Below are 72,089 nucleotides of genomic sequence, written 5' to 3'. Positions count from 1 at the left end.
GCTGGCCTCTTTTCTGGTCCATGGTGGCCACGGACAGAACTAAAAGAAACGGCCACAAACTGAAGCACCGAAAGTTCCACAGGAACTTAAAGGAAAATTTCTTAACAGTGAGGGTGACAGAGCACTGGAACAGGCTGCCCAGAGAGGTTGTGGAGTCTTCTTTTCTGGAGATCTTCAAACCCCACTTGGACGCAGTCCTGTGCCACGTGCTCTGGGTGACCCTGCGTGTGCAGGGGGGGTTGGACTAGATGACCTCCAGAGGTCCCTTCCAAGCTTAAGCATTCTATGATTCTATGATTTAATTCCAGGCATCTCATGGCCAGCTACAATTAATGGCTTTTAACTGAGAAGATACTTGAGCATTTTTCCCAATATGGGCAAGAGTTTCTCTCTCTTTTTTATGTTACCCTATAATCATTATTTTGTATAAGATTGTAGAAAGACATGTGTTTATGAGAGATTTGGGAAGGGAAACTTAAATAAAACAGTCCATGCAAAAGTTTAAATCCTTAATTGCTAATGCCAAAGCTTCACTGTTAATTTTCTTTTCAGCACAGTAATGCATGGATGGAGATCATTAACATTTGCAGAAAGCTGCTGAAGCAACATAGGACAGGTAAAAGGAAGCAGAGAAAACAGCAAGCTGAATCCTAAGCAGCAAGCTGGTTTATGGAACAAGTGACAACCTCATGAGGTCACTGCCTGCCATGCAACGCAAGCCCAGCTTTTCTGAAATTCACAGGGTTAGGCACCAATGCCCTTGCTGGCTCCATCACACCTTTCCTTTATCTTCTTCCTTAAAGAGAATAAAACAGAGAAAGAAAAAGAACATTTCTCACCATCATGTGTTAAAAGCTGCTTCTTTTGGCAAGGCCTTTTATATATAGCACATAGCAGCATTCGAAAGTAGGGTGTCCAGCACCTCGCAGCAGTACAGAGATGGCTTTTGCAATCAGCTTTGTTGCATTCAAAATTTTCATCACCACTCTAGGAGTTCAGTCCTTCCTGAACTTCCCAGTGTAATATCCTTCTGTGCAAAAGGGTTAATTAATCGATACATGTAACACTAAGATTGAAGTCTTGTGCTGCAATAAGATTGCATGCAGAAGTACACACATCAAGAACGCACAGAAACTACAGTTACAGGTTGGGCAATCCACAAAGAAACAAGGAGCATATAACTTTGGCAAGAAGCATATAACTAAAAAATGTTAAAACTTATCCTGTGTCAGGAACATAAATTGCTTCTAAGTAGACAACAAACGGCAGAAGGGGAAGCTACTTTCAGTTGTATTTCATTTGTGCAACACTAGATTTTTATTTAAACTCACGACTGCCATTATACATCTCAGAAAATCTTACCGTCACTACTCATAATATACATTTTAAACCAATCACACTATTGGCTACAGACTATTTTTATACATGAGTTTTCCTCTTTTGCAATAAGATATATTTTATTAGTCAGTTGAAATACTTCGAGAGTACTCTCTAATAAAACTTCTGGTGTGCTGACATTGTCTGTATATGTTACCTCAATGTATTGGTACTTCTTCTAAAAAATACCAGTGTAGCAAAATATAAGATACATATGAGGTATTGTTGTGTACTGCCTCATCATTAACCCTTCAAGGACAATAAAACCTGGAGTTGGAAAGACAGTAACAGAGAAAGCAAGCACTTCAAATAGTTCTACAATAACCAATTACTCTGTTTAGGTCTCTTCTAACTTTCTAGGCAACAGAATTCCTATGTTTCATTTTTAAGATCTCTGGCATGTGAAGCAGGAGCTTAAACACAGACGGAGCAAATCCTGGGCTGGAGTAATAGCTCTACAAAAGTTGTCTGAGAAAGAAATCTCATTTCTCCCTTCTCCTCTAAAGGCTCCCTGAGGAAGCATTGACAGGTAGCTAAAACAACAAGGAGGCGTGAAAATGTGACTACCGCAGTCCTGATACTTCTGAAGTGACTACCACAGCTTCCACCACTGGGTGCAGGTACATCGGAATAGTAACTTTCTCTCTTAAATTAGTATCAATGTTCATTCATATAACTTGATACAAAATGCAAGTTATTAACGTGTAATAAACTACCTGAGGAATGGCTTGATCTCTATGTATGTAAAAGTTGTGAAAGCACACAAGTAAAGGTGTAATCAACCCTTATAACTGCCTGCACAGTGGGATGCATTTTCCCACATCTATCTTATATAAAATACAATTTGCCAGCTGAAATTTTACCTTTCTTCATAATCTCTTCCTCTGGAGATCTTCCAAACCCGCTTGGACGCAATCCTGTGCCACGAGCTCTAGGTGCTCCTGTGTGTGCAGGGGCGTTGGACTAGATGATCTCTAGAGGTCCCTTCCAACCTTAAAGGATTCTATGATTCTATGATTCCCATTCTGTATATTTATTTTTGTTTGAAAAATCATTGTCCTGGGAAAATAGAAGTGTGTGCAAAAAAGAAAGTGAAAGGACTCAAAAACTAACGTGCTTGGAGGAAGGGGATGAGGTTGAGTTTCTGGTGCACACCCTGGGATATAAGCCTTCAGGGTGAGGAGTAGCAAGGCCAGACTTTCACTGACTTAAAGATTCATTTTATTGCTTTATAGGTTAGACTGAAGGTGATTTATAACCGCCTCAACTATTTGGCACTGATTTTCCATATACCACTTTTTAGGGCTTTTTAATGCTTTGATAGCAGGTGAAGAGACTGGAGGAATGTGAAGAATTGGTGAGTAACAGGAAAATACCTTCTGATGGAGTAAAATCTATCATCAAGCAACTGTGTAGGAATTCTTCTCTAGAATTTCCTTCCTGTTGGAGGAAAATAAATCTAGTGGAAAATCTATCAATCTAAGGCCATGATATACTGAAACCCACACACTTCCATATGAAAGCCTTGTGAAAAAAAAAAAAAAAAAAAAGGCAGCAGAATCTGATTCTAAATAAAAACATTAACATTTCTTTGTGTTTTATATGCTTCTTGTACTTTACTATATTTAGGAATTTCATTTCTGCTAAGCCAAAAATGATCACTTTGTTTTACTCACCAATGGAAAGCAGTGTTGCCAAGGAAGGAAAATGTATATGTACAACAATGAATCTGAGAAATAAATGAATCAAAATAAAAACAAATAAGCAAACAGATGAAGATAGTGAAATACACAGGCATAGAAAAGCTAAATCTGTGCAAAGTTTCCTTGACTGACCATTTAATAGTAGAGAAAATTTTAAATTGTATTTTTTTTTCCTATTTATTTCTGTTATCAGAGAACACTGTCTTCTGCCTCTATGGTGTAAGAAAAGTAGCAGTAGTGATATCTTCTACTTTAGAGACACACAGGCACAAAAGATTGTGTTTCTGTGTCTGAACATCTCCAAACCACTCCAAGAGAAAAAATGTACAATATTATGTGGTCTGACCACAGTCGCATGGAAGAATGGTGCACGCGACACTTGCAGTGTAACACACGCAGAGGTTTGTATGTTACTCTTTTTGATCATGGCAAGCAATTAGTATCATACATTTGCAGTAACAGGAAAAGACATTTATTACCAAAGAAAAATCTGTTTTTAGAATTATTAATTGTCCTCATCTAAAACACTGAAAAATGTCCAAAACTCCATGCTGCAATGTCTTAAAAATTAACTGAAAAAATTAACTGCTTCTTATGAGAACAAGATATAGCTGGACACAAAGGCTAAAGTATACTTTTGTCATAATAATCTGAGTCATACAGTTTAGAGGGATCTGAGCTATAGACGTGCTTATGCTCCAAGGAACTTAATTATTTTTCTACCAAAATTCAATATTCCTGTGCTGTAACATAACACCAGTCAAAAACAAAGCTACAGGAACAATTCTGAATTCACATAACATTTCCACTATTTATTAGATACCATGAAGTTTTTTCAGCTTTCTCAGCAGCATATGTGCAAAAAACTAAAACTGACATCTTCCTCCAATCACCTCTCACAAAAATGAGTCTGACATTTCCTGCAAAATGCCCAGAAACTGCACAGCAAATGCACTAAGAGTAACTGAGCACATAATTGCTCAAGGATGCTTTAAAATTGCATGCGGCAGCATTGACACAGGCAAATGGAAGCGAAGATACTTTTTCCTAAAACATTCAGTGTATTCACAGATAAATGTGTACTTTGACCTATTGTAACAATAGCTTAAAAATTATTAATCCATGGGGCCACAATGATTATGCATCTCCTTCTGTGTAACAGTACACATGGCAACCTCTGATTCACTGCCGGAATATCCTAAGCTGACAACTTGGGTTTCTGTAAACTGCTATGAACCACTTATTTGCATGTTTGTTTATGAATACTTATCAACAGCTTTCAGAACAGACACTATTTCAATCACAGCAGAATCTCTGCTGCAAGTCTCCTTTACTGTTATTGCCTCAACTTTGCCAGACTTCTATAGCTCAAAATAAGATGGAGTCAAATGAGGACTATACATTAGAGGTAACATACTTGTTATCTCAGTACTACATGTTGACCTGTCTTAAATAAATGTCCTTTGGAAATTACAGGAATTAGTGGCTTCTCAAATGAGCACAAAAGAGGTCACGTTTATGCAAAACTTTATCCAAAAAAAAAAAAAAAAAAAGTAATAACCTTTCCCTAAAAGCCTTACTTCTAAAATAACACAAAGACAGGTTTCTGGGGACAGACACTGACATTTAGCCAGAGCATGTACTTATAGAGTTCCTCCTTAATTTTAACACTTAGTGGTGATGTCCCATTCCTTTGAGTGCTGTGTTTATGAATGGGCTTGAGTGTTGCTCAATGATAAGCGCAGAGTTGAGGTGCTCTAGAATAGAGATCAGAGGGCTAACCACATCCCAAGGAGAAAATGCAGGAACTTCTCAAATCAAAAGGATTCAGATCATGTACTCAGGTAGCAAGGGACAAGATAAGGAATCTATCCTTAAAGATTGTCAGTGAAAGCTAATGCCTTAACAGTAACTGTTTTACCTGAATGCTAAAGCATACTACCAGTTTTCATAGCAAAAAACAAATGCACTTATCACAAACCAAAAAACAGAATCTGGGAAAGGTACCAAGTTCTCTTATCCCATAAACAAATTAAAACCAATATGGCTTATTTACTAACAGTGATTTATGACCCATTAGGAAATCTATAACATGGAAGGAGTAGGAGACTCTGTCCTGGATCATGCAAAGCAGTGAATCAGACCTACATGGTGTCTCTCCATGACCTACATGGTTTTCTCCTCCTCTTGAGTAAACCTAGCCTGTCCACTGGGAAATACCTATGAAAAAGAGCTTCAGAGAAAAAATGATTTTAGTTACAACTTACAGGTCTAGTTAAAACTGACTGGCTGGAAATCTCAGTCCATCTGGTTACAGATCATTTTAGATATTACAAATGCCTGTGAGTTTCAGGTATTTCTAGTATCTGGACACGGGGTTTCTAAACTCATAATTGGGCTTCCTTATTTTAAAAGTGTTTAAAAGTCCTGCCAAGGGGATAGGCCAAAATAAAGAAAACCCAGACGGATTTGTACCATTTACGAATCTTAACTAAAATACAGGAAGCTCTTCAGTATTAATTACATACACTGGCATTTTAGATTATTCTGATATAGTAAACAAGACAATAAAAGAGGTTCTTATGAGAGACATTGCCCAAATCATCACATTTTTGTGTAATAAATATGATATTTGTGTATCTTGAAATAAGGAAGAAAATTAATCTGGAAGATTTGGAATAAAAATTTCACAAATTCAGAAAATAAAATCAGGATAGTCTTTGTCTTTGCTGCTGCTGGTTTTGTAATACATTTAATTAAAATATGCCAATTTTGCATATAGAGGCTTGGCAGTGCTGACTATAAACTCAAAGTGGTTATAGGAAAGTGCTAACATTAAGAGTAATTTATATTAAAACTAAAGAGTGAAAAAATAATGCATTGTGTCAGAAATGTATTACTAAAATATTTAATTTTAAGTGTTCACATTACCAAGGTTGCACCACATATATAAAGAATGACTGCAGAACATGTTTCACTATTTGAAAATTCATGGATATACATGAAAAATATGGAAAATACATGAAAACAGATTATTACAGATTGCCTGGAGTTAAAAAAAAAAAGGATTGATTAAAAGCTGGGAAAAAGAAAAGACTCAGTAGACCTGATCTGCTACTTGTGAATGGCTGTACTAGTTTGACATGGGCCCATGAAACTCTGTATTGTCTCTATTAGCAGCATAAAGTAGTAGCGTTGGGAGTAAGAATGGAGAAAAAATATACGGTATTTCTCCTTAACATTGTCCTATCTTCTTTTTTTTCACGACGACAAAGTAATGAAGCATAAAAATTGCTTTTTAAAATGGGACCTTATAAAAATCTTAAGCTAGGCACTACCTCTTAATAGTCACCTTGGCTCTTCTTATAGTAAAGAGTTTTTGAGAATGGAACAAATAAAAAAAAATTGGGAGGATTTTCCGACACGTGTTGTACATCAGATGCTTGCCAACTTGCTAGCAGTAAATAGGTCATGCGTGAACAGTCTTGAGAACATGCACACGTATTTTAAAATCAACAATTATCTGTATCTACCTATAACATTGTAATACAACATATGTGAAAAACAGTTCTGAACTGAGAGAAAACACATATAGAATGAGGACATCATTAAAAATAAGGTAGATCTGGGAGTAAAAACTTTAAGAGGCAAAGCTAAGATATACCATATTTTTGCAAGAAAATTTAAATAAATGTACTCATTTTTCCCCACTATAATTCAACTGAATTATAGCTTATAGAAAAAATTCAGAACTAGAATTTTGAAAAATATTGTGCATATACTATGAAATTGTATTATATCAGTAATTACACACCTTTTATATGTGATAAAAACATAGAATTACTTACATACAGCAAGCACTGCAGAAAGGTCAGAACAACCTATTCACAGTCATCATAGAAGCACCACCATGAGAAAGGAATGCAAATCTATCCTATAAATAATGCACATTTCTTGTTCACTTCATCTTTAACTTGAACTTTTGAAGTGCAGAAGTGCCAGAAATTTTCCAATGGCTTTCTTATCTGTTCCTGTGGCTAGCCAGAGCACAGCACTTGGTTAGTTTTTGCATATCTGTGCTCCGTCCAGCCATTCACTGTTATTTAAAAGGTCAGAAAATAGAATGGAAAAAGAAGTGCATGAAATAAAGCAACCTTAATAGGCAATTCCTTGCCTTATTATATCCTGCAAGGCAAGAGTATATTTTAGCCTGTCTCTAGCATCTGGTTTATTGTCATATGACATCATCTGCTAACATTTCTCCCAATGGACTTCTTAGCAAATAAAAATAAACCCTGATTCTACATCTCTAAACCTTGTTGAAATAAAACTTATGGGAAATGTGACTATTTAAAGACATTAAAAGCAAGAACATTATGTAGGGTAGATGGCAAATTGGCATGTCCAAATCAAATGTACCAGACAAATAAAAAATGAAAAATAAGCCTATATGAAAAGTCTGAAGAGCCTATGTTCTCTCTTCCAGTGAAAATATCATGATCTATTCCCAAAATATAATAAAAGGTGACTCATATTAGGAGCTTGTGGTATATGTACAAGTTATGGTAACTTTCTTCTAAACACTAGTCTACCCTTATGAGATAACAACAGAAAAAAATCTATAAAATAAAATAAAAATATTATTGTATAATTCAGTATATTAAGATCCATTTCTAAAATTTTAGTACCATTGGGCAAGTTCGCTTTAATTGTATTTTCCTGATTCTTAAGCATCAGGACCCGGTAGTGGCTGATTTTGGCACCAGGTTCCCTGCACAGTTCATCATTGATGTTGTCTTTGGTCTCTTCCTACACCTACACCTACACCTACACCTACACCTACACCTTCAGGCAGAGATGGTGATGATGCCTTTAAGCATACATTGCTCTTTTTATACGTTGCGCAGAGCCAGTGGATGTTGTCAATGACTAGAAACGACAAGAGCCATTTCTGCCATATCTTGGTTTATGATTATTGATTCAGTTTGTTTCAGATCTTCCTGTTACTGCTACTGGCATTTCTGACTGAGCTTTGTACACTTCTGGTTCGGATTTCAGCTTGCAGTAGTACATTCAGTCTCACCAGGCAGTGCTCTGAAATGGGGCAAAGGTGCTGCTTTACCTCAGAAATGCTGCCTGCTTTTTCAGAAGGGTCTCCCTCACCAAGTTCTTCACCCTATAGCTGGAACTGGAGTTAGTTTTAAACAGACGTTGAAATTATCTGACTTTAAAAGTGTAAGATTGCCCTTTCAGTTATAAAAACACAGAGGATTCAACATGTCTGTTCAAAAGCCTTTTTTTCAGACACCTACACATAAATCTTTGATAAAGATTCCTAAAATACTTGCAATGGTGTTTCACAGTTAGCCTTCTTATTCTGAATGGGAAAACCCATTCTAGCACCAATACAATTGGAATCAGCCATCAAATACTACCGCCTTTCATACAGTCATGCCATTTCCCTGCAGAGTAGAGGGATGTTTCCAGCATCTGGTGTCATCATGTTTTGGAGAGAGTTTCAAATTAGATGAAGTTTTTAAATTACTCCCATCTTTCTCTCACAGGATTTTTCCATTGCATTTTGGTGTTGGCACCATGTGTTTACTCAGGACTTTTTCAAAGCCAGCTAGGCAGATGGAACTTGAAACCTAGCAGGTGCACCAGCAAGATGGAAAAGCATGGTGCTATGCAAAACAGGTGCTGGAGTAGCCACATTACCTCCAGAAACATCTGTCAGCCTTTTTTTTCAATTCCACAGGGGTGCCAGGAATCTTTACTGTGGTACATGCCTCCCAACAGGTTTCAGCTTACTTCTCTGCTCTATTGCTCTGATGCTCACCGTGACTTTCTCTGGCAGGCTAGGGAAAAAGGTAATCACGCAGGATTCGGTTTATCCTGGGAAACACCCCATAAAACACAAATACAACCAATAGAGCCCTGACATCCCTGAAATCATACGTTTCTTTTAAGATTTCAAGTGTTTTCTGCCTTTTCCATACTATTCCTATGACTGCCAATCCAGCCCCCAATGATCTCCCCTTGGTAAAACTACTCCCTTACAAATGAATACTAATTTTCTATGTGTAGATTTCCCATGTCTGCACTGTAATTCAAAGCTTGACCCGCTTGCCCTGACATATGAGCAGTGTGCCAAGAGCCTTCAGTTTTACAGAGTTTCTTCTGCTGGATCACTTCCCCTCACAGGTTTGGGAATGGATCGATCACTCAGAGATGCTGCAGCAGAGTGGAAAGCAGCCAGGAGACAGCCATGAGCAGATGTCACTCGGGTTTGGGAGGAAAATGAATTCTAGCTTTGCGATCAAACATTCTTGGATCTTAAGAGAAAATCAGTATCTCCAAGAGTTCCCATGTGATGATTCTTTTGGAACACCTGTGCACTAGGTGGAAATCTATGGTATCACTATTTTATTTTGGTCTGGTATTTCACATAAGAACATGCAGTGGCTTCGAAGATTTTGAGCTCCAATGTGATAACACAAATCCACATACTGTTCTATATAAAGTCTTTAAATCTCTCCTGATAAGCTTTTTTAATCTCCCCTCATTCAATGATGAAAGATTAAAAGACCTAAAGAGGTATATTCGACTGAGATAGACTTTTTTTTTTTTTTTTACTTTTTTTTCCTTCCTTCCTTCCTTCCTTCCTTCCTTCCTTCCTTCCTTCCTTCCTTCCTTCCTTCCTTCCTTCCTTCCTTCCTTCCTTCCTTCCTTCCTTCCTTCCTTCCTTCCTTCCTTCCTTCCTTCCTTCCTTCCTTCCTTCCTTCCTTCCTTCCTTCCTTCCTTCCTTCCTTCCTTCCTCCCCTCCTTCCCTCCTTCCTTCCTCTTTACTTTTATTACTTTAACCAGGAAAAATTTATTAAATTAACCAGGAAACAGTAATGAAAGGTAAAAACTTACTAATTATCAAGAGGAAAATTTGGGACAGTGAATTACATCAGAATATGAATGGTCTCACAAGAAAAGTTAGCATTAGCATTAGGGACATTACCCCTTGGCACAGTGAAAAAAACAAACATTACTGGACTAATCCAGGTGACCCATGTACTCTTGCTTCCTGTATCTGAGATGGTAGGTAGAGTTTTCTTCCTTTAATAGCTTTATAAAACTTTTGTGGATTGTGAGGTGAAATGTCTGAATCAGCCACAGAACTGAGGAGGGGGATGTCAGGAACGAATTCTGAAGCCTCTGGACATATTCTGCATGCTTTTCTGTTTTTATTGTTTTTGCTTGTGAAACATCTGTGAATAGCCTTCCCCCCCCCCCCCCGCTATACAGGCATTGCTGCGAAAAACTCAGTTTTGGTGTTTACTGCTTACATAGTTAACAAGTTCTGCTTTCCTAATTTAATCAAAAACACTGCAGCAGTCCTGAACGTTCCTTCCAGAATTCTGAATGACTTCAGAGATATAATATGGTGATTTTCGGTTGACACACAAACAAAGGGAGACAGTGAATACTTACATACAAATCGCTAAAAATAATTTAATATTTTAATGTTATGGTAGCTTAATAGATATATATATAGCCTTTGCATTTATGACAAATATTAATTTAATTGTACAGTGCAACTCCTATTTCCCATTTAAAGTTTCCTGATTCAGGATCTGATATAGTGGGATTTCTCATAACCTACACAGACTAAAACATTGAATAATACATGGCCTGCTTTCCTATCAGCAATCATTCCCCACAGTGCTTTGCAGACACAGTTACAATACGAAAGATAATGAAAAAAGTACCAGAAATTCAAATATGCATTCTTTAAAATTCCCCCATATTAGACCTCATTTGTAAATTAAGAGCTTTTTCTAGGAAGTAGTTACTGGAAAGGCAAGGGAAAGGGAAACAAAATTTATTTTCCCTTTTTAGCCTCCCACAATCACATTTTTTTTTCCAAGCCACAGCTGCCTCATAATATGCTTGAGGTCTTTCTTCTGCTACCACGCTGACTCTACAGAAGTAAGAGGAGTTGAGAATCATTTCAGTCAGAAAACAGATATGCTGACAGTAGTTATTTGGTTAGAAACATATTTCAAGTTCAAAGATCAAGAGAACTGGCTTGAAATATAGCTCTAGAGACCTTGGAAATGGAAACCTCTAAAAAATGGCCTTTTGCTAGCCCCAATGAAAACAAAATGAATCATATGATTCATGTATGCTTCTGAAGTTGTAAAACTGACTGAAAACTTAAGAGTTTCCAAATTACTGCAGAGCACTAGCCAGACCAGTAGCTCCTTGATAAATCACAAACACATCCTGTTGTAGTCCTACTCAAATCCCATTGCTATTTAGCAGGAAAGTTAAACCAATCTTTAGTTCTGATAAGGAATTTTGGGGGAAACTCTGTACTGCATCTGCTTCAGTCTGAACTGCTCATACCTGAAAGCTCTTGTGCTACTACTTAAGTCAAAGAATAACTGATCTCTGACAGCGAGCAACAAACTTGCCTGCCTTGAGTCATACAGGACAAATTTGTCCTTTCCAGTACTATTCTGCATTAAGGAAATCTCTGCAGTCCTCTACCAATTCCACAAGATTTTCATGTACCATTTCAAAAGCACAATGCCAGCTTCATTGTGCTCCGGATATATTCATGAAATGTCCAACACAGCTTCAGCATTTTTGCATGTATAAATTAACCAAGCAATGTGATTTCAGCATTAGTCCACAGGGCAAGGCACCATCACATACAGATTTCTCTGGGTGTGAGGCCCAATACTCTTCTTTCATTTCATCTTAACCGGAAAGTTCGTGTAATCACTTGAAAGATTTTTCTCTTATTACTTATTATTGTTTTCTCTTGTTATTTATAACTCTGAAATTAACCTTGCTAAGTGTTTAATGTCATGTTACGAAATGCTATGTTAGAAATCACGGTAAAAATACTATGAAAGTTAACTTCTTTGCAACACCTTTTGGGAAAAATAATAAATTAATATCAGGTGAAGGAGAGATTATTCATCCTATATAGGTTTTCATCCTAGATATGCCCCAACTGCTTGAGATAATAGATTTGTTCTTCATGCTTAAAGTTAGAACACAGCTAAATTGCAAAGAAATAGTTATTATTTATAATTAACCTCAAATCTCATTCTAGTCGGGCCCTTATTAAACGGAAAATAGTTGCTTCTGGGCGACAAAATGTTATTAACGTCAAGTATTTTGAAAACACTTTAATCTGACTGATGCTAGTACAGCCTCAGAAAATCTAAGTCTTTATTCAGATGTATACTTCCCTGGAAAACAGGCAATAATTTCACTTAATGTGTCTATTTAACTAACTTGCATGCATCAGCTGTATGCTCAAGCTTTGCTGTGCTTAGGTCAGAAAAATAAATACTCTTTGCAATTGCTGAAAGCTGCTGGCTGACTCCACGTCTGCTAGGAGTACATCCTTCTCCACAGCGCCCTGGTTCACTGGAAAAGGAGTGACATGTGCTCAGACTGAGCTGTTAAAAAGAAACATCTTTCACACATCCCTAGCACTTGGGGGTTTGTTTTTGACACTCAGGAAAGACATTTGCTACTTATGCACAGTAGTCTTTTCTACTGCAGATGGAGAAAAACATTGCCTTCTGTCTACATAAACATCGCAAAAAATAAGTCTTTGCGCAGGAGGCCTCAGGAAACATGCTAATTAAAGCAGTATGTTAAAACATTAGTGGCACAATAGCAACACCTAACTTCACCAGAAATCACGAGTTTGTGAACATTACCTCCTCTCTTGTTTCTGTAGTTCATTTACAGCCTCACTTTCAGCTGTATCCCCGCATCTATGCTCAAAAGCTCAGGGATCTGCAGCCACACATCCAGCACATGTGGAAACAGGGCTTCCAGTACCTTCCTTACTTTCTATCCCTTAGTTTACCAACAGTCTCAGAAATTCAGGCCCAATGCTGAAATATTCTCACTCTAATACAAGATGCTTCTTGGAAAACTTTAGTAATTAAGGGTATGAGTAATTTTGACATTAAATTTTTGCAGAGTTCTCTCAAAGTCCTAAATAATGCATGGGTTTTCTTTTTTCCTGTTTGTGGTTTTTAGTTTATGTTGAAATAATATTCAAATAAACCATTTTTAAAAAATGTAACTCAGAAAATAGCACACAAACAAAAAAACAAACCCTAAACTATTTAGAACAGAGACAAACTGGTCCGTAGAAATGCACTGGAGCTTCTGTTTTTCTCTCATTTATTAATATTTGCTCTCAATTTTTGCTCTTTGGTGAAATATAATACAATCGGAAAAAAAAAATAGCTGAAGCATAAAGCAATATACAGCAACCTGATTCACATCTTTACTCACCTTTCCTAATGCCTGCTGAATACTGGTCACTTGACAGTGATAACTAACTACTCACAAAAATTAATATATTTTACTTTTTCTGTTGTTTGAGAAAGAAGCAAGTGAGGAAAATAGACATATTAAAGTGGCTTTGCATGCTAGTCCATCATTTTCCATTTTGGAATGGATAGAAGGATAGTTAATCATGCAAAATCTATCATCTCCTTCACACTACATTTTCATAAAATTAACTTGAAGTTCTGCATTTACCTTTAAAAAAAATCTGTTATACTACTCTTATTATCACTCTATTCAAGGATCAGTCTGTGAGACAAAGGACTTACTATTAAAACTTAACACTTTGCATTTATATTAAAATACCAGGCCCACTTATAATATAGTCACTACAATCTATCTGATATAGTTGCATATCAACACTGAGGTATACTTCAAGATCTGAAAGAACCATTAGTAGTCATTCATCATGAATATAACATTCCTCCAAAAAGAAAACTGATTACTACATATCTTACATCCATAAGTGTATCCCATTAAATGTGCCCATTAATATGATATTACAATGTCTAGATAAAGTTATACTATAGTCTATAATAAGCCAGACAACAAGAATAACAATAGAAAATAAGAAAATAAAAGAATGTTTCAAAAGCACACAAAGAAAAGTCTATTGCATTTCATGCAATAGGATGGGCATAATCAAAACATTTTAGTATTTTCTTCAAAATTATCCAATAAAAGACATTTATTTGGATCTTCCATCAACCAGCTGAGTATCCCATACCTATCTGGCTTTCTTCCCCCTCTAATTCCTGCCAGTGTCTCCTATTGTAGCATTTCTTTGTTTTAATTGGGAAATATACATCAGGATATCTATTGCAATACCCACTGATACTACAGTGGCACTATGCTCTGTTTACCAGAATGGCAGGCCACAGTGCTGAAAATGCCAGTGTAAACTGCTGCTGTAGTCCAGGTAAAACAGAAACCTCAGCTTGGTCTCTTCCATCTATAGCAAAAACGCTAATCACCTGCTAACCGTCAATTATTCCAGGGTTTCAGATCTCTGATTTTCCTTTGACTAGAGCAATCACTGAAGACACATGCTTTGCTGAACCTGGTACAGGCACATGCAGAGACAGCCTTGGCTTAAAAGAGCTCCAGATTTTCTGTCTAACCAAAGATACTTAACCAAAAACCTCCCAACGTCCCTTATGACTTTATAGATATCTGCTGAAATCATAATGATAAAAAGTGAGAAGTTCTAAGGTTTTCCCTCTTGCTGAAATAAGTATCTGATTAGATGAGAAGGATTACCATAAGTCTTAGACTTTAAACTGCAAATTTGAATGTGTAAACACAGCTGTCTGATATGTCTCCCATGAGTTATAATGGAAATGCCGATGCTCAGATACTACTATATCGTTTTTGAACGTTAAAAAGAGGGAGCTCCAAAAACTCTCCCAGGAGAATTGTAAGTACAGAGAAGATTACTATAGTGCAAAGAAAATTACTCAGGGATCAGAAAGGAAAAAGGAGACATAAAGATCAGAAATAACAAAAGACTAAAATACAGAGAGATCACATTGGGAAAGAAAGGATGCTTTTAGTAAATGAAATACTCATCAAGACAATAAAATTGTTTGCTGAATCTTAAATTATCCAAAACCCACCAAGACTTGAAGCTGTATCAGACAGGCCTCTTACAAAATGCCTTCCTTAATATGGCTCACTCTTAAAGCTGTTATGAGGATGTAAATTAAAAAGCTGAGCCCAGTATTTAGCTTTACATAATCCTTCACCAGAACAGTTTTCCTTTCATTTTCTTAGTGAAAACAGTGCTTAATGGTCATTAAAAAGCAAAAAAACAAACAAAAAGCAAACCTAGGGATAAAGAGAAAGCTGACTGAGATTTTTGCATTATATGTTCGTGAAGGGCAGGCATTCTATATAACTAGTGGCAAAGAGCTCTTGGCTGAAGGAGCTCTTTGAATTCCTGGACAAAAAAAAAAAAGATTTGGAATATTTCTAAGATCAAGAATTACAAATCTTGTCCTGGCTCTTTCAGACTTTCATTACCACTATTGCCTGATTTCTTCATGTTCTTTAACAGCTTTTCATTTCTTAATCATGGAAATTCCAAACAATTTGCAGGCTTTTCTGAGTGACTCTGAAACAATAATGTACAAAGAATATCAAGTATGATTCAGTACTATTCCTTGCAGTTTCCAACATTACACCGTCTGATCTCTTCACCCATCTTTCCTTAGAGCTCATCCCACCATGCACCTTTTCCTCTTTTCCACTGAAAACAGATACATGTCTCATGTAGCTCCTAACACCATCAATCAGATGGTGTTAATCTGCCATACACATGTAAGCTGGTAGGATCATTTTGTCATAATAGTCCTAAATGATTTTACGAGTTGAGAGAGAAGAATACCTAAGGATTACACAGAAGTCATGCTGAGGAAATGAAGCTTTACTCATGCACTCTATTTGAAATCTGAGATGAAATCAATGCTACTACAAAAGAGTTTCTGAACTCTACTTCCTATATTTTCTCAGTATTCTCCTGAGATAAAAAAAAGTGCACCACTATTCTAATTCTAAAAAGCAAAAAATAAAACAACACAAACCATACATTTTTTTAATGGATAGTAGAATAGGATGGGGAGGCTTAAGGGGTTATTTTAATTCCATAGCCTTTTCTCACTTACACTAGCAGTATTTTAATCCAAAAGTAGCTAAAAATCATGATATCACAGAGATCTTGACTGTACTAGAAAAGCATGATTGTGGGTTTTAGCAGCAATGTTTAAAATATTAATAGTCTACTTATCATCATCTCATTCCTGTATTAGATGCAAGAATCAAGTGCTGCAACGCTGCAACAGAAAAAAAAGAAAAGTGATAATCAGAATCAATGCTCAGTCACAGCTATGTGTTCTTAAAATATTTTGAGGTATGTTTCCCTTTTCACTTATGTCCCAGTAACACATGCCTATTTCTTCACACATAAACTGCAAAATATTAATAAAAATTGTATGCCTCTTCTTTAACAAAGTGTTTTACTGCAACTATCTAGAAGTACAGTTTGACAAAAGCTGTAGCAATAGAGAAGATTGGAAATACTTTATCTCACATACAGCTGAAATCTTCCAAACTTTTTCTGCTTAACTGATTACTAGCAAAAGGTCAGTCCTGATATTACATAGTACTTATAATTTCTAACCCATAGTTTCCCATGTGAAATGGTTTTCAAATTTAGACAATGAATATGTATTATACATACAGTCTATACAGAAACAGCATTCAGGTAACATTTCAATCACCAATACTTTGTGTCACTGAGTACAATTTTAAAATCTTCTTTCTTAGGACTGACATGTGGTTGTATTCTGAAAAGAGCATGTTAGGATGTTCGAATAATATGAAAAAAATCAATTTTTATAGCTAAAGGAAACATAAACATGCTGACTAAAATATAGGTGTTTAAATAAATCCAGCTTATCTCAAAGTATTGGCGGTAGCCCAAAGTTCATGCTTTTATAAAACTTTAACAGGAAAATCCTCCTTACCTCATCTTTAAATAAGAAGCAACTCAGCACAATTATGTATAAGGAAGCATACTGCAACACGAAAAATATTTTGGTGGAACACAGCTCATTTTTTTGGTATCTAATAGTTCTCAGTATCAGCAGAGTGAAAATTTACACTAAATATTCTTTAAAAGTTAAAAAACGAAAGCAGAAGCCAGACCAGATAATGCATTCACTAAGATAGCCACATCCCTTAAGTATTTATGAAGTTTCAGGAGAAGCACGAGTTTATTTGAAAAAATGTTTTCCTGTAGTTTATAATTGCAACTCAGACTATTCTATCATTCTCGTGCATAAATAAATAATACTCGTAGATTACTTTAGCCACTAAAAGGTGCCAGGAAAATGCAGTTGTTTTTTCAGCTACAATAGTAGCATATTAAACCACTAAATTGAATAGCTACCTACATGTAACCTGGACACATACATAGCAATTTTGTATTTGCCAAGAGTAGATTCCCACTGTAGATTTTTTCCCCAGATTCGATCTTCTTTAATTTTCTGTCAAAATCCCTACGCTTCTGAAAATAAAACTAGAACTGCAATGTCTGTCTTTCTTTAGTTGAACATCATGGCATCTTCCTGGGAATTGCCTTATTTATTGGCCCATCTCCGAAACTTCAACACCCATTAACTCTGAACATTTTTGGATCTGTACTACAATAAAAATTTGTTCATAAATATTTATAAAAACATGACAACTGTGGAAAAAAATGCATTATTAAATTAAATGTGTGCATAATCCTAATGACAGAGGTCCAGAAAACTAGTAGAGAAGAGAATTTCTGAGTTTTTTAAAATGTCTTGCATAACAGTATTTTCCGTTCAAATTCAAATTTTTACACTATCCATGTTGTCTCGTAAATAAATGCAGCTGAGGATTGCCCTTCCACTTTATTCCTAAATCCTTTCCATCCACATATTCTTAAAAGTTAATGAAAGTTGTTTTTCTAAAACAGGAGTGTTTTTATTGTCCTGAAAATTATTTTTCATATCCGCAAAAGCAGTAGATAATAATAAAAGCAGGTGGGTAACACTGCCTGTGAAGGTAATTTCTTACTTAAAAACATGTCTCCAAGCATGAAGCTTTAGATGAGAAGTAAACAAGCCATGCCACTAAGTAAACATCTCAACTAATATGGTTTAATCCCATCCAGAGAGAGAGGAACCTGGACAATGATATTAAATACAACTGAATGAAATCAGCTGGCATTGTACAAATTTTAAGTTTGATTTTTTTTTCAAAATAAACACTAATAACTGCTAAGCTTATTTCTGCTTCATTAAAATGCATATATGACACACAACTTCTGATTTTGATTTAACAGTGACAAATGAATAGGAGTCTCCTGCAACTCTAAATTTTTGCAGTGGACAATACTGTGGTTACAAGCATATTCTTTTTTTCAGATTTAAACTTTCAGGCTTTAGACTCCAATAAATGGCTCTTGGTATACACTGTATGTTAGATTGCAACGTTCTGCTATAAAATGTATGTTGCCACAAATCAAACCATCTCTTAATTTTTCTCTTTCAAGAGCTGCTGAATTGAGCTTTGATAAGACAGTTTTCTTCTACAATAATTTCAGAATCTAAGATATTTTTCTATACTTTAGCAAAAAAAAAATCTCCACAAGAATTGATACCTATTTTTGTCAGATTGTTTTAGTTTTCAGTTGAGATGTACAATGTTTGCACGCACATATCGCTCTTACAACATTACTTCTTGCTCCTCTATTTTTAACTGCATTATAAATGCATAAAACCTGCACTGCAGTTAAATTAAAGAATCAGAAAGCTAAGTGCTCAATTGAAGCTGACATTTCTTCAGCCTCACGAGAGCAATATTCAAAACAGTCTGTAACAGACTGTTACAGACAGAAGTAAATTCTGTCACTGCTTTTGAAAGCATTTACTCACAAATACTGACAGTTGCCAATATTGAAGCAAAATTTCACCATACATCTTAGAAGCATCACACAAACATCACTTCAATAGTGCAGCACAGTGTATTTATGTAGCCAAAATATTGTATATAGCGGGAACATATCAAATATATAAAGCTGTTAAAATGGATAGATTCCCTGCAGAGTCAATAAATGAAAGACAATACATAAAAAAAAGAAAAAAAAGAAAAAAAAAAAAAAGAAGAGGAAAAAAAAACCCATTTCACTACAGAACGGTAGGGTTCACTAAAGCCAGGCCTGACTTGTTGGACTGTAAGCTCATTGGAAGAGCTATTGTATTTTTCTTTTGTTCCTTCTGACCTTGAGCACTGGCATACAAAGCCCTTCAGTAAGTGGCACTCATCATCATAAAGTAGCATCTCTAGCACAGGCTATTTAACCTATAGGTAATCTTTTCAATTTCAGCAAGGAAACTTGCTGGTATAAGCAGTCACATGATAAATCAGCCTCTTAATGACCAGCATGTTTCAGTCTGCTATATCTTTGTTCATCCAGACTTTGTGTAAAGATGCTTTCATGTCTTTATAATAAATTAACAGTCATTAAACAAATGATCCCTGCCAATGTATTCATAGGCTTCACTATAAAGATATTCAAAGTCATTTGAGTGAAATATTTCAGCCTTCTACTTTTTAAAAACACTTTCTATCATATGGAATGTATTATACTTGAATATATATAACTGTTTTCAAAGAATGGCTTGTTTTTGTTTTTTAACTATCATTCTGTCACTTAATGTTTAAGTTATACTAAACCTGAAGGGCTAATGCAAATGTTATACTTCTCCACCGCATATTTTTAAAAAGAAACTTAATCCCCTCATTTCTCAATTATTAGTTAGCATATAACGATTAAAAATTTCTACCTTTGAAAAGCACCAGATCACAGTAGGTAATCATCCACAGGCATCTTGCATTGAAGTAATAGTTGGATATTTGTAAATCACAGATTCTGCTGAAAATCTGGTAGATCTGAATTTAAGTCCTACTTGTTCAGTGAAAGCCTTTTTGTTTGTTTTGGTATGGCAGCACCTGTCAGTTATAATTCCACCAAGAGACTTTATGATGAACATGAAGAAATATTTCAAGGCTATAACAGCAAACATGTTTGAACATAATAAAATCAAATCTGATGGGCTGCATCAGGATGTCTTTTTGAGAGCCTGAGAATACGGCAGAAGAGTGAAGGCTACCTATGAAATCTCTTTACTGCCTCATCTTTCTAGAATATACTTCAATACAGCAAAACACTGTGCTCACAAAGACACCGATTTGCTGCAGTCCTGTGGGGGGGCACATCAAACAGCATGATAATAAGGGAAAATAGGGACTAAACAAAAGCAGTTACTAAAACAAAGCTATTTCTTTGACCCTTAAACATCTTTACATCCCACACTATGGGTTGATCCAGATTTCTATTGCTTTCCCTTCTCCCTGTCTCCCAAAAGCTTAATTCATGGGTCTTAATTAAAACTGAAGTGTCCTTTTTTATTTATAAATTTCTGTGATTCATCCTTTCCCTTGTCATATTGTGTTAGCAATTCTTATGTTTGCTAGTCGTGTATTGCAGTCGATGGGAATTCAGTTTACCCAAAGGTTTCCTGATGCAAAAAATGAGTAGAAATATGCTATGCAGAGGTTAAAAATCTTAGAAAGAGGAAGACTTGAAGGATAGTTCTTTTTCTTTTTCTGAATCCTGTATATTAAATAGAGCTGTTATTTTTTTTTCCTTTTCATCTTATCTCTACATTTCTCATACAGCTGAATAGTTGAACAGTTGCAGATTACTTGCAGAAATATCCTTTGCACAGAACAGGCACCTCAGATATGGAAAAATAAGTCACTCATGAAAAGCTCTTTCACAACAAAAGCATTGTTTTTCTATAGGAATTAACAGTTTATTCACTATCCAGTGGTAAATATAAAGCAGAACACGTAAAATCTGGCTCTTTCTGAGTTTACTAGGAAAGAGTACCTTCTCCTGAAACAATCAGGAGAAAATCATCAATCTTCAAAAAAGGGACAATCCTAAATTCTAATTCTTCAAAAAATCATAGTGAAACAAATGGAGGCAAATATATATTATATATATGTATGTATATATATATATAGCCATGTGTTTATATGGATTTATACAAACTTTTTAGAAATAGGAGAAGGAAAACAATTACCTGGCCAAAAGAGTTATTTGCAGTAGAAAAAAAATGCAGACAATGATAGCTATTGAGAGCTGCTCCAACTCTAAATACACATTGATATTGTCACAGAAATAATCACAAGGGCATGGGGCTTTGGGTGTTGCAAAGATGCAACCAGCAGGAGCAGGAGAACAAGAAAAAAGAAGATTCGGTAGCATAATTCTTGTGACTGTGAACATAACCCCTGACAATTACTGCAGATGGGTCAAGGTGGAGGGAGGAAGGAAAATATGGGGTTGTCAGGGGCAGGTGGTGGAGAAGTAGAAAGGGAAAGAGGAGCTTAAGAGTTTCCGCAAAAGAAATTACCAGGTCTTGGTAGCAAACAGACTAAAATAAAATAAATCACTTTAGATATAACGTGACATTGGATTCACTAAATTTTGTCCAATGATTTGAAAATATAAATATGGTACATATGTATGGGGTATTGTCTCAACAGCTTGGACTATAACGATCTGTGATTGGATTGCTGATTCAGTGTGTTGTTTTAACTACCCAGTGTTTAAGAAAGTTAGTGTACTGAAGTGTATGGTTGTATACTTTTTTTGCCTGAAAACATTCCATTTAATCTTCACAATATTCCTCTACTATTTAAGACATTCCTCAAGTTTCCAAAACATATCTGTTGAAACACATAGAAAAGTACCTGAGAGATTCCCATTAAGTCTACTGATGTGTCTTGTCAGGAATTAAGGTTAACTGCATCCTTCCATATGAGCAAGTAAAACATTTGCATCATTGTGGAATAAATCACACTTCCTTTTCATTCTTAAGCAGAGAAAGTCAAGGTATTAGCGAGTCTGCTCCAGTTTCTGGAACCAGGGGCAGGATCATTGACTGAGGCATACCTTAATCGGTGGCAAAAAGTAGTTTTCTTGGTTTTATTTTCCAAAGGCAGGGAACAGTCACTGATCTCTGATACTAGGCTTGCAGGCAACAGAGAAAGACAAGGTATTTTTCTTCAGTTACTTTTAATTCTGGAAGCCTGATGAGTTACATACACCATACTCAGGTGGACATGATGCAGCCATGCTAGCTACATAACGTCTAAGGTTTGGGGCTTACTGACACTCACATGTATAAAGCTAACAAAATACAAGCCTATAAGGACCTCTGGCAGTCTGTAAAATAGACTTTTAATCTCTAAATCCATTAATACCCTGTGCATGTAGGAAGACTCAAAAAAGCAAACTATATGTAACACTCCTTACAATATTTCTTTTTAGAATCAATATCCATCTTTTGCAAATAGCAGCATGAGCTTCACAAGCAGATGAATTTCACAACTGAGATAAAATTTCTTAACATTTTAGAAGTCTTCAAAGGTACAGTTACATTGATGTATATATAAGTGCAAGTGGTAACACAAACTCCTTTCCTTTGAGGAAGGGTTTTTTACGCTTAATCTGCAGGTAAAAGAAGTAAGTACAAAACTTGCTTGTGCAAGCCAATGGATTCTGTGAAATTTAATTTAAAAAAGCTAGCTGAATTTAGCACAGCAGCCCATGAGACTTGTTAAAAGCTTTGCAAAGACCTCAGCATCATCTTCACTTTCCCTAGTGGGTTTTAGAATTGCTCTGATGTAGCTTTCATCAACAAAGAAAATTAATTTTTAACGAGAGACCACAACAAAAGTAGCTCGGTAGAGGGCTGAGCTCTGAGATGCCAGCAGTATCCTGGAGCAGATGCACACTGCAGCTTGTGTATCACTCCAGCTTGTGGATCTCCGAGAGGAGTCCTCCCATCATCAGCCTCCCATTTCATGAAGGTATAAGCATCTGTGAAGCAACTACCACGGAGTAAGATGCCCAGGAGGGTCCTTGCGTGACCAGGCACGTGGATCTCCACCAAAACGTGCAGGTCTGCAGGGAATTGGGGCTAGGGAAAAAAAGACCTCACGAATGCTGGAGCAGGAGTTCTCATGGCTGAAACGGGCCCCACGACGCTGGGGGCTGTGGAGGGGAGACTGCTGAGTCTCGACCTCCCCACTTCCACGGTGCTGGGATGCAGCCTGCAAGACTGGTCACTGAGAGGAGCAGGAGACTACCCAATCTTCAGCAAAATCTAAAGTCTCTCTGCTTTATCCAGCCCCTCAGTGCTTCAGACAACCTTTAGGATACTGAAAGGTCACACACATAAAAGAAAGAACACACTCTTATCTATCCTAATATGAAAATGAGTTTTATTACACTTACTGTTCCAGGTAAATGCAAAATTGGCAAATGCACAGAACATTTTCAATACTGTACTAAGCCCAGTACACTGCCTGAAACTTCTCTGGTGAGATTCAAAGCACTCTTTAGATTACAACAGATATACATTTGTAGAAACTTCACCACAGCTCAAGTAATGCTATTATATAACTGCTGAAATGTATGCCTTCTCAGTGCTCGCTGAGTATAACCGTTCCAGACTTCATTAAAAATTAAAAATTCAGACATTCATATTAGTTTTTGTCTGAAATGGAAGATGGGCTTTTACTCTAAAAGGCACTGTAGCAGCAAATGAAACATTAAATAATCTGCTTTCTGCAAATCAGCTTATTAAAAAGACCAATTTGAAAACAACTGAAGGTGCCATCAAGTGGCTGAAGCCAGCACAGTTCAAAAAATGGACCTAGGATTCAACTACAATGACATCTAGCGGTCTGAGAGATCAAACAGGTAAAACAAATTTCAAAAAATTAATTCAGAAAGAATGCTCTAATGTTACTTTGACATTTTAACTCACATACTAGCGAATACAACTTATGATCTTAATATACATCTTAGTCATTCTCTAGCACAACATCTATTGATATATGCAAATCAATATATCTGCTACTTCAACAAATTAAAGGAAAAATGGAAATAAAAATATGAATTCACTTCTATTATTTCCCTAAAATTTTAATACAAAGGCATTCTTGTAGAATTTCTGTTAGAGATGGCAAAAAAATCCCTGTTAATGTATGGACTGATATTATAAAGAAAAGATGTTTCTGCAGAATTATATTATTTCTTATTTGGCTTCAGTAGTTTTCTTCCTATTGTATTCCATATGAAGTTTGTTTTGCTTGTTGTTTTTGTTTTCTAAAAACTGCATTTCCAAGATAACACCTCCCTCACCTGCAGCCTCTAAAACCAAAGTGTTCCTATGTCTCTATGTCAAAGTTTGGCATGAGACTGCATTTATAAAACTACTGGACTTCGCACCAGCATGGTGAGATTACATTATTGGTGCATTGTTATCCATAGAACAGGAAAATTCAAATGAGCAATATTACACTGGTGACGATTCCTGTAGATACACTTCCTGTGATCCAGATCCTCAGCTGAAGAAAGTGTGCGCAGGCCTATGGAAGACCATATAACAATAATACCATGCTCGCTTAATGCTTCCAGATTTGCATCAGAGATTACATAGCATTACCATAAGACACCTGGAAACTTTAAGATGGCAACTCCTGTGAACATCACAAGACTCCCATACCACAGAGAGCAGAGGGTTCCTGTCAATAAGTGAAGCCCGTAAACACATGTGTGGGGCCTGAGGAGATGACAACGTCTGTGACATAAACTCCTGTGTCACATGTGCAGTAACCTGGGCATGCACAAACTGCACAAACATGCAACAAAGGTTGCATGCACAAACCAAAGGCATGCACAAATTGCCTGATACTTAGCAACTACCTCACCTTGGGAAGGCATTAAGAAAAGAAAAGGGAGAGAAATGGCATTGACTGGTTACAACAGACAAGATTGGCTATAATTATCTTTCTTTCATGTATGTATATGCATTCCCTCGCGTTGATTTCCAAGGGGGAATATATTTGGGCATTAAAATATATAAGACGAAGTATACATGAATGCTGTGATTTTGAGCAAGAACTGACAAAATACACCTTGAGGCTCTTCTGACAATCTGTTTTGCAGAAAGATAGGTCCTTTACTGAGCTACAAAAGCAAGAATTTAATTCACCAAGCATAAAAGGAAACACTGGTCTTGATTTTCCTGATAGATATTTATTATACATAGCCATATAAGCAGTCACTCATCTTTTTTTTTTTTTCATTCAGTAGAGTGAGCACTCTCATAAAAGAAGTTTGAAATAGCCATGGTACATTGCTTGTAATGGATTATATTCAAACATCATGAACTCAGTAACTCAGGAGCTTTTTCTTATTATTTCCTGCACTGTCTTAGGGAGCTACTCTTCTTCTTCTTCATATTTTTTGTTTCATGTCTTTTGTCCTGCCTTCTGGTAAAAACCTCATAGGAAAATAGATTGGACTGAGTTGATGCAATTCAAATACTGCACATTTCAAGCATATTGCATTCAGTGAAATGTTCCAGACATGCAAGAAGTCGGAAAAAAAGTATTTTAGAAGCTTCATTGGGGAACATGAAAATGAAATAGAGTATGTGTAAATAAAATGTAAGCTAGATCTTAGTTACTTCATATGACAAATACTAATATAATTACACTGTACACCAAAAGACCAGTATAAAAAACAGCAAACGAAGATTGATCTTACAGAAACAAAGAATGAAGGCCTATATTTTAGCAAGTCACGTATCAGCAAATTGGTATCAATAGGATAAATATGCACTGAAGAGAGCAGAAATTCCTGTTTCTTCACAATCTTTACATGATATATAAAAATTGTGTACACTCCATATCAGTCCCTGTAACATGTCTGAACTGAGCACTTGCTTCAACATCAGTAATAACAGGTTTGGAGTTAATGATGAAACTGAAGATAACTACCTCGTTCAATACGGATGTACTATTTGGTCATGCAGCTACCTTGTATCAAACAATGGCTCTATTATATGCACAAATTGGTTCAGTTAAGTATTAAGTGATTCATATATAAACAAATTGGTTCAGTTAAGTATTAAGTGATTCATATATAACAAATTCTATACCCCTAATTTTACAAGAATTCTATGCCTGTATACATTCATATAGGCAAACACTATGACACAAAAAACAATCCTATACACATGAAATAATGAAAAAATATTTACATAAACCTATTAATAATACACACATGAGACCCAGGCCCACTCTCAGGGTACACTGACACAAGTTCTCTGTTTTTCACTTAAGCAGTATGAAGTCTTGAACATACGGAAAAAAGTGACTTCTGTGATGGCTAAAAGAAAATATGTATATCAAGATGAAGTGTAAAAAGTACAACTACATATGCTTATCACACTATTTATAGCATATGATGTACAAGATAAAATAAATCTCATCAGCTTGTGATGACATCACCTTTACTAATGGTGCTTATTTTCTATTTAAAGAACTTGAGAATCTGTATATTTAACTGCAATAGGTACAACCCGCAATACGATTTAATCAGAAGAATTATTAGCTATCTAAGTGGGTTAAATGCTTAGATTGGTTGCTATAGGAACTTGATACCAAACCAGACTTTTCTTCTGTGGGCCAGTCTGTGTGCAGAAACTATCCTAACTTGTCAACCTACATTTAGAATAAAACTAGATACAAACAAAATATTCATTTGAGCATCAGTTGTGCTATATGGTTTCCTCAGTGTACTGAGAAATATGGTGAAGACGGAAGTTTATATTCTTTATATTGAACTATTTTTTATTTGAAGAAATGTTCAAGTCATTCACAGAAACATTTATTTTTCCTTAAAACCTAAAATCAAAGGAGTGAGCAAGGGTGGTACTATGAACCAAGAAGCAGGAGCACCTCAGATTTCTTCGTATAAAACAGATCCTCCATTTGTTCACACGGCTGATCGAAAGACCACAGCTGGTTAATTGGAGGCTCACATTTGCCTTATTCCCAGCTACTTCATGCCAGGATCTGCAGTCCTTCAGTAAATGACTAATACTCCCTTCCTTTAATCCTCCTCTGGCACTACTGACTAACAAACTCCTGGTTTCTAGAAAGAAAAAAAAAAAAAAAAAAGGATTTCTAAAATTTTCATACATAACTGTATCTTTCGTATCAAATCAAGCCCCATGTCTTCTGTATTCTTCAATTCTGTCTTCAAGACAGTCTTACTTTCCCACAAAGACAGTCTATATTTTGTGTCATATTTCATAGGTAAAACCAGGACACTTGGCCTTATCAGGACTATTTTTCTATTTTTTTTCTCTCCAAATGTTAATTTTACCGAAATGTCATGTATTGTTGTTTTCAGGGAAACATCTACCACTCTCCAGTCTTCAGCTCCACTTTTGTCAATCTGAATTAAATATACTTATCAGATGAAAAAGCTTCATTTCATATCTGTGGTATGCAATTGGAAGTTAAAAATACTGGGAAAATTGATACAGTATGAATCTTATTTTATTTAGTTCTACTGGTAGTTCTAAGTGTATTCCTGTACAATGCATCTTAATTCCTGTATAATTTTCCTGAAATAAATACTAGGTGCAATCTTAAAATCTTCCACTGCTCAGTGTTGCTGTCTAACTATATAGAGTTCACTGACAGGCAAAGATAGTTTCACCACAAAGTGCAACACACAGACAATACACTAGAAAAGGAGTATGGGGAGGGGGGATGCTAAATATAAAAATATCCTAGAGAAAAGTTTAGCAGAGAGTGGGTGTACTTTTTTTCTTATCAAAGTTTAGAAAGGCAGATGAAATCTGGTTTGGAAGCATTTTGACAAAATGCAAAATTCAATTTGCATGATAACAGAACATGTTGTTCTTTCTGCCTAACATGAAACACCTACCCAATTCTCTTAAATGTAAATTTAGAAAGCACATTAGTATGAATTAAGAAAAAGCTGACTTTGAATTTCTGCTATGTAGAAGACAGAAAGGATTATGTCCCGGTTCCAGTACTCTTACCTCTTTTTGTATTAGTGTTTCTTTTTCCTGGAAAATATTATGCACATTAATTATTCATCTTGTGATTTCTTTGGAAAAAAAATGTCTTGGGTATTGAAAGGAGCCTGTAATGATGTTGCTGAAATACTGTGGTAAAAGTAATAACAGAAAGAAACTCTAACACAAAAATGGAAATCCCATGAGTGAGTAACATAGCAAAGTAGCCTAAGGGATTTAACTTCAGAACTTCGGGTTTTTAAAATAGCAGAACTACACAATGCTAAATGGTGCTTAAATTTCATATGTGGACCAAAATAGAAAAAGAAAGTATTTGTACTGAATAACTTTATAAAGATTAACGCTATGGTATGTGTATATTAGGCCACAGTATTGAACATTTTTAGTAAACAGTGAAAACATTTGCATTACAGGAAAGGATTTTGAAAAATCAGATTTAAAGTACTCCATTTTTTTCAGGATCCACTGAAATGTCATTTTTATGTTACAGCTCATAAGAAGGAAAACAAAGATACTCATTCAGATAAGACTGCCATATGATGTTTTTAGCGCTCGTAGCCTATTTCCTGGGGCATTACCTCTGTGAGCCGTAAAAGGGTTAAAAGTTCTTAAATTAAGATCTCCTTCTATCTAAACCAAAGAACAAGAGAGAGCACTGCACGATACTCGGATACATGATAAAAGGAATTAATACTTAAAAAAAACACCTTTGAAAAGCCTGGTACAATAAGGGGTTGCATTACTTCATCCATAAATGAAGAGAAATGATATTTATATAAAATTAATATATAAGTCAAAGATTTGGAATTTTCAATGCTCCAAAGTTCATAGGAAACCCACTATTTTTTGTTCTTACGATAATAATTCGTGCTAACCACTGGTTCAACATCATTGTAAACATTTAGGAGTATAGAAATGAAATATAATTACACTGAACAGTACACAGAAAGATAAGGGGAAAAAAAAAACAAAAAAACAGGAAGTCAGACAAATGACATACTTCAGTGGCATACAGACTGTTTCCCAGTCAGAAGAAGAATAGGAATGCCTAAGGACTTGTTTCGAGTCTGTGACTTTAGTTGGGCCAACAAAAAAAAATACTGCTTTTCTCTTTTCCAAAAACCCAACAGCAATCAAAAAGTTAGTACATCCAGGCATCAGATGTTTGTTCCTTGCTTAGCTTCACCATACATCTTCCATGTTAGCTAAGCTGCTTGCTTACTAACAAATTTACAAAATTTAAGTGGTGAGATAGGGCAAATCTTTCCCTCTTTGGGAAAGAGGGGAAAAAAAAACAACACTGTTGAAAGTTCCTGAAATAGTGAGAATAATCTAGGGAGAAAAAAAAAGATTAATATTTACGGAAGATGGGAAGAAGAATCATATGACTTCTGAAAATTCACATAATTACATAATATACAGAAATTTCCTCATTAGAAAAGCTCTTGATTTTAATGTGGAATGGTATAAATAAATGTACTTCTACTAAATGAAATTCTTACCTTTTACAGCATATGGTTTTGTGGATTCAGGTATTACTACATGCATCAGTAGCCCTGAACACAATAAGTGATGCAGGCTACGAGGAGGAAAGAATAGCTTAGTAACATGGACCTACTTATTTTCCCTTCAGTAGAAAGTGTTGTCCCTTGTATTTTCACTCCTGAAGAATTCTTTGAAAATATTTTATGTCTAAAAAAAAAAAAAAAAAAAAATCCGTGCACCAACAGTTAAGATTTCCTGCACTTGATTTGAACAAAACACTTATTCTGTATTCATAAACAAGTTTCTATTCTGTATTTATAAACATGTTTTTTAGAGTGAATATAGTCCTTTTTACATAAAATGAATAGTAAGATGTAGGGAAAAACGTAAGCATTGTAGAAGAGGACTGATTCACTAGTGGATTTAAAAAAAACAGCTTGAGTAGAGGAATACCGTAATTTCAGCATATTCACACCAATTAAAGCTGAAATAGTAAAGCACAAAGGAGATCTGTGATACAGACCATCTATAACATAAAATTCAGTCCCAAGTACTGATTATCTGAAGCTTGTATATCGTGCTACTTATGGATAATAATTATGAATATTGCCCAAGACAGCTATTAATGGTTAAATATTGATTATGTTAATGAAGCATTTTCTCTGGCTAGTGAAAGACAGGACTTCTTCTAAAAGAAGAGTAGAGGAAGAAATTCTTGCAATTCTTCATTTGTTCTTATTTTGAACTATACTTTAAGATAAGTTTGCCACATATAGTTTGAGCAGGAGATTGGACATCCTGAAATCATAGCCAAACCCAGCTATCCTGTAGTACCATCATACGATCATACTCATACATAAAGTCACATGTATTTGTTGGAAGACATCTGCAAAGCCTCTATGTCTCTCTGTTTGTATTTGATTTATATTAGGTGCTTATAGAAGCCAATAGAGGAAAAGAAAATCTAAAAAAAAATTGATCTTGAATCTTTAAACTTCACAGCAAGGTTGCTGCTGGGCAAGCCATTTTTAGCACTAGGCAAAGCACTTTTCTTGGGATAAAGATTATTACTTCTGCAATAAAATAATATATAACACAAGCAAGAAACAAAGATTATTCTATGTCACTTCTGTATTTGGTGCATTCTTAAACATAAAATATGTTTTCCGTGGGTATTTGGATCTCAACTGTTACTGACTTTTTAATGGATGAAAACAGCTATGCTATGTTCTGTGATTATCTCTTTGTAAGATTTATCAAAGTAGGTAGGTAGGCAGAATGATAATGGCATTCTTGGCATAAGCATATGATCTGTTATATTTATGACTGCTATGCTGCATTAAGCATACACATTATGTGTGCTGTCTTTATTCCTTTAGTGTACTACATTCAACTACTATGATCTATTATATTTATGACTACAATGCTGCATTAAGCATACATATTATGTGTGCTGTTTTTATTCCTTTAGTGTACTACATCCAACTGCCATAAATAGTTGTGTAGTACAATAAATGAAATTCTTTCTCTTCATGATTTCAGAGGAACTGTGTAAAGCATACAAAGTGAAATTATCTTGTATTTACACATATTCAAATGTTATTAATTTTATAAGGATAAAATTAATTATTTAAATAATTTTTAAAACAACTTAAGCGTTCAAGTGTAAAAAAATTACTCTGTTTTACTTCAAGAAGTAAACTTTGCTTTATTTCTACTTCCTTTCATTATCTGTGAATTCTGTTTTTTTTTTTTTCTAAATTGGAAATAGAAACAGACTTTGAAGTCTTAAACTTTTCATTTAACCTTTTCTGTTAGTCAGTAGAGATCATAACTTTTTCAAAAGTCTATCACCTTTACATTAGATTAAGTTTCAATACACACCCAATCTCGTTTTTAAATCCACTTCTACCTGAGAAAATCCTAAAACTGGCACTCTATCTAAAATGAATATTGGTCTACAAAATGCATGGGTATTAAAAATAAACACAGTAATAACACATCGCTTAATACTTTGGCATCATTTTTTGTATAGCTAGCATGGTACGATAGCTGATTCCTCTATTTATGAGCATGTCTGGGATGCATTTCCCATTGCACTTTTCACTGATCAGCTCTAAAATTGCAACAACAAATGCACAAAGCCTATCTTTGAGTAGATCTCTCCCATCCATCACTCTTTCTCTGTGCTTTCAGCAACATCTCTGCATAATAGTCCTCCTCCACAGAAAATCCCTTACATGGGTTATGTATTACTAACACACAGTTACTGTAAAGAGTAGAAGCAAAGGCAGGAGAGAGCTTTAGAAGAAGAACAATTATTTGCCCTGCCTGCTACTTCAAGTGTCATGAAAAGTTTTAACAACCAGTTCCTCAAAGCATCTTCAAGGTCATCACTCTAAACACATCAAGACATCTCTCTTATCTGCCTAAGCAGCTGTTTGCCAGAGAGGTAAGATTTTGCAGCTCTCAGAGCTATTCGGTTTCTTAAGGGTTGGATTATGCATCCAGTATCTTCCACCTTGAGCAGGTCAAGAAAAAAAGAATATAGAGTCACTAACCCCAAAGCACTCAGTGTGGCCAGGTTATGGCAAGGCTTCCTCCCCTGGTCTCCCTATGAATCAATCACACTCCAAAGAAACTTTCTTTTAGAAAGCAGTCCATGTTTCAATAGCATATCAAAATCAATATATTTCCAAGAAATATTTCTCTCACAATAAGTCAGTATTTTTTCATAGAACTTGAGTCAGAAAATTTCTGTTCTTTTCTACTGTTTACACTGTCCTGAAGGAAAAAAATGAAAAAGCAACTCGCTTGCCATTAAACTAGGCATAATACATTTTTTGAAGAATCTGCTTTCTCCAGAATGTCAGAAATAGTCATCCATATCATTTATTCAAAAAAAAAAAACAAAATAAACCAGAGCTATTTCAAATACATTATGAAGGCAATGAAAATTAGTGACTTTTATCAAAATATATTGCATGTTAGCACAAGGAGTTCTTGTGCATTCACACGTAGAGGTATAAGCCCTCTTACATAATAACATATAAACAACAAACTCTTCCTGAGAACAGCAGCAAAATAAAAAATAAATAAAAATATCACTTTTGGTCTACTTCTGGGATATCATTCTCCTTTCTAAATAGCATGGACATTTAATGCTTCCAGATAAATGGCATGATGATACATTTAAAATCTTCAGAAAAAAAATATCCGCCAACATATTGATAAGGACGCAATCCTGAAATTTCACGTTATGAAAGTTTTGCCTGTAATTTTTCATGAGCTGATGATGAGACTTGTACGCTATATGACAGAAATGCAGATACATTTTGCTGAATTGATTTTTTTCCTCTTAAAATGGACAAACACTTTGGTAAGAGAATCTACTTTATAGATGATTTTTCCCATAATCTATAGCTCAGGTCTTTTACCACATTGCAACCGCATCATCCACAAGGGAAAATGTCATTAATAAAGCTTAACACAGGAGCCACTAGTAGATGCTCTCTCAACTGTACTTTAGGAGGTGACTTTGATGTTTTCACTATAATTGCTTGCAAATCCACTTCATTAGAAATGACATGAATAGTGGTAGGATTAATGTACATGTGAGACTCACTTGAGTGACTGCTACTGATGTACCAGGGAAAACAGAGCAGGATAAACAGCAAATATTTCCTCTTTAAAGTGGTCCCTATTTGCTTCTTTTTTTCCCTATTTCCTACTTACATGTTTTCTCGTAATGTCTCACTTTAACATCTTTTATTTTATGGCCTAGATTTACCAAGGTTGTCAGAGATATAGGTAGATTAAGTCTTACTTTGTTGCAGGCTCTTACTCCCTGAGAACGAATTTATTCCTCTCCCTTGAGGAAGATGGTTACTGACTAAGTATTACCTACAGCTACCCCTGGGGTTCTCCTGAGATGGCAGGCATGGAGGCTGCCCAGGAGCAGTTATTTTTCCCTTTAGTTAAGGGGATCCATGTGGACAGGAAAGAGGGAGGTATTAAGTATAGCAATCTATCTCCAGACATATAATACTATTTGTGTAAATGGATGGGAGATAGTTATACATACTATTGTAAATATTACTGTATTTAATCTCATACACAATACTGTGATCTTTAAAAATATTAAGTTTCGGACTTTTTGAACCTTGCATATCCCCATGCAAAAAGCTCTTCCTCTATTTTAAAGTCATATACTTTTCTTTGTGATACACGTATTTCTTCTAACAGCAAGGACACCCTGGCTTTAAAAGATTCTTTGGAAGAAGAAAAATATCTCACTTTACATTCCCTTTAAGAAAAAAAAAAAAAACAGATAGAAAGGAATTGTGCTGGGAGAGGCATACAAAGCTAAATGTTGTGCTAATTCAAAAAATCATCACGTACACAGTATCCTAATGTCCTTCATTCTGCTTATACACTAAAATTGTTCCTGAAGTACTGTAAGTGGTGCAAGTCTGACAAAATTAATAATAATATTATGACTGTATGTAGAAAAAAAATGGTGCTATATGGTAAGGTGCCTAAGGGCAAGATGGGTAAATAAAATATTACACTTTGTGTTCTGGCTTGCCAATCTTTTGAAGTATACATCATTTTCAAAAGATTCAACTGTTACTAGTGGAATATAAGCCTTTTTTTATTACTGTTAACTGCACTTAATATGTGACCGGGCAGAAAAGTGAAGCTCAGCAATGCACTTTGTGAGAGTAATAATAAACTATAACTAGTCAGCAGTGTCCTAAATCAGATAAGACATGGGTTTTCTATTTATATAATTCAGCAACATTAGTTTTGGTTTAGTGTCTTTGATATTTTATGTATGTTGATATGTTTGATATGAAATGTTCTTAACTAATGATTCAAAAAAGAAAGTGCAACAGTCTAGGCAGTGTATTTTTGTAGAGAATAAATTTCCATCAATTACCTAATGGTAATCTAGGTGCTCACCTATGTGCTAGATATGTATATACCTCAGCAAATAGATATTAGACAGATGTATCTATATGACACAAATATAATATAAATATATACTTATATTTCTCAGAAAGAGTGTGAATTCAAATAATAATTGTAGATAAAATGACTGCATATTTTATCACAGCCTAAAAAAGGGTCATGATAATTATCACTTTATTAGAAAATAAAAATAAAATACTATTATGCTGTAGGATCATAAAATTTTGCATCTTTCCAATTTATTCAATATTTTTACAGGAAAAAATAAGGTATATCTTCTTTTAGTAGATAATTTTTAACAATGCAGAACAGTATTTTCTTTCTTAGAAATTCAAAGGAAAAAGATCTATTCTGACAAGTTTAGATACTTAAACTGTACTTGATTTTTCCCCTATTTTAATCCTTAGCATAGCATCAAAGCAGTTGTCTGTAAAACGCTGCAAACATCATCTGCCAAAGGAAAAAGTAAATCAGTTTTGCGAGATTTACAAGCAAGTTAAGTTCAAGGAAGGTTGCAGGCATACCTCATACCACTAGACCAATGTCCTTTGTAGTCATTCTAGTCATACGTGCACACAACTAGCACATTTTTATTTGCACTTTTGGTAGTTTCATAGACAGATTTGGCACAAACTGCAGTTACTGCCAGCTTTTGAAAAATATATGCAACAAATATAAGCTTTATAAATTAAGAGTTACAAGAAATATTTTTTTCCTTCAATCACTTAATTTTTGAATAAATGTTACTGAGACACTTTATACAAGACTTGCAACATTTCCAAAGCATTATTTTAAGGGAAAAACAAATAAAAAGAAAGCAAAACAAAAATACAGAGATGAAAAGTCAGGACAATATTTTCATTTCTTTCTTTTTTTTTTTTTTTTGTGTGTGTGTTATGAAAAATGGACTGAAATTAACTCTGCAAATGTCATCCAAGAAACAAGTGAGAAATTCTTTGGGCATAGTTTCCTACTTTGGATTTTCCTACCTGAAAAGAAGTGCTAGTGTTTCGTGAAACAACACTGCTGTCCTTTACACAGCTGTAATTTACTGTCAGATAAGAAACTCGTAAGTACTTAAAATTTTCGTATGCCTTACAGTTCTGGTCTAAGAACAGCTTACATCACACAAAAGCTTTAGCAAAAGAAGATACCTTCACAGCTCTGATACAGGATTCAATACCTGCAACTGTTTTGAGGTTTTAGCATAGAATCAATGAGGTCCTTTCCTGACAGAAGATGCCTGTAAGCCAGATCTGCACAACAACTGAGAAAAAGAGCAGATTGCAAACTTAAAAATTTTCAGATGGCATTAGCTATTTTTCTCAATACAATTATTGTAATATTGAGTCTGTTTAATTTGTGTCTATCTAATATCTGTTTGCCAAATGGATAGTTCCCAAATAGGCTTAATGCTACTCAGATGCAAAACTGTCTATAAAACAGCCATGTCAAAGATTATTGGGTTCATAAAGACTTTTCAATACTGCAAGGCAACTCCAAGAAACACTGCCTTTAGAAAGGACCTGACAGTGTCAATAAGTTTTTCTCAGAACTGTCACAATTTTCTCAGAATATTAGCATTTAGAAAAAGCAACAAAAAAGCAAGGCTGCTAAAGAGGTAGAAAATTATCTGATGTTTTGACATGCTAGGCAGAAATCAGTTTACCTATACTTTTCTAATTTCTAATTAGAATTTCTAATAAATTTCTAGTAAATATGGGAATTTACTCTTCTAACAGTTAACCAGCAACTTGTGCTGACTTAAAGCATCTTAAAGAATGTGTCTCCATGATATCAGCTTGGTAAAGTAGTAAAGCTTATTTTCGGTTGGTACCTGTAAATTTAAACCACTTAACGCTCTTATGTTTCTCTCACCTTAAATTTAACTTAATCAATCCTTGTTTCAAAATCTATTTTGCTTGGATTTCCTTAACCGTGGTTTTGACATAGTTTGTTACAACAAACAAGCATATTTCATATTCAGATTGTGTACTTCTAAACAAAATCTACAGAATATAGATATTGGAGTGATGGTGATAAGTACAGTAATATTTTTGTTGTGATTTAAAAAAAAATCATGGATCTGATTAGATTTACTGACTCTCTGGCTTGTTTACAATTGAAATGTTGTTCAGGCTATTTTTTTATTTTGAACGTACAGTTCTGACCTTACCACTGTACTCTCTGGATTATTCTGTCAATTCCCATTTGCTCTAGCAAAGAAATGCCAAAAACTTGTCTCTCATCCCATAGCTGTGTGCCACCTACTCTTTCACTGTCATGTTCGTATCATCATCACCCCCATCATTGCTTTTTCTCAGAGTACCACCCTTGTACTTTAGTCAATGATGCCCTTAGAGGATCTGAAAGTTTTCTGTACTGATCAGTGTTGTTTCTATACACATTTTTGTCCTATACTCAGAATGTAAATTCTGGAGTCATGAATCACTTTCTTGTCAGAAATGCTGAAATACCATAAAGGAGATGACTTTAGTAAACAAGGATTAGTTACGTTCTTGCAGAGATTTACAAATGCAAGCCCTTAGCTCTAAATTTCTACATTATCTTCAAGAACCTATGTCTTCAAAGCTAAGCTCATGTGCAGTCTGTTTTTTTTTTCTCTCTCTCTCTTTTTTTTTTTTTTTTAGAATTTTGGACTAAAAAAATGAACAACTGAGATTTTAACTTCACAGAGTTGTGAAAATAGATTTTCTTATGATTTGGGGGTATGCTATTGCCCTGGCAGAGTGTCGCATAGGGCTTGTAGGTCCACAATGCAGATGGTACATGGATCCCCACTGGTTGCTCAGGCTGTTCTGCTGGTGGGAACCAGCTTCACCGAAGGAAAGGACATACGTGGGAAGGTCCACCTGCCAACACAGGTAGTGCAACGCCTACACTGGTTTACTAAATAAGCTTTATCCAACCTACAGTATGTGTGAAATTGCACTATGTTTACCAGACAAGTCATTTACGAAAATTAACAAATTAAAATATATTTGGAATTTCAAGTTCCAATCTAAGCTTCATCATCACATCAGATGGTAAGAATCAAAATGTGGGGAACCTGTTCAATGAGGGGAAAACAATCTGTTTTTTCAAGTTCTGAGGAGTGTTTTGACAGACTGCTTTTAAAATGTCCCTCAAATATTCTGCTATGGTGTTTAACCTTTCAAAGATGTTTCAGGCAAGTTGACTCTATTTTTGCTAAATTAGTCAGCGAGATGTAAAGTTGCAGCAAAAATAATGTATAAACCTAATGCAGTTTTCACCTTTCCTATGTACATCTCCCCTTAATAAAAGTTGTGCCAAATAATTACAAAGCTGTTTGCTTACTACGTATTTATCTAAAGCAGAGTTACAAGTTTAGCAGTTCATAGAATCACAGAATCACAGAATGCTTAAGGTGGGAAGGGAACTCTAGAGGTCATCTAGTCCAACCCCCCTGCACACGCAGGGTCACCTAGAGCACGTGGCACAGGACTGCGTCCAAGCGGGTTTTGAAGATCTCCAGAGGAGACTCCACAACCTCTCTGGGCAGCCTGTTCCAGTGCTCTGTCACCCTCACTGTTTAGAATTTTTTCCTTCAGTTCCTGTGGAACTTTTGGTGTTACAGTTTCTGGCTGTTTCCTCTAGTTCTGTCGGTGGCCACCTGTGAAAAGAGGCCAGCACCATCCTCCTCACTGCCTCCCTTGAGGTACTTATAGACACTGATCAGGTCCCCTCTCAGCCTTCTCTTCTCCAGACTGAACAGGGACAGCTCCTTCAGCCTCTCCTCATAGGGCAGATGTTCCAGGCCCCTGATCATCCTCATAGCCCTGTGCTGGACTCTCTCCAGCAGCTCCACATCCCTCTTGTACTGGGGGGCCCAAAACTGGACACAACACTCTCTGGACACAAGACGGTCTTCTTAATGCACCTCAGGATCCCATTGGCCTCCTTGATCACAAGGGCACACTGCTGCCTCATGCTCAACTTGTCACCCACCATGACAGGTCTTTCTCTGCAGAGCTGCTCTCCACATAGTCGGTCCCCAGCCTCCACTGGTGCAGGACCTTGCACTTGGCCTTGTTGAATTTCATGAGGTTTTTCACTGCCCAGTTGTCCAGTCTGTCCAGGTCTCTCTGGATGGCAGCGCAGCCCTCTGGGGTATCAGCTACTCCTCACAGTTTGGTATCATCAGCAAACTTGCTGAGGGAGCACTCTGTGCCTTCATCCAGGTCATTGATGAATAAATTGAACGGGACTGGATCAAGGACTGACCCCTGGGGGACACCGCTAGCTACAGGCCTCCAACTAGACTCTGCACCGCTGATCACCACTCTCTGGGCCCTGCCATCCAGCCAGTTCCTAATCCATCTCACTGTGCACTCATCTATCCCACACTTCCGGAGCTTGCCCAGGAGGATGTTGTGAGGGACGGTGTCAAAAGCCTTGGTGAAGTCAAGATAGATGACATCTACTGCTCGCCCTTCATCTACCCGGCTGGTCATTCCATCATAGAAGGCTATCAGGTTAGTCAAGCAGCATTTCCCCTTGGTGAATCCATGCTGACTCCTCTTATCATAGAATCATAGAATCATAGAATCCATCACTTCCGTTGCCGTTCCATCACTTTTCCGAGGACAGAGGTGAGGCTCACTGGCCAGTAGTTGCCTGCATTCTCCTTCTTGCCTTTTTTGAAGACTGGCGTGACATTGGCCTTCTTCCAGTCCTCCAGCACCTCCCCTGTTCTCCAGGATCTTTCAAAGATAATGGAAAGTGGCTTAGCTATGACATCTGCCAGCTCCCACAGCACTCTGGGCTGCATCCCATCACGGCCCATGGATTTGTGGGTATCGAGGTTCCTTAGGTGCTCTCTGACCCAATCTTCCTCTACCCAGGGTGAGTCTTCCTCTCTCCAGGCTCCTTCTCTTGTCCCTAGGGCCTGTTACTCTAAAGGGCTGCCCCTGGTAAACACCGAAGCAAAGAAGGCATTCAGCAACTCTGCTTTTTCTGTGTTATTCGTAACCAGGATGCCCATCCCATTCACCAGTGGACCCACGTTTTCCCTGATCTTCTTTTTGCTGTTAATATATATGAAGAAGTTTTTCTTGTTATTTTTAACATCCCTTGCCAGATTGCGTTCCAAACGTGCCTTAGCTTTCCTTGTCGTATCTCTGCATTCCCTGACTACGTTCCTGTATTTCTCCCAGAGGGTCTGTCCTTTTTTCCACGTTCTGTATACTGCCTTCTTCTGCTTGAGCATTGCCACAAGCTCCTTGCTCATCCACGCAGGTCTCCTGCCCCCTCTGCCTGACTTCTTACACACAGGGATGCACTATTGCTGGGCATGGAGGAAGTGCTGCTTGAAAACTAACCAGTTCTCTTGGGCCCCCTTCCTTGTAGAGCTCTAGCCCATGGGATTGTTCCGAGTCGGTCTCTGAAGAGGCTAAAGTTGGCCCTCCTGAAGTCCATCGTTGGAAGGCTACTTATAGCCCTGCCTCCTCCTCTTTGGATCCTGAACTCCACCAACTCATGGTCACTGCAGCTGAGACTACCCCCCACCTTCACATCTCCTACAAGTCCCTCTCTATTTGATAGCACGAGGCCCAGTAGCCCACCTCTCCTCACTGGCTCCTCCACAACCTGCATCAAAAAGTTATCATCAATGCTCTGCAGGAACCTCCAGGACTGTTTGTGCCTGGCTGTTTTGGCCTTCCAGTTGATGTCAGGGTGGTCGAAGTCCTCCATGAGAACCAGGGCCTGAGTCTGTGAGGCAACATCCAGGTGTCCGTGGAAGGCCTCATCAGCTTCCTCATCCTGGTCAGGTGGCCTGTAGCAGACACCCACCACAATGTCTCCCACATTAGCCTGCCCTCTAATCCTTACCCACAAGCTCTCAACTCGCTCATCCTCCACTCCCAGGTTGAGCTCCATGCATTCCAGTTGCTCTCTCACATAAAGAGCAACTCCACCACCTCGCCTTCCCAGCCTGTCCTTCCTAAAGAGCACACAGCCTTCCATGGCAGCGCTCCAGTCGTGCGAGCTATCCCACCACGTCTCTGTGATTCCAATGAGATCATAACCCTGGGACCGCACACAGCTCTCCAGTTCGTCCTGCTTATTCTCCATGCTTCTTGCATTGGTGTACAGGCATTTCAGGGAAGTAACAGAGCCTGCAGGTTTCCCAGGAGGGGTGAAAGAGGACCCTCTATAATCATATCCTATCCTCACTTCCCCACTACCATACTCCCACTGGATGCCATCTGACCTGGGCTGTGTGGTACTGATTGCTCAGCCTGTGTGACATTCCCCTTCTCCCTTCTTGCCTAGTTTAAAGCCCTCCTAACCAGGTTGGCCAACCTTTTGGCAAAGAGGCGTGTGCCCCTCTTGCTGAGCTGGTTCCCATCATTCCCCACTAGCTGGTGGTCATCAAACAGAGTCCCATGGTCACAGAAGCCAAAACCCTGTTGCCAAGCCCAGCGGCGCAGACATTTGTTAATCTGCCATATCTGCCTCCTTGAATCCATTCCCCTCGTTGGTAGGATAGAGGAGAACACTACCTGGCCTCCCATACCTTTCACGGCCATCCCTAGGGCTCTGAAATCTCACTTGATATCCCTCAGTTTCCCCATGGCATCATTTGCACACACGTGAAACTGTACCAGTAGGTAATAGTCCAGGCTCCTGGACAAGCCTTGGGAGCCTTTCTGTAACATCCTTTATTCTGGCCCCTGGCAAGCAGCAGACCTCTCTGGAGTTATTGACACAAGACATCTTTTCCACCAGCTGTACAAAAATCAAAGAAATAAAGCCCTCCTTTTGGAGTATATCTTTCATTTCCTTTTTTTTTTTTTTGGTTTTTTTTGTTTTTGTTTTTTTTTGTTTTTTGTTTTTGTTTTGTTTTAAGCTTCAGACAACTTTGATTTGTTTCTGACTAGACAGCTATAGTCAGCACTAACTATACCTAACAGTAAAATAATCTGGTTTAAATTCAACTGTTAGAAACATATTTTGATGAAAACACTAATAGCTGCTTTGATCATCGTGTAGCAGTATTGATGTGAGAAATTTTTCAAACAACAGGTACTATCAAAGTTACTACTAAATATAATGGCTTGAAGTAAAAACAAGACATGGAGAAAACAAGTTCATTTCAGCGATGTTCTTAGTGTCTAGATTCTCCTTCTGGGCTTACATCAGTTGCCTCCCCGCAGAATTTTGGAAAATCAGACAGAAATTAAAGTCCTCAGACTGTGAAGCAACCAGGAAAGTGATGAATTTTAGAAGAGCAATGATGGAATTTAAATAAGTTTTGTGTTCAAATGAAGAGGTCACTTTATAGAAAAAACTGGCAATAGGAACTTTCAAAGGCAATATCTTAGCAACGGCAAAATAATTAGCTAAAATAGTTAGTTAAAAATTTCTGAGAACTTACATGAAAAAGAGAAGAACAGTCAGTCTAACATCTAAAAGAAGGAGAAATGTCTGGACAAACTGACTGCTTGTACTGATGACAAGTTAATTAGCATATATCCAGACTTCTAAATGATTATTATAAGAACTAATAAAAACTTTTAATTTCTCAATACTACTGAGCTACTGTAGTTTAGGATAGTAGTGTAGCAAATATAGTCCTTCTAGACAGAGAGAAGGAATTATAAACATATGAGATTATTTAGTCAATATGTACCACTAAATTAATAATTAAAAACTAAACACGAATTTTAGCAGACCACAATCCTTAAATGCTTTGGAAGCACACAGGTCATTCAAATTGTGCAGGCTATTGTGCTACCATAGCCACCAACAAACTTCAAACAGCTCTTGACTTTTTGCTTGAGATTACAAGTTTTATACACTGATGCCAATCTACTGCAGCAGCCATACATAATAAAGAAACATGCCTCTTGAAGAAGAGTATCCAACTAGTATCTTTCATTCTTGATACCTTCTCTGACGGAAAATAAAAGTGAATGTATTACTAAAACCACCTTCAGCATTTGATTCTGCGAGCAGTTCTTGGTAGAGACATGCTTTTAGCCATAAGTTATCAGCTGCCCACTCCCGAAGAAACAGCAAAACAGCTGATAAACATCAAGTCACCAGTATTTTCAGTAATACAGTAAAATTGATAATAGAGGATTGATGCAGAACTGACCTGGTTAAGGCTTTAATCAAGACAGTAATGTAAATGAGAAGAGAATTATCTTTTCTCTCTATAATATTTGTTGCTGGTGGAGGGAAATTTTGCGGTTGAAGGATGTGAAACAACTATCATTTGAATTTCAAAAGAGAAATTCTCTCTCTTGCATTTCTTTGAGCATCTCTGAGTGGTAGATACAAAAAAGTGAGCTGACAGTATCTTTAAACTATAAAAAGGACTTTTTCTTCAATAAAGACAGTGCTAAGGAATTATAGGGCTAGTAACCCTATACTATTCTTGGGCATCAAAAGCAGAGATTAATTAATCTGTTTTCATTCTAGCATAACAAGTAAAACCCTCCAAAACCAAGAGGGCAATCTGCCTCAGCATCCCGCACTTGGTGCAATGTTCTTCCATACATTTATAGTGAGGCAGACAAGACAAATTCTGGATGTCAGTTAGGGTTAATCGCAATCACAGAATTAGAGATAGCACCTGAAGGCTCTGATCCAAACTCCATGCCTTGCAAAGCCTGGATAAGGATCTACTTTTAATCTCACAGAGCAGTTCTTCATATGAAAAGACTTTTTTTGAAATAAAGCAATACTGCCAACAGCAAAATTGCAAGGTAGGGAGGATGTATTCAGAAAGGAAGTATTTATCCGATCATCTTCAAATAGCTGGAAGCATCTTATAAATAAAGATGCATTTCTGTGAGAAAAAGCAATACTAACCACCTCAACAAATAACTGGTAGCACAGGTATTCTTTGCAGCATTATGACTATTAGGGATGGAATAAAACAGAAGTTCAAAACATTTCAGGAAATTGATACTTTATTCGTACCTTAGCCTGTCATTAACTGGGAAAATACAACACTGTGCATGGCAGAGCCCATATCAGCTTGTCTGCCCTGACATGACTGATGCGCTAGAGACATGAGCACTCCTAATGCAAAAGTAGGGCACTTTGCTTGCAATGTGAAAGTATGTGCAGCTGGCAAATTTTGGTAAGTTACTGATACATTATTTTCTCTTCTGGAGGATGATTTTTATTATATTAATAAAAAGAAAACTTATTATTAATTCTTACTAATTAATATAATTAATTAGTAATTAATATTAATAAAAATAAAAAGAAATGTCATGGACATATTCCCCCCTGAAGACTGGATGTAAGGTAACACCTACTTGTGTATTCAGTTATTCGGCAGAATTGTCCAAAATTCAGTCCTCTTAGTCATTGTGAGAAGTGTTTGACTGAAACTGTTCATTTAAAAAAACAAAGTGAAAATTCTAGATATCCGGTAAAATACTAATTTTGTTTTGATAACTCCTACACGCAACTTTCTCCAGAAGAATTGCCTGTATTTTTTTCATTTAAACCACTAGATGTCCCTATCTCCATTCATTATAAGGGCAAATCCATCACAGAAAAGGCATTACATTCAGCGCTGAAAAACTACTTAGGAAAACATGAATTTTACAGAACAGAGCAGTATTACAAGTTTCTTTCTGCAACTACAAATAGAAGTTAAATGTTCTATATGAAAGGTGCTACCATCTTCTTCTAAAACAGACATGAAAGCTTAAAATATACTGTGGTTCTGACTGCAGTATAAATTGAGCTCTCAATAAGCTAGTAAATTACTGCTGTCTTATTTCTTTTTGGAGAAGTAACTGTTTTTTTTTTAGATGGATAGATTCTAAAGGGAAGTAATATACCCACAATATAACATAATGAAAGAAATTCACAACAACACTGTAACAAACACTTTGTAAAGATAATAAAGTTGAAGAAAGAAGTTCCTCAGCTGGTTTAACATTTCAAATGTATTTTGACATTAACAATAAGATACTGTTGTCATATTTAAGCAGAAATCGAGTCCAAAAGCATCACTGAAACAGTCTAAAAAAGTATGGCAAGAAAAAAAATATGAGATCGTAGCAGAGGGAGTGGCTAGCTAACTAGTACAGGTGTTTTTGGTCAAAATACTGCATCCCAAGTAAAATATCATGCCGCAAGAAAAAAAGATGCAGTTGTTCTGGGATGGGGTTACTTAATCCTATACAAATTATGTGTGTTTCATGCTAGTTACAGCAAGGAAAAGAAGGTATCCTGAAGAATAAAATAAGTTTCCAGAGCTCAGAAGGAGACAGATGAGTACCACGGAAATAAGTTCAGCTACCACAAAGGAGAGGAAAAAGCAGGGAGGTGATTTTTGAAGAAAATTTTAATAAATCACTTTTGTTTTCCACTAGTAGTCAAATATATTATCTCCAAGAAGAAACTTTCTAAAATATGCGAACACAGATGTATGTCTTTGTCTACAGATATGACTACTGAGAAGAAGCAGACCCAGAAAAAAAATGGCTGGAAAGAAAAAAGCATCAAGAATGAGTATTTTGAAGGGAGATGCTATGAAAGGAGTATTGTTGAAATCTTCAGCAAACATACCTACATTTATTTCAAACATTGCTAGAACAATCATTTTCACAGCATATGTGATGAAATGTACATCAAATATTGTAATTTTGAAAGAAAATGATATGCGGTATCCAGTTATACCACAAATTGCTTGAAAATTAAGGTTCCTAGCACAAACTTGATGACCATGAGCAACCTGATCCAACTTTCAGAGTCCATCCTACTTTGAATGGTTGGACCGTATCACATGCAATCTAAGCTATTTTGTGATTTCAAAACATATGAAACAGAAACACTACCAATTAGCTTCCCATCTGCTACCACCATCACAATACAGTCCCCAGTAAAGGGAGAATTAAACATCCAAAAATCTGCTTACAATGAGGTTAAGCAGTTTTGTGTATCGTGAAATACTGAACATTTGTTCTGGATAGTTGGTTATATGCATTAAATTATTACACATATACAATGCATTGCTATTATTCCACTTACTATTTTTATTGTTATTTCCTTCTTTAAGGCTCCTTTCAAAGCCATTGAGGAAAGTCCAGGAGGATGCTCTAAGGAAAAAAATGTTCTGTTGGGGCACAATAGAAGTTTATTTAACTTCCGTCATGAGAGAATAAAAAATAAAATGTAAAATGAATACAACAGTTTTGTATCCATACCGAAAGATATATAACAAAATCTTCTTAAAACAAACAATAAAACAGACAAAAACTCCACAAACATGACTGCCAAAACTGTCCTGTCATTCTCCTGTTTTATTCAACACTTGGGGTAAGTTTCCAAATTCTCTCAGGAAGAAAATCAAAATCTCAACTGCTGTAAAAGCTGTTCTTGTGTTGAAGTAAAGTGGAATTATTTTCTATTATTCTGATGTTATCAGCCACATTTTTAAGAACAGAACTAGTCAAAAAGGATAAATATTTGTTAAATGGACTTTAAATTTCACTTTGCTTTTAAAAATAGCAGATGATAACATAAGATGTTGAAGAAATTTCAATGCTTGCACTTTCTAAACATAGTTTTCACTGTCGCTTGACTTTAGAAAAACATTAAAACTAAGGACAAAAGCTAGTTAGAGCAACGTATAAAATGAAGACAGCATGCTTAGAAGTATACTTCTTACCACCTTTATTTCTTACTCTGAACTTTGAAAAGTACTTGTCTCATTTGTCCATCCTATCTTGCAACATAGAAAAAGGAGAGATGTATCCTCTTTTTCATTCCCATCCTATAGCTCTTGGTCTCTTATAGCACTAATTATGATCAAAAAATATTCCTGATTCAAAATTAAGTCTTTCACTGCTGGAGAGCTTTCTAGAACTGTCAGTACATGCAAAGATAATGAGTAAAATTTTATAAACAGGCACTGTTCATTTTGTACAGCACATAATAATCAAGACACAATTATGTACAATATTACTGCTATGTAATACATACAACAACCATCACATTATTTTACATCTTTTCTTGTAAAAGAAAAATATTATTTTTCTTCACTTTTTTCTTTTTCTCACTTCAATTAGGTGTTGCCTGGAAAAAAAAAATATTGAACAAAATTTCAAAGAATATGCTCATATCTAATGAATAAAACATATTTTACTTGGAGAATCAGACACATGAAGCAAGTTCATGTGTCTCTAATAGGCAACAGTGTGCAGAAGTAAATTATTTCCTTTCATTATGAACATTTTGTTCTAACACTAATTAAAGGATTCTTTTCTTGAAATGACCGTATTTATTACTTAACGCTAGTGTCCATCTAACTATGCCTTGAAAATTATTTTAGCTAGCTAGTTAGCCAGATAATTCAGAACATCAGCTTGTCAAGAAAGGTACATCCAAGAGTCCCTTATGCTTAGGTAAGAGCATTCTCTGGTGGCTTGCTGAATCACAAAGCTTTAGGACTATTGCTGTGAGACTGCCAGAATAAGTCTTTCGCAGCCACTGACTGAAAGTGACAGCATTCAAAGGTATGCCATTATACATTCTCAAAGGCAGCTACAAAATCAGTGTTATTTCAGCTTTACTATTATTAATTTACTATTATTAATTTACTATTATTTTTGCCTATGCTTGTGAAATATCAGATAATATATTCTCTCTTTCATTCAACCAGCAATTGGAAATGAATGTATTACTGTTAAAAAGTACATTAAAATGTACTTTTGATAAGAAAATCAAAGTTACTAATGACTTACCAATGACTTGACACTAACTCACTCAAGCATCCTATGTTATGTTTGTTTAACAAGGAGTTTTAACTCCTTGTCAAAAAAGAGTCTAGAACAGTCTCCACATAGCTTTGACAACTGCCTGGCTAATGGTCACTTTCAGCTAGAATGCAGAGATAAATAAATGTCCTGTGCATTGTTTACAAAGCTGAGACAAATCATCAATTCCATATTCAGAGCATAGGAAACTCCATATTATTGACTGTCACTAAATCTTTATCCAGAATTAAAAGCATTTTGCTCCTAGAATTTGTTCCAATGAGTAATCACCTGCCATAAGAACTATTTCATCCAGGTTTTTAACCGAGAAAACAAAAAGGAGCTGTTTTCTGTCCTACCCTAATAAAAAAGATTATTCCATCCAAATACAAACTTCTGACAAAATGAAGTGATATCTTTTGCTACTTGTTAAAGGAGATTAAGATATCTGATATCTGGAAACATATATTGTATTGAGAAACTCATTCTGCAGTTCTACTTTCAAAGGACAAAATAAATACTAAGATCTTGATTAAGGTCAAGCACCCTATGCTATTTTTTTCTTCTGGTATTGTAAGTGTCCAGATCATTGGCTAGGTATCCCTTGAAATTTTAATGAGATTCATTCTGATGTTGTTGTGTGGGTAAACAATTAAAAATGCTGAAATGCTTTGTCGTTTGTCATGCTCTTCTTATACTCAAAAATTTGCTACATTACACATAATTATATAGTAAACAGAAAGTAAATATATGCTTGGCATGGGCTTACACGCACACTAAGTCAAATATAAACAGAAAGGTAGTCATATATTATTTAAATACAATTGATCATGAAAATATTTTTTTTAACAAGGAACACAAGCTTCTATATAATAAACTCCTACTATATCCTATCAAATAATAATCAGTCATACCATTTAAAACAAAATCCTTCATTTGCTAGCTGGTTAAATGGGTTTTTTACTAGCTATGTGCTCTAACTTAGTAAAATTCCTTTTATTTCAGCTGAAGTTTTAACTGTGGTTAAGTGTCTTGCTCTGCTCTGTAAAGGAAACAACCAAGCAACAAGTGAGGCGGAAAAGGAGCCAAAAACAATACAGTAAAGTTTCAATTTAAAAAATCCACTGAGATTAAACAGGAAGGAGCAATACTGTTTTCTGGCAGTGCTGAGATAATTGATTTATTGGGATTTGAAACCCAGCCAACTGTTTCTATTTGTCTTGAGATATCCCCCAGGCAAGAGTTTTTCTTGATTTCCATTACAATGAGTCTTCAAGGAATGGGTGAAGATAAATTCTTTGCATTGACATCTGTGATTAAATTCCAGTTTTACTTTGTCTATGCTGTAAACACTGATCAAGCCACTCGGCCAGAACTTAAAATCAATCACATTGCAGTGCTTATCTCCTGTAACATGTCAAAATCCATAGACCCTGGCCTTTTTAAATCACTCACTTTGAAACTACTATTTTAGAGTTTATGTGCAATAGAATTGCTTAGAGTCTCTTACTGGATACCAGGTAAGGCTAAGGCTAAGGCTGGGCACACTTCAGCTTCAGCTTCAGAAGGAGGCAGAAAGCATAAAGTAAATTCATGGTCTTCCCCATTTTCACTCTTAGTATGCATCACTGACTGCAGTGTGTCTACTTCTGCTTTTCAGCGTAGATACCCTCTACAATGGGGAATTCAAACAAGAAGTAGGAATGTTGTTATACTGTGCTGTGAAATGTATAAAGAAATAAACTGAAAAAGGTAGAGAAATAAATGCGTTCTTTCACTTCCTTCAGTCATAGTGACAACCCTTACTTATAAAAACAGTATACAGAAAATTATCAAAGTAAACTGCACCTATATCCCTTCTGGCAGCAGACTAAGCAGTCTACACATTACACTTGTTGCTTTCAACCTGGTCTGACTGTATCATATATGTTCACTTTTCATCTTCAGAAGACATGAATCATAGAAAATGTAATTCTCCCTGTTTTGAGGCTTTCCCAGGGAAGCAAGGAAGCTGTGCCATTTATGATCAAATCACAGAATCATTATGGTTGGAAAAGACCTTCAGGATCATCAAGTCCAACTGTAAGCCCTTCAACACCATGCCTGCTAAACCACGTCCCTAAGCACCACTGCATCATTATGAATTCAGTTTTGCGTGCATACCTAAAGTATATCTGCAGACAGTATACATTAAAAAAATCTATTCCTATAAGCACTAGATTCCAGACCAGTTGTAACTTTTGAAGATTCAGAAACTTCAGAGTGACGTGAGATATGGCAGTAATAGAAACAGTTAACTGTTAACACCTCCATTACCAGCATGGAAAACAGGCAATGCTTAAGTTCATGGTTCGCTACCCTCTAAGCTGCCAAACAGCTGTGTGACCTGGCAATCACTAGAGTACAGTGTTGACTTGTCCTGCGACTTCATTACACATGCCTACGAAAAGCAGCATGGCCATATGCTGAGTACCAAGAGACTGTGGCACAGTAATGTGTATGCAGAACGCATCAACTTCAAACATCTAAACTGTATGCGCAGGCTTCTTACCACTGATCAGGAACCGAAAAAGGGATGATATGATATTTCAGATCTTCATGGACGATTGTATCATGAGTTACATCTTACCATTCACGAAGGATACATGATAGCAAGACATTCCAGATATTTGCCTAATTTTAATCCCAGTAAGATATTTTCTTGCTGCATCTTACTACTACAGTTACCACGGTATTATTCAGCCTACTGAGATTTAGGGCAAATGAGCATGCATGAAAAGTCAGTCACTGCTTCAGTAAAGCAACTGAATGTTAGTATGAGATGTGGTTTACTGTCATTTGTGATCACTAATATTTTGGTCGCAATTTTCAATGTGTCCTTCTTTACTAAGATAGCTTTCAGGAACTAAAAGTCAATCTATGCCGAGGCTCTAAACTGAAGGTTTTCATTTCCTCCTTTCTAATCATATGCTGCTTAAAATAATCTATGTGGAGGGAAAAAAAGAGAGTGAAAACAAAATGAGAATAACCATACATAGTAACTTATCAACTGAAAAAGGAACTATTACTATAGACTACAAACCAATTCAAATACACTCCCTAACCAAGCTGGGAATTTGCATATTGGCAATGTAAGGAACAAGAAGAGTACTTGGGTTTGAAAGATCCCAGTTTTTCTTCCTTGGAGTGGCTCCCATTCACTGAAGCAAATTTCTCTTGTAGGGTTGAGCCAGCTGCCCATACTCTTGCTTAGAGTTTTACTGCAGGACTGCAGGGTAGACTGAACAATCTTACTGCAGATAATTGCAAATCTGAGCGCAATCCTGCCCCAGTGAATCACATGCTTAAATGAGGTATGCACCTCATGTTGGTAAGAATAAATGCAGTACTATTTAATCACAAATAGAGTCTGAGGGGATCAGTTATGTCAATCCCTTACATTCTCCCCACACTGAAATCCATTTGATTCATCCTTAGGTTTGTTCTGCTTTCCCTAGGTAGATTCAGCTTTTTAGATTCACTGTTTGAATTTATTTGGAGAAATAACACGGTTGAAATCGATCATTTTATTAAGATTCTTTTGTGCTCATATGTGGCTAAAGAACTATGACAGATAGCCTTAATATTTTCTCATTTCTATGTTGTTGTTTCAAAATCAGAAATTGAAAAATTTGGAGAGAACATCACTGGGTCCAGAAGAAAACAAAGTCAGAACACTTACTAATCTGAAATAACAGCAGCAGAGGTAATCAGTGTGATATATATGTCCACAGGTCTCAGGGAAGCACTTGAAAACATGGTTAGATACATCCAGACTGCTGTGCCTGCCAGCTGCTATAGATAGTGATTGTATGATCTCTGATATTGAAATATAAGAGAAACTATCTGCTAGTGTATGCTATAATAATAGATGCCCTGCTGAGTGGAATAGATGGTGTGTACATCTATTTAGAAACTAGGTAAAAGGGAGCAGATAGGAGTCACCCCAAAGGCAACCATTTCATGAAGCAAAAAGGCATTGTAAAGTTGCATTTTAAACTTACACTTTTTCATTGCAGATCCTGATGCTTGACTAATTTAAATAAAAACCTGAACTCTTAGATGTAAATCTTACATTAATATCTCTATTATTCCATTTAAAAATACAATTTTACTTGATAAAATTACTCTTCCTTGTTCTCTTTTTTCATGCTATCTGTATCTACACATGGCTAGGCAGGACATAAAGAAAAATAGTAGCTACACGACACTACTACACGTTCATGTTTCCAAACTATTTCTCTAGGAGAATATAAAGAAATCTATCATCCATATAAGACTGATGAAAACTATGTTCATAGTTGTGGAATATTACTCTTGGAAACTGCAACACCTCAGAGAGGCTTTTATTTTCATATAGAAGTTTTCACTGTTCCTGAATATCCTTAATTACTTCCTCATCATCTCTTTTAATAGTGCATATAAACCATTTAGTATAATACACCTAATATAATCATTTCCACACCACACTTTTGCAGACTGTAAGTGTACCCATCCCTATTAAGCAAGCAGATACTCATGCAGTATATACACGGTGTCAAAGTGCATGGTGTCAAGCATTCTGTAAGACACTAACTATGGAATATATTGCCCTAACAATTGAAAGGACTTTTTTTTTTTTTTTTTTGCTAAAAAATGCCTTGCAGATAAAATGTTGTACATGAAGGAGTTATAGTTTCAGCTAAAACTAGTAAAAACATGGAAACTAGACAATGTATTCTCTGTGGTACTCTCAATTATGATTCAAATCCTAATTATGCAGTACATAATAAGGATGTCAATCTACAATAATGGCAATGTACATCAATGAAGGCACATCTCAGTTATATTAGCATAAACTCAAATTCTCAACATCCAAATTCTATAGCAATTTACCACCGAGATACACACATTCATACTTTTCCTGATCAGAATCAATATGTCACCAGTTACCACACTACATGAGAGGAACACTCTAATGCTATAAATTTCTACTGTAACTTGTAAACTCTCAGAGAAAGAATTTTGTTGTATGTGTGTGTGTCGTATGAATTATATGTTTAGGAGTAAAGAGGTATTATAAAATTATAAAATACTGAGAAAATGAGTTGGTATCCTTTGAAAATAACAAATTCCCCCAAATTATACAGAAAGCAAGCAGGAAGAAAAAACTTGGAGGCAATTCAAAATGCAGTAAAAGCCAGTTATTTGAATAAGTATTTCTTTGATTAAAATTTTCTATGAAATTAATGGATTTCATATGTTGAAACATATAGCCCTAGAGATAAATATATCCATGTAACCTATTCCCAGAGTAAAAGGGATACAAAGCTTCCTTAGCTGTTGACATCAACTAGAGTCTCCATCACTGGAGATACTCAAAAGCTGTTGGGACATATTTTGGGCAAATTGCTCTAGGTGACTCTGAGCAAAGAGTTGGACTAGCTGATTTCTACATGTGGCTTTCTAACTCATCCATTCTGTGATTCTTTGAATGGTGCCAAAAGCAAAACCAAAATAAAAGTGTTTGGAATGGGAAGCAAGCTCATGAACAATAGCATGACTATAATTGGTTTTTGAGAATTTAAATTTTCAATCCCTAAACCTAATCCCAGTCCAATATTATACTAGGTACAGTAAGGGATAACTTGTCACCAGGCGTAAGTAAACATTTGACCATGGCCAGGGGAACACTGCCCTCATGCTGTGAATTTTCCAGAATACAGGAGTAAAAACTGTGATCTGATGCTCTAGACTTTTATTCTAAACCTTTGTCCTATTCTGATAGCACTTGCCTACCGGGAAATCTGTACCATCTGTAGTACAATACCAAACATTTGAAGATTGGATTAAAGAGGTAATTTTCCAGTGGCTTTTGGCATTCAGTCATTTGCATATAAAATCCGCATAGATGATAAAGGAATGAGATTCCTTTAACAAGATCAATCTACCTATGTACAAAGAGTGGACAGTCAGATTGTAGCAAATGATCAGCACGGAGTTCTTAATGTTCCACTATGATCATTTACATTCTCTCAATCAGTATTAATTACCATCAGAAACTGTTTTATTTGGACCTTGCAAGAAACTCATTCAGTGGTTATAAGGCCCTAAAAAACAATCCAATGACAATTCTACGTAGTCAAGAAGCATGACTCTAGAAAAATTACAGTGCTGTGTGGAAATCCAGTGAGGCTAAGAACTCATTTGGTAAGAACGCATCTCAGTCCCCCTCGATTTACCTGGAGATCATCCCTCGATTTACCTGGAGATCATCCCTTCAGTAGACAGAGGCTGTGACCCCATATGGACTCACTGTAAATACACTATACTAACTTTAATTCTGACCTTTGATTAGGTCTTTAGCCTTTGCCCAAAAAGCAGCTGAAGCACTGTTTTGCTGAGTTTTACAATGCTTACCATTTCAGCAGTGAATATCCTAAGTTTTGCCCAGATATTATGGCCACACAGTATGTGGACATTTTAATTTTCAGATCTCTTTGGCCCATTTATAATACATTTCTGAATTATTAGTCTTCAATTATCTGAACTCTCTGGCATTGGCCAAGTGTCATAATTATCTGTTCTTAACATTTCCTTTTTCGTAACCCATTAATGAAACACTAATTCATTTCAGGATGACCTATTGCATATTTTTCATATAGTTCTAAATAATCCTGCATTGCAAAGCAGTCTGGAGAAATAATTCAAAACATTGCTTACATGAGCATACATCTTTCACTCAGAATGACCTCCTGCAAGCCACTAGTTCTGACATCCACTATTGACTTTAAACTTAGGTGAATTCTACATTTTCCTCAGATGCAACTTGCCCATTAATGGTTTCATTTGTTTGTTTGTTTGTTTGTTTGTTTTTGTAGAATATAACAGGAGAAATTGAATTCAGTCATTTAAACATAGGTCACTAGCAGAGCACACTTGTCACTGATTAAGAAAAATACAAAGAACAGTGAAACTAAAAAAAAAAAAACTGTAATTGACTCACAAAAAATGACCGAAAACTGAGTAATACACCTCCTATCAATTAAAAATTTTTTATTTAGCTCCAGATGAGGCAACACATCCTGTCCTTGGAAAAAAAACGCTACAAGCACTAACTTTTGTAACCTGAGATCTTAGCTCCATTTTAACAAAGAAAAATAATCTCCTAATGATCACCTTTGCAACATAACAACATGGGAAATGCCTATATAAGACAAAAAAGATGAAGATAAAAGTTCCAATTTTCTAGGCTGATCACCCTACATACTAACGCAGAACAGATGCCTCTGCCTACTTGAAAGTCTGTAGGTGGAAAAACAATATAAACACAGCTGATTTTCCAAGAAAAAACAAAAGTCAGATCTTATTCCTGCAGGAAAAAGGATCTGTGCATAGCAGAAAGAGACAAGGAAGATTTAAAATTACATACAAAACCCCACATCTGTCCACAGAAACTAGACTTCATATGTTCCTGTCTATATTTTTCTTTCTTGTATCAGGAAAAAATGTATAATGGTGATAGTATAAAAATTTGCCCTGAAAGAAAAATCAAGTGCTTACACTCAATCTTTACAAGCAAAATTGATACCAAAAAAAAAAAAAAGTAGAAGAGTTTATCACTTTTTTCTAGCTTTAGACCTATGGCATCTGAGAGAAATGGACAGTGTGGCATGAAGTTCTTGGACTGAACTCCACTGGGACTTAGGCATAAATGTTAATTATGGGGCTAAATTAATATTTTCACTCCAGAAAGCAATGTTGCTTATCAGGGAACCTCAGTACACAGATAATCCCAAAGCTCTATTACTTCTGGGGCCTAAGGACCTTCTACAACTCTGCAAGGGTGAAAAAGACAGAAAAGTTTCACTATGGTTCTTTCTTCATATTCTAAAATAATCTGAGAAATGAAAGAGTATTCACATATCTCCAATAAAGAAATTGGTCCACAATCAAAATACGCAATTCAGTTTAAAAATTCCTTAAAAAAGAGAGGATGGATTTTATTAGAATTCTGTTTCTGAAGAAAGAATTCTAACACTAATTAAATATACCATTTCCATCACTTTTTACAAAGTCTTATCTTATTTCAAGCTTATCTTTTTTTTTGTCTCATTATTATTGCAATACAAGTTCCAACCTTACCATCTACTTTTGCTCCAATCCAGAACATAGTCTAGTATTCTATCCGAAATTAAAAGGACAGCTCTGTTTATGTGCTTCCAGTTGATGCTCAGGAATTTAGTGGCTTATATCAATATTTAGTATTAAGCACTTGATATCTCGGTGCAGATGAATTTAGAATTTTCCATCTCTCGACTTACAAGCACTAATCCATGCTATTTGAAATTGTTTATAATATTCAATCACCAAAAAAGCCAAGATCAGGGATCAAGATAAGGTCTTCAACCACCAAAGAAAATAAAGTAAGATATTATCATTAATGTGTCAAGGCCCCACAAAGTTCTTGTCTCAGTGCTTAGATATTTGAGCAAATTTGCCAAGATTAGTGGAAGGCTATGGGACACATGAGGAGTCAAAAAAATCTTTCCACTTATGAAAGGGAGACCCATCCTCTTGGCAGCCTTTTGGCAAATGCTGCTGTTAATTGAAATTTCAAGGAGATTTACAAGAATAAATAAAGGAGAAGGAGAAGGGAAAAACTTTCAAAGGTAGTACTTTCTGCTTAAGTTAAGAAGCAATATCCCAAACTAAAGGGAACACAGTAAAATCTGGTAAAGGATTTTATCAGGTAACAAGGACTATAATCAGCCATTTGAATCCCACAATTCATGATTCAACACATGATGCTAAATGTGTTGAAAGAACTGTCTTATGGTTAAGCAATTAATTTCCAGATATTTGAGAAAACTATATTTTTCATCTTAAAAGAACAACACAAAGCTCCAACTCCCTGGGTTGAGCATGACTACATTTCCAATTTTACAAATAAGAATACTTTATGAATAAGAATATACAGAAGTATACAGAGTAATAAAACAAATATGGAGAACTTACTTAATGATATCACCAAGTTTTCATATGATGTTCACACTATGTCTTCAGAATGTTTCACACTAATTGCAACTACATCTGTCTTCCAGAATATCACCAGAGTTTTATATTCATCTTATATTGGGAACTTGCTCAGGGATTCAAATGAAGCAGTTTCACATAATGTTGCTTTTACAAGTCTGATATTTGCTCCTTACCTTATTATACATTTCACCTTGTCCTGTAAATGAGCTTTTTATTCACTGAACAAAACAAACTCTTGTTGCTGGTTATCCATACATGAAGCAAAATCTTAACTAAGACATGAGACAACATCTTATTCCGAAATTATTCTTATAAAAGTGAATAGACTACCACACTGCACTGGAATAAGCTAATATTATAATATTTAACTGTGGATAATAAACATCTCTGGTTCCTCCTTTGCACAAGCTTGCATCTTTTGTAGACAACCAAATCTTCTGCTATTAAAAAAAAAAAAAAGATTTAACTTGGCTTCTCCATCTCTCTAGCTGTCTACATTTAAATACAGCAGGACTGCTGTACAGAGATTTTAGCAGGAGCAAGAAAAGTCTTCCAGTAGCAGACTTTAATTTTCCAGGTGATTCATGTGAAATTACCATACTAGCACCATAATACAAGAATATAACAGATTTTATGTGAACATAAAAAAGTTATTTTTATATTCAGAGAATAAAAATGAGTAAAAAAGTAGACAGGTATATATTCGCATATATTCAAGTACATGTCTGAACTACAATTAAAAATGTACACATTTATTTTCAAAAACAGCTTCAAGCAATATGGAATTTCAAATATCCTGGGATATTTCAGTAGCTACATTTCAGATAATTTTATTTGAAACACTGAGAATTGATTATATGTGCACACTGACTTTCATCACTGTAAAACTAATGAATCAGACCTATGCTTTTTATTTTTCTGGGTAAACACATCTAAGAAGAAAGTTAAGTATATCAACAGTGTATTGAGACGCACCCTTAGCTATCCTATGAAGAAGGGAAGGTGCAGGAGGAAAAACAGCATAAGGAAAGAAAAAACAAGATGGCTTAATGATTACAGATTGCAGGGGTTGCTTCTCAGACAACAGCAGGGAAGTGGGATGGTACAAATGTCAATCAAAGCCCAGGATAAAGTATAAAACAGCATAATCAAGAGATAGCAAAGGTATTAGGAGCCTTTGAGTCAAACAAGGAAGAGGCAGAGAAAGAAAAACTGAATATTAATCATGCTCATTAAATCTAGATAGGGCAGCAAACTTGTGGGTGAGCCATGAGAGACTGCGGGTGGTGAGCTTCTTGCACGCCCACGTGGCAGCTGACAAGCCTAAGAGACTGGCAGAACAGGCAGGATGGAGACACTGCAAGCCTGGATGACCAAAGTAGGCAGTGTTTTGGGGCAGGCCTTTGGAAACGAATTACTTTGACAGTGTCAGACACCAGGAGTGGTTAGATTAGTGGTTAGTGGGCTGGCTGAAAAGGAGGGCAGGAGGAAGGATGCTCAACACAGGAGGGTCAAGAATAAGGCTGTAGCAGAATAAAAGTCAGAGGTGAGGAATACAACTTTAGAAGCTGCTATTCACTATGGAGCAGAAGTTAAGTTAATCAAAGTCCCATAACTGAATCCTCCCCTAAATGATTCTGAAAATTTGCGTTTAGATCTGTATTTCTGCATATTGTTATGGGATGAAAGAACTCCAGAGGTTTATATAGGGTCTCTCCCTTCTCTTTATCTTCCTCCTAATCCCTCTATCAGCCAGCATAGATTTCCTCCACTGCAGAGCACAAGATATATCTTCAAGGAAGAGATAAAGAAATTCTCTGAGGTGATTTCTTGCAAATACGAAAGGACATTCTTCTAATATTGAACAATATTATTTATCCATAAATTATTATTGCTTAGGGATTTTTCATGTTAATTCAGAACTTTTGCATATGTAACTTAATCCAGTCTCGTTCCCAGGAGAACTTCACCATTGGGCATCACCTGTCCGGAAACAGCAGAGAAGCATGTTTGGTTCTATGGAGAGTATCAGTTTGGCTATTTGTAAAACCTCAGGGATTTGCTTTTTTTTATTTGGCTTTAAAAGCCTTGCAAGGATTATGCTGATTTACACCAGTGACAAGGACGGAATTGCATCTTGTTGTTTAGACTTGAATGATTTTTCTGACAGTTTTTTTTTTTTTATGTGATACTTTCTACCACGTACAACAGAGGATTATATATATGCATATACACAAATTGTATACCTGGCTGAAAAATTATTAACCGTGAAAAAAATCATCTTGGTCCAGCCTCCTTTTGCATTTGATATTAAGTAGCAAATTTCATTTTAGCTTGGAGTACTCAGTCTTTCTCTTAAGAGGCAGGCTTCAATAACATGTCACATTCAACCACATTTCCAACCAAAAAGAAAAAAAAAATGTGTTAAGCAAAGAGGAAATATAACAAAGAGGAAATACTGGATAACTACTCCTGTACAGAATGTAGAGCTCCTATGCCACCAGGTGCTCTACATGTGACCTTATAGTCAATCACTCCTGCTTCTCCTCCACTAGGTGAGTGAGCATGACCAAACACTACAAGGGAGGCAAATAAAATTGTGTTAGCAGTGACAAGCTGCACTTACAGTACCATACAGGTAACAGTAGGTCACTGAGATGGCAAGAGGGGGAGTTTGGCACTCTGACTTGAAACAGGAGTCAAACCAAGGAGGTCTGTTGTTCCTGTTACTTCAGTGAAGCCTACAGGAGAGACAAACCCTTAAACATCTCTTTTCCTGTAAACTTATCTCATGATCTCAAAACACTGTCTTTGACCCTCCACTTAATGTTGCAGACATAGCCAAACAAACCTACACTTCATATCAGAAAAAAAAAAGAAAAAAAAATCTAAGAATAGAACAGATAGAAATAGTTATTACCCAGCACATCCTACCAAGCCTTCAGAATACTATGATAATAAAACAACACATTTCTTGGAGAAATGATTAACTGCATCCAGAAGGAAAATATCCTAATTTATCTCAGAGGGATGCCAAGATTGCTGTATGTAGTTTGATGATAATGTCTTCATCAACATTCTTCATCAGTCAAGAAACCAGAAACATCAAAAGCAGATTCTTCAGAGAGTGTTAGTTTGTACCTTGATCTGTCAAACTCACAGAGCAGTCAGTCTCCCCAGAGCAATGGTAAGACAACGTGAAGTTTTATCTATGAAGATTTTATCTATTTGGTTTTGGTGAAAATTGTTAAGAGAATATGACAGACAAAACGCTTCTAAAAAAAATTAATACTGTCCAAATACTGAAATATACATCTATAAAGAGTTGTTAGCAGTGTAACTCTCATTTAATCAAAATTATGTTCTTACAAGCAAAATTCTCACAAATTCTTTAAACTGGATGCAGTATCTATTATCAAATCTTACAGAGACTGACTTCATGTCCCATAAATTATGTGATACTCAGATTAGCCAGCTCTGGTTTGCCAAAGGTCCACTGCATGATCAAGCACATCCTACTGAACAATGGCAATATGTTAAAGATTTCCAGATGTGATGTTGTAATCTGAAGACAAATAGCAACTAGGCAAGGCCACATAAAGCCCTGTATCATAGATGCTACCAAGTACTAATATCCATCTATCTCATGCTATCATTTTTAAATTTGACCAAAACATTAAATTCATTTATTAATGGACTTGAAGTTCCAGGGAAGAAAACAAAACAAAACAAAGCAAATAGAACCCCACAGTCCTATATTCCTTGTGTTTAAGAAACTAATACTATGCTCTTAAACACATCACTATCTTCAGCATTTGAATTGCAAAGAAATATTCAGATGGCTACAGCAGCATACAATAAAAACCAAAGTTTTGTCCTGTTTCTTGATGATTTGTGCTTACAAAATCTTACTCCCAAATTCTACCAGAGAGAGCTATCAAAATATTAACATATTTTTACATAAACTGTGAGTATTTCAAACAGGCAAGCACTGTAACACAAGCAAACATAAGCAAAAGGAGTTTCCTATTTCTGGCAAAGCCACAAGATGACACAGGCAAAACTAGCACAATATTAAATCCATAAGTCACCCCTTTTCTTTATTTGTATTTATGTACTTATATGTATCTTTGTAGGCACATACATATGTGTGCATGTATGTATATATATACATACATTTACAAGATGTATATACAAATACATACATGTAAAATACAAAAGAACCTAAGCAGCTAGGAATTGAACACACACAAATATACTTGTGCTTTGCCAGCTTTTGTTTTGTGTGTACTTCACATAACACACAAGAGAGGATTACATATTGTGTTTTGCCAGTTTTTCCAACTGTGTGTTTTTAAAAATTCCTTTGTACTCCTTAGATTATCTGCTTTCAATTGACTTTCTTCCTCCTAAGACTTCAATTTGATGAATTCTCCAGGGCAGTTAAGAGCCAAGTTCTTGCTTTTCTCATTCACAAGCAGGACTTGTTTAGTTGCTCACGTAAATGTGGTCTCAGAACAACCTGACCTTCTCCAAATTACTTAGTTATATATAACATATAGGAAGGATTATAGAAGAATAGAGGAATACTTATTAAGCTTATAGAAGGATTTAATTTTGAAGAAATTGGCTGCTTAGTTCAACATCCTGCTGAAAGCAAAGCTGACTTTAAGGCTGGATCAGGCTGCTCAGGGACTTGTACAGTCAAGTTTCTTCTACCTGGAGAGTTATTTAATTACTCAGAGAGAATTAAAGTCCACGTTTTTAATTCCTTGCTTTATACCTTTGACAAAAAAGTCAACAGCTAAACACAGTCAAACAGCAAATACTTGTTACGCTAAAAAGTATTTTCCAAGAGGAACACAGCTGACATTGGAAGGAAGATGCCTCCTCCCTAGGCACTTCTATCACAGAGGTGCATCAGCAACTGGGATGACTGAAAGGACAAGAATCCCAAGACAGCCATGAGGTTTCTATGACCACCACACACGCCTATCTTTTGCAGTTTTATGTTTTCTTTGGGAAGCCACACTTCCTCCCTTTCCTGCACAGGCCTCTGATACCTTGGGTTTGCTGTGATAATTTCCTGATCCCCTATGACACATGCCAAGAAACAGACATGAAGTCCTAGAGCAACACATCCTGCATCATCTTTCCCAGAGTTATCAGCTACCCTAAAAAGAACAGCAGGCAATTCAAGATACTCAACCACTGAAAGTCTTAAGTCATGACTACTTCAAACCCCGTTTTTAGCTTAGCAGATGCATGCCACCTCACAGGTCAATAGGTCTTGCTCAAATTTCTAAATGCCGATAGGTGATTTACAGTTCTTCCAAGCAGGCTGAATATTTGGAATAAAAATCAGTTCCTTGTATAAGCAAGACACACTAATTTGTGAGTCAACACATTCTTGACACAACATTTCTTCCAGAAAAATCTAGATTTTGTGCGTGTGTTCTTTTTTCTTTTGAGCTTTGTAAGAAAAGTAACTCTGATTAAAACATTTACCAAAATTCCTTCTGAGTTTTTGCTTTCAATGAAATTCTTAAGCAAAAAAAATAATCTGTATATTATAACAGTATCTTCAGAGTGTACAGTTTAGGCAAATACTGACTCTTCCATAATAATTAATCAGAAATAGGTTTGCTGTATTAATTTGAATCCTAAACTGACATCATTTACTCATTTTCCTTTTTTTTTTAAAAAAAAGAACTTCTCTGGAGGAAAATCAGCTATCCTTCCTTTGTGTGCCTTGTCCTCAACATATTGTGCATAGTACATATTACATCATTAGTCAATTTAATTAAAAGATCTTTTTTCTGAATTGTGAGTCTTTTTAAGCTTAGCATTTGACAACAGTACTTATCTCTTCCAAAAAATTCCTTCTGATTGACTCTTCAGAAAGATCACAGAATTAGCCGATGGTGGTGTATTTTGTTTTAAATACAAACTTGACCAAGAGGGGAAAAAAAGTTAATAATGTAGGACACCACTAAATGTGGAAGAACATTGAATTTGAAGTTTAAATGTTACTGAAATGGAGAGATTAGTTCACATAAACTTAATATAATTTCCCAAAGAACATTTTATGTAACTATTTCCAGAAATCAGGTTACAGAAGTGCTTTCTTCACGAAGAAGTTTTATTTGAAACAGAAATATATCTTTAATATCCATTATTTCTGAGCTTTTAAAAATCAATTTTATCTGGGATGTTGCACAAAATTAGGAGTGTAGCAGCCTAGGACCAACTTTCACTTTCTGGAGCTCTGCCGTGATTATATATGCCCATAACAAAAGAAGGAAAGACATTCAGAGACCAAGCAGCAATGGCCATTTTGCTTTTTTGTAAAACTCCCATTCAAACACCTGTTGAAACCATGGAAAGTAAACAACAGGAATTTCAGGGTATCACAAACACCCCACCGCTAGCAGGGAGGCCTCTGGAAAAGTGTTACAGGGCACCCACAACCGTACACGTAGCTCAGGCTACTACTGCCAGCGTTGGACATCTGCACCAGCAGATGCTGTGCACCAGCACAGCTTAGTTGTTACTGAGCTTCACGTATCTGTACTTAAGGTTTTATATGATTTCTTTTTTCTTCCCCATCCCATATTTCAGGCAAAATACATAGTTCTACACCATGGAAAACTAGAATGCATATTTTCATTTCATGATTAACTTAAAAATTGGTCCAAGGTGAAGAAAGAACTTTCCAGTTCCAGTGATTTCCCATGATATAAGTGGTTTTGACTCACTCCCAAGTAATACTCTCATGTAGCCTTGAAGAATCACTCAAATATTGGCTCGTCGGTGGCACATAAGCAGACTAGGAATTTCTTGGAATATTTCACGTGAGATATCACATTATATACCCAAGAGATGTAAAACCAGGCCTGTCAGCAATGAGACACTCACAAAGAAGAGAAGTTAAAAATATAAATTTAGCCATTTTGCTATCTTAAGAGTCAGACCAAAATACAACTTTCTGTGCAAAACAACTGAGCAAATGAGGCAAAGCAAATGGGTCTCAGCCATAGAAAGGTAAATTGTGGTGAAGAAGGGAACACAGTACATTTGGTAAGAGTTTGTAAAGATAAGTATCATGTTTGACAGATACAGAAAAAAAAATCAGAGCTGTGACAAGCATTGTGATTGATATATATATATATAATAAGATTCAAACATAAATGAAAATGCAAAGAGAAAGTCTGTTCAATTCACAAAATGCCTTCAGGCAAGGTTGCAAATTCAAGGCTGATAAGAAGAGAGAATATATGTACTTTAGAAGAAATGGAATTGAATTATGAAAAAAAAGTGGTTAATAAAAAATTTTCCCTCTCAAAACCAGCAGTCAAGCAAAGTGAAGACACAGCCTCAAACTTCTCAGAACCAATGCAGTGATTACACCCTCACAACACCTGATCTTCACTCAACAAGGATGCCTGATAATGAAACAGGTGCTTTCCCTTATCACAAGAATATCACCTACAATCTAAATTTAACGAAAAGAAAGAAGGTAAGAAGGCAAGAAAACAACCTATGAAAGGAAGGAAAGGAAGGAAGAGAAAAAAGGAAGGAAAGGAAGGAAGGAAAGGAAGGAAGGAAGGAAAGGAAGGAAGGAAACAATCCTCATCTGCCATATTCCATTGACTATCAGGCATATCCCTAGAGTAAGGATAGAAGTAATAGAAGTCATTAAAATATTGCAATATGTAATGTAAGAAGATCATGTCTTGAGATAAGTTTACCCAGGAGTCTTCAGCCTTTAAGTAACCGCTGTGCTCCAAACATCATCAAAAGCACACCTTTCAAAAACCAACATATGCTGACGGAAAATAGAACCAAAATTAAATTGCAAAACTTGCCAGCACAAACTAATAACCCTTGTAATAAATGCACTGGCATCGCAGCCTTCCAAATCAAACATTCTACCCATACGAGTCCCAGAATATATTTATGCAGATAATGTTCCAATCCAAATTGTGAAATAATATGAAAGAAGCCAAACTATTACCACTAGACAACAGAATGAAATTGCACAGAAAAATTAGTAAAATAACAGAAACACAAGATTTTGTGGGAGAACTTTTTTTTTTCTTCCACAAAGCTACCATTCTACCTCTGACCTTTCAGGCCTATTGCAGACTTACAAATTATCTTCAAAAGATCCAAGCGGGAACCAAAATTCTGTTGAACAGAGCCGAACTAAAATAACTACACTGAGTAATTCTAAAAGCCATGTCATCTTATACTACCATTATAGAACATAATTTTTCCTCTTCCTGGCTATCCCTTCAGTGTCATGAAAATGATCTCGATCTCTGTCACACAAGAATAAGCTTTAACAACTTTTCCCTTGATAACATTTCCTGCACTTCTACCCTCCTTACAGTTACCAATTTGGTGGCTCTTTTTTCAAATTAGCTAATGGTTAACACATTTTTTATTGTCCACAAGAACTAAGCTTCATGCTTGCTACTTATTATTGCTATTTCAATTTCAGAATTGAAAATGAGCTAGTATATCTGAAGCTGATGCTATTTCAATTTGCCATATATATATCAGTATATCTAGGATATGGTTATTTCTTCCAATAAATCCTGATTATGTCCTTAAATCATTGTAGCTGCTACATTATCACTACATATTTATATAAAACATAAATTTTTGTCTCTTAAATTTAAGAAATCCGTAGATCAAAAGCATCAGAATGAAAGTTATCAAAATGAATGCTTTTTCACAGTAGCATCTACCAAAAAGACAATTACCTCTCATTTTTAAAATGTTATAGACATTTATATGTACCCAGGGCAGATTAGACAGATCAGGAACGTAACAAAGATATGACTCAGGAGGCCAAGTAATTTTTAAGAAGAATAAATGGGTCCTAGAAGGCCAATGGGATCCTGGCCTGCATCAGGAGGAGCGTTGCCAGCAGGTCGAGGGAGGAGATCTTGCCCCTATACACAGCTCTGCTGAGGCTGCACTGGAGTCTTGTGTGCAGTTCTGGGCCCCAAGGACAAGAGGGATGTGGAGCTTCTAGAGAGGGTCCAGCATAGAGCAACAAAGATGATTAAGGGACTGGAGTATTTGTCCTGTGAGGAAAGACTAAGTGAGCTGGGCCTGTTTATCCTGGAGAAGAGATGACTGAGGGGGGATCTTATCAATATCCCCTCAAATATGTGAGGGGAGAATGTAAAGAGGATGGAGGCAACTCTTTTCAGTGGTAGCCAGTGACAGGACAAGAGGTAATGGGTATAAATTAAAACACAGGAATTTTAATCTCCATATGAGGAAGAACTTCTTTCCTGTGAGGGTGACAGAGCCCTGGAACAGGCTGCCCAGAGAGGCAGAGTCTCCTTCTCTGGAGATCTCCGAACCCTGCCTGGATACCACCCTGTGCCACATGCTCTAGATGTCCCTGCTTGACCAGGGCAGGTTGGACCAGATGATCTCTAAAGGTGCCTCCCAACCTTAACCATTCAGTGATTCTGTGATTCTAGATGGATGTTTTTAACTGAAATTCAAATTAAAGACATCACCTGACAGGTAAATAAAGCACTGAATTGAGATTCATACACAGAGAGCGAGTAAAAACTTCGCAACGCAAAAGACAAAATACCTGTAGCCCAGCTGCCCAGTATACTTAGCCAATATTCACATAGTGATTTTTGCTTTTAAACAGTCTGAATTAATCACGACTTTGAGTGTGTTGCTGCAATCTACTACAAGTTCTGAATGCTTCAGTCCAAGGACACACAGAAATACTAAAACACATAGGAATGGTTAAACCTTTTGAGATTGTTATTTTCACTGATCAGACTGGATGCTCGCAGAGATCCCGACTGTGCTGCTTGCACATGTGGCTGTTCAGAAAAGACTCCCCACCACTGAGGCACAGGTAGGCTAGCTGGTTGAGAAGGTGGCCCCATAGCTCCAGACTCTCTGCAGAATCAGAATATTCAGTGCAAATCTAAATTAATAGCAGGAAGCTGTTTGCATTCATCTATTATAAAAATTTCTTTAGTAGTATTTTAGAAAGTGATCAATTTATACAGCAGAAGAGTTAAGTATCTCTTTTATTTCATGCAGCAAAGTGTTATATGACTCACCAACTAATGTTAATTATTGCTCCTAAAGAGCTAAGAACAGACACTGCTCCTACCTTTAGGGAAGAAAAGCAATGAGAACATCAATCAAGCAGTAACATTTAAACAGTAGGTTAAATATATATCCGTGCATAATAGAGCATTTCCTAGCATATTTCCTACGCTAGAGATGACAAGAAAGTTCAGAGAAAAGATCTTTTGTTCTAATATTTGTCTTTCAATATTTCTGTTTGCTTTCTAAATACTTAAAACTTAATGAACATACCATTAATCTAAGAATTTCCATGGATGCACTTCACCCAATTTACTAATTTTGAAGTCAGCATTGATTTTCTCAAAGGTGCTGATAAGCAGTACAAACATTCAGACATTTCCTCATTACAACGTATCTGTTCATATTTTAGGATAAAATATCAAAATCAAAACTGTATTTTCTCCCTGCTAGAGAAAGCTGCTTGCTTTTAATCTCAGCAATTGAATAGTGTTTGGTCTCCTGTTATATTATTTAAATGGCCCATTCTCAACTGCTCATTACATTTTCTAACTTAACTAAACTGCTCTTCAAAATGGGTGCTTTCCCTAGCCTAGCTTAGTCACTTAAACATGCACAGGTGTTTGTATTAAGATTCTGACTTTCTCTTGAGCACCAGCTTTTTCCTCCCACATTTGGCCTGTTGCTTCTGAATTTGTGTTTTATTTTCACATGTAGTGGTGATACTAAGGAGTAAAAGCTAGTAACAAAGCAACAGAAACTTGTCTTTCAGCAACAAGCATTAAAACATGGTAATTTCTGACCAAAAAAAAAAAAAATAAAATAAAATAAAAATGTCATTTTTCAAGATTTTAAAAGGTTCCTCCTGGTTTCCAGATGGGATGATTTTCTGTGTCGATGATTCCATTTGAAAAGACATATCCAACAAGAAGGAAAATTTTTAAATGGAATTCAATGACTAAAGAACAAAGAAAGGTAAGTTAAAAAAAAAAAAAACTTTTAGGTAATTGTGAGTGTGACCTATGAAATATTAGAGTGCAATTTCCTCTCTGTACCTCAAGCCCAATTATTCTTAGCTTTTCTGAGACTGACCCACTGTCTGGAAGATTGAGCAAGGCACCTCAGATGCCCTAGGCCAGTCCAAAACAGCAACTGGATCATCTCTCTTTTAGCCTCCCAAAGACTCTGGGAATGAATTGAAAATCTTCACCCTGAGCACTACCCATATTTATCAAATGTAAACACCTCCCCAAAAACATGACATAATCCAGAGATTGGTAAAACATCCTAGATACAGTATTTGTATTAAAGCACAAACCCCCCTGCCCAATATGCAATGGTTTGAAAATGAAATTAGGAAAATTAAAGACAAAATGAATTCACTTTTGATTCAGAGGACCAAAGAACAATCTCTGTTACACTGACATAACAAATCCGGTCAAAATTCTAGTGACATACTTAAGCATACTTAAGGTTTTATGACTAGGAGAATATGACCAGAATTGGCTCTGGTCTATCCAAGCATGAGTTTAAAGCCACTGCACTTAAATTGCAAGACTTCGGTTTAAGGGCATGAGTTACTAACACAATGATTATCAGTATTATACTCCAACTGCAGCGCTTTCATTTTCAGCTGCCTCATGTTTCTGTACAGTTCAGTACAAAATGTAAAATTGATTTAATTAAACTCTAGTTATTTGTTGCCAGATTTCTTTTTTACATTCAGGCATTGCAGAGCACATATTTATTTTTAAAACCCTGGAATACTAAATATTGTACAAATAGTAGAGGGCTAATTTGCCTTTCCCCACAGAACATATGTTCAGGGAAAAATCCAAGAAATGGTAGAATAAAACAGTCACATTAAATAAATAAGTAAAAATAGACATCGATCTGTCAATTTATTTATAATGATCCAGATGGCAAAAAGCCTACAGCTAAGTCTGTATCCTTGAGGACTAGCCTTCTACACTAACTTGGAAAGAACATTAAACATATTGTGCTCAGAGACAGAAGCAAGGAAACAGTTGTGGGGAAAACAGGAACAGCTTGTCAAATGCTCATTTCTGACACAGAGTGACCTGGGTTACATCTAAGCAGGTGAGATAACAGAGTAGAAAAAGTTGTGCTGCACATTAAAGTTAAAACCATGAATTCTGAATTTGTTGTGGTGAAGGAGAAAAAAACAAGCTATACTAAATTAAAAAAAAAGTAGTAACGAATATGATCAGGCAAAATTATTTAGGCAGTTGAGCACATGTGCTGAAAAATTGTAGTATGCATTCTAAATAAGGCAGAAAGTGTGATGATAATGAAAGACAGAAGATGAACTACTGAAAGCAACAGTTAGGCAACTGTTTTGGCAATTTTATTTTGACAATATTTGTGGGGGAAAAGGCAAGATTAGCATATGCAATGAGATAAACATCTCATGTTAAAGAGCTGAGAAGGAAACTGATGACATTCCACACGAAGCCTCCTCAGCCAGTCAAAGTAGAAAGTAATTTTAACACAGGTAGAGATCACTGGGACAAATAGAAACATGGAATAGTTTTCATTAATGAGCCCTGCAAACACTTTTGAAGTTAGTAGTTTTCTAAAATAAATGCTGGTGATAAGTAAATGTTGGACTTTGTACATTTATAAGTCTATTGAACATACACTCAAAAGAATGTGATATTTTTCGCTGAACAGGAAAATAAAAAGGGTAAAAATAGCTTAAGCAATTAGTACGCACTGGAAGTGTGTGTTCTTAATAAATATAGACTTGTTCTTAATAAATATAGACTATGTGCATGTATATTTTATACAATTCTACAGTACTACACAAGCACTATTTAGCAGAAAAATACTTCAGTGTATTCTGACTATACTATTAGTGATTTCTTTTATTAATAAATTGTCAGTAACTGCAGATATTGCTGCACAATATCCTGGAGCAGATGAACAAAGGAAACACACCTCTATGCCTCCATCTCCAACAAGAGACATTGAAGTAATCTGGCTTTTCATCTGGCATATGCAAATGCTTTTGATATGCTCTATTTTGGGCAGCTTTTAAGGAAAGTAATTTCTCATTTTCCTCAAAGTGTTGAACAGTGGCTTTCAATTATACTGTGGTCATTATAATAATATGCAATTACCCCTTCTATTTTACTGTAATCTCCCACAAATTCATTTACACAGCCATTATTATCTGTGTGCACTGTGACATTACATTCTGTGAACAGTTCAGGATCCCATCCCTACCAGCAAGATTCAGAGAAAGAAATATCTTTTAATCTCTTCTCGAATTTCCTGAAGGATGTGCTTGTTATTTTTCAATATTCACAAGTTAAAGTAGGATTCTGTTCCACAAAACATGCCTGCTGGAGGCTGACCATGCTTAGCGCATATCAGAAAGGCCTTTCACCTTCCTGAGCTCACACATGTTATGAATGATTTTCCATGTGGACTTCACCCCCCAAAAAAGGATCTCCCTCTTGCAGGGCACAGTATCAGCAAGTATCAGCAAGTACAAGACCAGATCCTGTCTTCTCTGCACTAGTGGTGTGTTTCTTCTGCAAAATGAAACAATTCATCTTTTAATAATGACCTCAGCTCATTTTCTCATGAGAATATTTAAATTATAACTAAGGGTTGGATGGGGATTTTTATATTATTACTTTCACTGAACTCTGCTAAATCACAGAGACATCTGTACTTTTCTTCCCTGTTACTAGTGAATGCATCTATTGATGCATTTCTTAAATTGGAATTCTATTTTTTCTTTTTTATGCTTTTAAACTATTAGTATTTTACATGATGTCTGTCTCCATTTCTAGTTCACTGCATAACAGCCTTAAGGAAAAATGTGATTTTTGGAAAAAAAAAACAACTCCACCTTTTGATAGACTGCCAAACAAATAAAATTATTAGTTAAATTAAATAATTAGAGGTGTGTTTAACTTTCATTTGCTACCATAGACTGATCCGCAAGAATTTTGCTGGCTTAAGCCATAGCCTGAGTGTGTTACTGCAAGCCCAGTGCCTTATTGCCATGGGCGCTTTGGGCTAAGCCTCTCTACACAACCTTTAAATATATGCCTGAGAAAACAAGATTAAGGACAGGGTACACACACACATAGAGATTCTCAGAAAAAAGCAGACACCACTCTTGTGTTCAGGGAGAAGATTAGGAACAACAACCTCCACATGAATATTAGGCTGTTACAAAAATATAACAGCAACTGTGAGATGCCTGCAGCCACTCATGGTAGGTACGTATGCTGCCCCACACTTAAGTCACTTTGTAGTAATCAACACAGCACAGCAGATTCCTACCACAGTAACACTGGCAAACAGAGAGCAACCAGTAGATTTTATCCATATTACACATTAGTCTGAAAATGAAAGCATACACAAGAAAACAAGAAGGGAAGTTCTCTAAGAAAAAAAGCATCTATTTTTTTTCTTCAGTATTGATTGTAGTGTTCTCATGTACGTGCAGCACTGGCACATAAGCCAAATTAAATATTTTCTGCCAATTACCATGTTCTGCAGCTGTGCTATCCCTGTCCACTCTGTACCACTTCTACCGACAAAACAAAAACAGACTAGTTCAGTATTTGTCATCTAGGCACTAAGATTTTTCTCCAAAACCACAGTGAAATGTAAAGACAGAATGACTAAAGAGAACAAAAAAATGGTATCATAGAGAAACAGGTGAAGACTGAGATATAAATTGAAAAATACTAGTCTTTCATTCTGACTGTAAAAGAAAGAAGGAAAGAAGGAAGAAATCAGCCACACACAATTTTAATGAATACATAGCATGTTTTAACAGTGGCTGTCCAACGGTGGCAAAGACAGACCTTTATGTGAATTGCAAAATTGAACTGCACTTTAAAAAATGTGTGGCTTTTAGTTGAGAATCTCAGTTTTAGTCCAGAAGTGCTCTGAAGCAGCACTGCTACCTCCAGGAGATGGCACCAGCCGCCTTTTATTATATCACAGAAGAAGATAATTCGCTGCTTTTTAAGTTCTCTGCTTCACTAATATACACAAAACTTGTTCATTGCCTTCATTGACTTTTCTGCTTACTTTTGAGAGAAAACTTGGACAGGGTGTGACTGGTTTTCCTAATTTACACCCACATTGCAATGATTCAAACATGCCATGGCATTAGGCTTATTTCCTGAATATGCATAGCATCTTCATGGACAATGTTTCTTTCTATTTACACTAGTTTCCAGTGTAAAAGCACTAGTGTAAGAGCAGAATAAAACATACTTCTCCAAAAGACATGAATATTTGCTTTACAGACTATAACAAAGCTGCCCAATAATACAGCTGTAGTACTATTAGGCAAACAAATATTTGCTTGTAAGCCTTGCAGAAAATATGCTGCATACAACAGAAACAGATCTGAAAGTTGTCATTTTAGTGAATTGCTTGTAATTCTGAGTACTTCTGTTAAAGTCAAACTCATAATTCATGACCAAAGGGTAACATTTCTTTTTGGGGGACTATATCACAAATACCTTGATCTTTTTTCTACATAGAAAGGACACTGCAATGGTTATTTTGGGATCATATTTCCAGCTCTAAACTCCCTCAACTGAGAAGCATGACAAGGAGTCAATGTGCATCTCAGAGCTTCCCATTAAGTTGTTCTACATCTACATATGGATAACTGCATGTTTACTACCACCAGA

The sequence above is a fragment of the Tinamus guttatus genome, unplaced genomic scaffold, assembly GCF_059628265.1.
Source record: "Tinamus guttatus ecotype Peru unplaced genomic scaffold, ASM5962826v1 Tinamus_guttatus_pri_ptg000782l, whole genome shotgun sequence".
Taxonomy (NCBI): domain Eukaryota; kingdom Metazoa; phylum Chordata; class Aves; order Tinamiformes; family Tinamidae; genus Tinamus; species Tinamus guttatus.
Note: the sequence above shows the minus strand (reverse complement) of the source record.